Genomic DNA, 72,089 nt, shown 5'->3' on the forward strand with positions numbered 1-72,089 from the left:
TCTCCCTTATGGCTCTAATCTGATAGTGGTATATTCCTAGTCTGCTTTATGGCTCTAATCTGATAGTGGTATTGGGGTGGTAGATGACTAGTCTCCCTTATGGCTCTAATCTGATTGTGGTAGTGGGGTGGTAGATGTCTAGTCTCCCTTATGGCTCTAATCTGATAGTGGTAGTGGGGTGGTAGATGTCGGATCTCCCTTTTGGCTCTAATCTGATAGTGGTAATGGGGTGGTAGATGTTTAGTCTCCCTTATGGCTCTAATCGAATAGTGGTAGATGTCTATAGTCTCCCTTATGGCTCTAATCTGACAGTGGTAATGTGGTGGTAGATGTCTTGTCTCCCTTATTGCTCTAATCTGATAGTGGTAGATGTCTATAGTCTCCCTTATGGCTCTAATCTGATAGTGGTAATGTGGTGGTAGATGTCTTGTCTCCCTTATTGCTCTAATCTGATAGTGGTATATGCCTAGTCTGCTTTATGGCTCTAATCTGATAGTGGTACTGGGGGGTGGTAGATGTCTAGTTTCCCTAATGGCTCTAATCTGATAGTGGTATATGCCTAGTCTGCTTTATGGCTCTAATCTGATAGTGGTACTGGGGTGGTAGATGTCTAGTCTCCTTTATGGCTCTAATCTGATAGTGGTATTGGGGTGGTAGATGTCTAGTCTCTCTTATGGCTCTAATCTGATAGTAGTAATGGGGTGGCAGATGTCATATTTCCCTTATGGCTCTAATCTGATGGTGGTAGATGTCTATAGTCTCCCTTTTGGCTCTAATCTGATAGTGGTAATGGGGTGGTAGATGTCTAGTCTCTCTTATGGCTCTAATCTGATAGTAGTAATGGGGTGGCAGATGTCGTATCTCCCTTATGGCTCTAATCTGATGGTGGTAGATGTCTATAGTCTCCCTTATGGCTCTAATCTGATAGTGGTATATGCCTAGTCTGCTTTATGGGTCTGATATGATAGTGGTAATGGGGTGGTAGATGTCTAGTCTCCCTTTTGGCTCTAATCTGATAGTGGTAGTGGGGTGGTAGATGTCTAGCCTCCCTTATGGCTCTAATCTGATAGTGGTAATGGGTGATAGATGTCTAGTCTCCCTTATGGCTCTAATCTACAGGGGTAGTGGGGTGGTAGATGTCTTGTCTCCCTTATGGCTCTAATCCTATAGTGGTAGTGGGGTGGTAGATGACTAGTCTCCCTTATGGCTCTAATTTGATAGTGGTAGTGGGGTGGTAGATGTCTAGTCTCCCTTATGGCTCTAATCTGATAGTGGTATTGGGGTGGTAGATGACTAGTCTCCCTTATGGCTCTAATCTGATAGTGGTAGTGGGGTGGTAGATGTCTTGTCTCCCTTATGGGTCTAATCTGATAGTGGTAGTGGGGTGGTACATGTCTAGTCTCCCTTATGGCTCTAATCTGATAGTGGTATATTCCTAGTCTGCTTTATGGCTCTAATCTGATAGTGGTATTGGGGTGGTAGATGACTAGTCTCCCTTATGGCTCTAATCTGATTGTGGTAGTGGGGTGGTAGATGTCTAGTCTCCCTTATGGCTCTAATCTGATAGTGGTAGTGGGGTGGTAGATGTCGGATCTCCCTTTTGGCTCTAATCTGATAGTGGTAATGGGGTGGTAGATGTTTAGTCTCCCTTATGGCTCTAATCGAATAGTGGTAGATGTCTATAGTCTCCCTTATGGCTCTAATCTGACAGTGGTAATGTGGTGGTAGATGTCTTGTCTCCCTTATTGCTCTAATCTGATAGTGGTAGATGTCTATAGTCTCCCTTATGGCTCTAATCTGATAGTGGTAATGTGGTGGTAGATGTCTTGTCTCCCTTATTGCTCTAATCTGATAGTGGTATATGCCTAGTCTGCTTTATGGCTCTAATCTGATAGTGGTACTGGGGGGTGGTAGATGTCTAGTTTCCCTAATGGCTCTAATCTGATAGTGGTATATGCCTAGTCTGCTTTATGGCTCTAATCTGATAGTGGTACTGGGGTGGTAGATGTCTAGTCTCCTTTATGGCTCTAATCTGATAGTGGTATTGGGGTGGTAGATGTCTAGTCTCTCTTATGGCTCTAATCTGATAGTAGTAATGGGGTGGCAGATGTCATATTTCCCTTATGGCTCTAATCTGATGGTGGTAGATGTCTATAGTCTCCCTTTTGGCTCTAATCTGATAGTGGTAATGGGGTGGTAGATGTCTAGTCTCTCTTATGGCTCTAATCTGATAGTAGTAATGGGGTGGCAGATGTCGTATCTCCCTTATGGCTCTAATCTGATGGTGGTAGATGTCTATAGTCTCCCTTATGGCTCTAATCTGATAGTGGTATATGCCTAGTCTGCTTTATGGGTCTGATATGATAGTGGTAATGGGGTGGTAGATGTCTAGTCTCCCTTTTGGCTCTAATCTGATAGTGGTAGTGGGGTGGTAGATGTCTAGCCTCCCTTATGGCTCTAATCTGATAGTGGTAATGGGTGATAGATGTCTAGTCTCCCTTATGGCTCTAATCTACAGGGGTAGTGGGGTGGTAGATGTCTTGTCTCCCTTATGGCTCTAATCCTATAGTGGTAGTGGGGTGGTAGATGACTAGTCTCCCTTATGGCTCTAATCTGATAGTGGTAGTGGTGTGGTAGATGTCTAGTCTCCCTTTTTGGCTCTAATCTGATAGTGGTAGTGGGGTGGTAGATTTCTAGCCTCCCTTATGGCTCTAATCTGATTGTGGTAGATGTCGAATCTCCCTCTTGGCTCTAATACGATAGTGGTAATTGGGTGGTAGATGTCTAGTCTCCCTTTTGGCTCTAATCTGAAAGTGGTATATGCCTAGTCTGCTTTATGGCTCTAATCTGATAATGGTACTGGGGTGGTAGATGTCTAGTTTCCCTTATGGCTCTAATCTGATAGTGGTATATGCCTAGTCTGCTTTACAGCTCTAATCTGATAGTGGTACTGAGGTGGTAGATGTCTAGTTTCGCTTATGGCTCTATTCTGATAGTGGTATATGCATTGTCTCCATTATGGCTCTAATCTGATAGTGGTAATGAGTGGTAGATGTCTAGTCTCCCTTATGGCTCTAATCTGATAGTGGTATTGGGGTGGTAGATGTCTAGTCTCTCTTATGGCTCTAATCTGATAGTGGTAATGGGGTGGTAGATGTCGTATCTCCCTTTTGGCTCTAATCTGATAGTGGTAATGGGGTGGTAGATGTCTAGTCTCATTTATGGCTCTAATCTGATGGTGGTAGATGTCTATAGTCTCCCTTATGGCTCTAATCTGATTGTGGTAATGGGGTGATAGATGTCGAATCTCCCTTTTGGCTCTAATCTGATAGTGGTAATGGGTGGTAGATGTCTAGTCTCACTTATGGCTCTAATCTGATAGTGGTAGTGGGGTGGTAGATGTCTTGTCTCCCTTATGGCTCTAATCTGATAGTGGTATTGGGGTGGTAGATGTCTAGTCTCCCTTATGGCTCTAATCTGATAGTGGTAATGGGGTGGTAGATGTCTAGTCTCCCTTATGGCTCTAATCCTATAGTGGTAGTGGGGTGGTAGATGACTAGTCTCCCTTATGGCTCTAATCTGATAGTGGTAGTGGTGTGGTAGATGTCTAGTCTCCCTTTTTGGCTCTAATCTGATAGTGGTAGTGGGGTGGTAGATTTCTAGCCTCCCTTATGGCTCTAATCTGATAGTGGTAATGGGGTGGTAGATGTCGAATCTCCCTCTTGGCTCTAATACGATAGTGATAATTGGGTGGTAGATGTCTAGTCTCCCTTTTGGCTCTAATCTGATAGTGGTATATGCCTAGTCTGCTTTATGGCTCTAATCTGATAATGGTACTGGGGTGGTAGATGTCTCGTTTCCCTTATGGCTCTAATCTGATAGTGGTATATGCCTAGTCTGCTTTACAGCTCTAATCTGATAGTGGTACTGGGGTGGCAGATGTCGTATCTCCCTTATGGCTCTAATCTGATAGTGGTATATGCCTAGTCTGCTTTATGGGTCTGATATGATAGTGGTAATTGGGTGGTAGATGTCTAGTCTCCCTTTTTGGCTCTAATCTGATAGTGGTAGTGGGGTGGTAGATGTCTAGCCTCCCTTATGGCTCTAATCTGATAGTGGTAATGGGTGATAGATGTCTAGTCTCCCTTATGGCTCTAATCTACAGGGGTAGTGGGGTGGTAGATGTCTAGTCTCCCTTATGGCTCTAATCCTATAGTGGTAGTGGGGTGGTAGATGACTAGGCTCCCTTATGGCTCTAATCTGATAGTGGTAGTGGGGTGGTAGATTTCTAGCCTCCCTTATGGCTCTAATCTGATAGTGGTAGTGGGGTGGTAGATGTCTAGTCTCCTTTATGTCTCTAATCTGGTAGTGGTTGTGGGGTGGTAGATGTCTAGTCTCCCTTATGGCTCATATCTCATAGTGGTTGTGGGGTGGTAGATGTCTAGTCTCTCTTATGGTCTAATCTGATAGTGGTATATACAGTGACTTGCGAAAGTATTCGGCCCCCTTGAACTTTGCGACCTTTTGCCACATTTCAGGCTTCAAACATAAAGATATAAAACTGTATTTTTTGGTGAAGAATCAACAACAAGTGGGACACAATCATGAAGTGGAACGACATTTATTGGATATTTCAAACTTTTTTAACAAATCAAAAACTGAAAAATTGGGCGTGCAAAATGATTAAGCTAATAATAATTATTATTACTATTATTATTATTATTATTATTTGATGTTGAATAGAGTTCCATGAGTTCCATGCAGTCATGGTTCTATGTTGTACTGTGCACCTCCCATAGTCTGTTCTGGACTTGGGGACTGTGAAGAGACCTCTGGTGGCATGTCTTATGGGGTATGCATTGGTGTCTGAGCTATGTGCCAGTAGTTTAAACAGACAGCTTGGTGCTTTCAACATGTCAATACCTCTCACAAATACAAGTAGTGATGAAGTCAATCTCTCCTCCACTTTGAGCCATGAGAGATTGACATGCATATTATTAATGTTAGATCTCCGTGTACATTTAAGGGCCAGCCGTGCTGCCCTGTTGTGAGCCAACTGCAATTTTTCCAAGTCCCTCTTTGTGGCACCTGACCACATGACTGAACAGTAGTCCAGGTGTGACAAAACTAGGGCCTGTAGGACCTACCTTGTTGATAGTGTTGTTAAGAAAGTAGAGCAGCGCTTTATTATAGACAGACTTCTCCCCATCTTAGCTACTGTTTTATGAATATGTTTTGACCATGACAGTTTACAATCCAGGGTGTCATGACGTGACCCTCTTTGGGTACAGCGCACACCATCCTCCTCTCTCTTCACCCCAACACCAGACTCTGTTAGGCAGGTCATAAATTCCTAGATGAGTTCTCTCCTCATGGCCAGAGTATAAGAGAGAGTGAGTTTTCATAGAGAGAACAAAGGAATTTCTTCCGTTTATTACTGTTACCCCCAGGTGTAATGATGTGACTTGTCTGACTAGGTGACCTTGACTGGCTGCGACAGACTCACATCCATCCTCCTCTCCACTCCACTCCACTCCACTCCACCTCTCCTCTCCTCTCCTCGTGCCTACACCTGCTGGTGCGGGGCAGAAAATCCTACAACTCGTTCTATCAGTTGTCTGTAATGTGACCTAGGTTCCATGCATTTCCCCAGAAGCTAAACATTCTGAAGGCGATGCTGTGTAGGACTGACTCACGTGTGTCATCACCCGTTCTAAGAAAACTGTGAAATGTTTTCACAAGAGGATGTTTTACCAAATTTTACCATCTAAACCCCTCAAGGTCAATCCAGGGTCTCACATCACAAACCTTTACCATATTTTACCATTTAAACCCCTCAAGGTCAATCCAGGGTCTCACATCACAAACCTTTACCATATTTTACCATTTAAACCCCTCAAGGTCAATCCATGGTCTCACATCACAAACGTTTACCATATTTTACCATTTAAACCCCTCAAGGCCAATCCAAGGTCTCACCCACAAAGCCTATAAACGAGCGAGGACGTAATCATGCTGACTGACTGGATGCCAGATAGGTAGGTGACCTTAACTCTTACACCACAGCAGTTATGAAGGACTATGTGTCACATAAGTATGATGAGTGACATCAGCACAGTCTCTTGTGTTCTGAAGGCACTTTGCAACGAAACATACAGCCTTGACCCAGGTGTTGAATCATACAGCCTTGATCCAGATGTCCATTCACACAGCCTTGACCCAGGTGTTGAATCACACAGCCTTGACCGAGGTGTTGAATCACACAGCCTTGATCCAGGTGTTGAATCACACAGCCTTGATCCAGGTGTTGAATCACACAGCCTTGACCCAGGTGTTGAATCACACAGCCTTGATCCAGGTGTTGAATCACACAGCCTTGACCCAGGTGTTGAATCACACAGCCTTGATCCAGGTGTTGAATCACACAGCCTTGACCGAGGTGTTGAATCACACAGCCTTGACCCAGGTGTTGAATCACACAGCCTTGACCCAGGTGTTGAATCACACAGCCTTGACCCAGGTGTTGAATCACACAGCCTTGATCCAGGTGTCGAATCACACAGCCTTGACCCAGGTGTCAAATCACACAGCCTTGATCCAGGTGTCGAATCACACAGCCTTGACCGAGGTGTTGAATCACACAGCCTTGACCCAGGTGTTGAATCACACAGCCTTGACCCAGGTGTTGAGTCACACAGCCTTGACCCAGGTGTTGAATCACACAGCCTTGACCCAGGTGTTGAATCACACAGCCTTGACCCAGGTGTTGAATCACACAGCCTTGACCCAGGTGTTGAATCACACAGCCTTGACCCAGGTGTTGAATCACACAGCCTTGACCCAGGTGTTGAGTCACACAGCCTTGACCCAGGTGTTGAATCACACAGCCTTGACCCAGGTGTTGAATCACACAGCCTTGACCCAGGTGTTGAATCACACAGCCTTGACCCAGGTGTTGAATCACACAGCCTTGACCCAGGTGTTGAATCACACAGCCTTGACCCAGGTGTTGAATCACACAGCCTTGATCCAGGTGTTGAATCACACAGCCTTGACCGAGGTGTTGAATCACACAGCCTTGACCCAGGTGTTGAATCACACAGCCTTGACCCAGGTGTTGAATCACACAGCCTTGACCCAGGTGTTGAATCACACAGCCTTGACCCAGGTGTTGAATCACACAGCCTTGACCCAGGTGTTGAATCACACAGCCTTGACCCAGGTGTTGAATCACACAGCCTTGACCCAGGTGTTGAATCACACAGCCTTGACCCAGGTGTTGAATCACACAGCCTTGACCGAGGTGTTGAATCACACAGCCTTGACCCAGGTGTTGAATCACACAGCCTTGATCCAGGTGTCATTGAAGACAATGAAGAGGTAGTAGAGGAAGCAGTTTAGACCTGTTCAAAGCCAGGGCCCCAGCGTTCTAAGGCACTGCATCGCGTCACTAAAGACACGGGTTCGATCCCAGGCTGTGTCACAGCCGGCCGTGACCGGGAGACCCATGAGGCGGCGCACAATTGGCCCAGGTTAGGTTAGGGGAGGGATGTCATTGTCCCATCGCGCTCTAGCGACTTCTTGTGGTGGGCCGGGCGCATGCACGCTGACTTCGGTTGCCAGTTGTACAGTGTTTCCTCCGACACATTGAGAAGTAGTGCGGCTTTGCAGGGTCATTTTTCCGGGTCCGTAGGGAAATTGCAGTTATGGGACAAGACTGTAACTACTAATTGGGGTGAAAAAAGGCGGAAAAGTACAAAAACAAATTTAAAAATCTTGCACTATAAAGGGAATAGAACCATTTGGTTCAGTTGTTCCATCATGGCTCGGAGGGAAAAACATATGTTATCCAACAGCCAGAGTTTATGAAGTTGAATCATTACCATCTTGAATCACAAAGTCTAGTTTTAATGTGATTTAAAGATCATCGGCAGAGGGGGAAAAAAGCCTTTCATTTAAACCGTAGAAAAAAACTGATCTCACCTGGGAAGATTTAAAGGCTGAAGGTTTTAAATGTCAAGTGTTTGATGTCTGCCTTCAGCTATTCATTAGACCGGTACATCACCGTAAGGCTGCTCTCACAAATAATGGCACACACACACACAGATGAGCTGCAGATTCTCTCTCTATCCCTCTCCCTCTTATTCTCCTGTGGAGAGATGGTGTTTGTACTGCACTGGTTGCCCTTTTCTTGTGGCAACAGGTCACAAATCTTGCTGCTGTGATGGCACACAGTGGTATTTCACCCAATAGATATGGGAGTTGATCAAAATTGGATTTGTTTTTCAAATTCTTTGTGGGTCTGTGTAATCTGAGGGAAATATGTGTCTTGTTTCAGGCAACTAGGCGTATGTCGCAGGTCACTACTTCACAGAAGAGCCATTTGAACGAAAACTTTTTAGCAGAAATGCCTTCTCAAACGTGAACTTTCATGTGCCTTATTAACAAACGTGTATGTAATCTGTAAATATGAATACAATTGTTCAATTACAAGCCTAGTTGGTTTAGCCACAGAAAAAGTGGGCAACCTTCCCACTGGCCATGATTGGCTGAGACAATGAGTGGGCTGGACATGCTGAAAGACTAGCCATGATTGGCTGAGACAATGAGTGTGCTGAGATGAGTTTGGATTGGTCTGCCATATAGCACGCTTCTGTCTATTTGAGCAGGTCAGTATGTTTAAGTAATCTGTTCTAACATGACTTCTGTCTATTTGAGCAGGTCAGTATGTTTAAGTAATCTGTTCTAACATGACTTCTGTCTATTTGAGCAGGTCAGTATGTTTAAGTAATCTGTTCTAACATGACTTCTGTCTATTTGAGCAGGTCAGTATGTTTAAGTAATCTGTTCTAACATGACTTCTGTCTATTTGAGCAGGTCAGTATGTTTAAGTAATCTGTTCTAACATGACTTTACATTTCTTTTATTGCGTAGTAAAACTGCATAAGTGTCGTTTTCCACTTTCTGGAGGACCGAGTTTTTAAATAGTGGAATTTGAGTAAAACACCTGTCTCTGGATTACATCTTCAAACTAAGGGCAACCATGGCAACCGACAGGACACACGTCCATCCATTATGTTACGGGTAAGATAGTCTAGCTAGCTTCATTTTCAGAAATTACACGTTTATAATTTTGTCATAGTCTTTTCATTTCAAGTTAGTGTACTGTTAGCTAGCTGACTTTAGCTGGCCTGCTAGCTAATGTTACGTGCATGATCTTATTATTCGTATCTCAGAGCCATTTGCTTGACTAGTTAACGCTTAATGTTAGCTAGCTAACATTGGACCTGGTTGGTTAGCTATCTGCAGATTCATGCAAGGTAGTAACATCCTGAGTTGTTTACGTAGCTAGCTAACTAAATGTCTTCACTCCACTATGCAAGTAACCACTTCAGGTGCTTTCGTAAATTCAGTCTAGTCCGATTTCAGAGCACTCTCGTCTAAGTGTGACAGAGTGCAGAATTACTGATGACTTTACGAACACTCAACACCCGTTGAATATGTGTCAGTAAACGTTGGCAAAAAAAAGCGTAATTAAATTGTTGCCAGCAGCACAGTGACAGTCAACCAACGCTCTGGATAACATGAAAACAGCCTAATCAGCTCTGCTAGGGTGAGTAAAATGATCAGAGTGAGGTGTTCTCTCATTTGTGTCTGAAAGTAACCAGCAAGCAAGCCAATTTTAGCCAGTTAGCTTAGGTGCTTTACTGCCAGAGCGTCCAGTGTGCACTCTGAACGCTCAGAGAGCGAAATGCTCTGAATTTATGAACGGACAATCTGACAGCACAGTTACAGTCACCAACACTCTGGATAACATAACAGCCTAACCAGCTCTGCTAGGGTGAGTAATGTTAGCGGTTCTCTCTCACTTAGATGTCTGGAATGTAATGTTCAGTGAGCAGTTCTGTCATTTGTGTCTGGAAGTAGCTAGCAAGTTTGGGTGCTTGACTGCTGTTAGTTGAGAACGCTCGGATCAACCCTTAAAGAGATGGGTGGGGCTAAAGCTTAAGAGGGTGGGAACGATGCTGAATGGGTGTAGACAATGACGGGCTCTCCAGTAGGTACCAAAACATTCAAAGGCCATTTCCTCAAAAGTGAGTTTACAAGTTGATCAACTTTCAAAGCAGAATTACTTTCCATTGTTCCTGAAATCAAGTGTATGATATACCATTTTGTAGCTCTGAGTCACTACTTTTATCCAATGTAAAAAACACAACTTCAAATTCCAATTTGAGCCAGTCGGTCACATATGTGTCTCTAGTATGGTCATACATTTGGCAGGAGAATAGGAAGTGGAGCTCAGTTTCCACCTCATTTTGTGGGCAGTGAGCACATAGAATAGAGCCGTTACACTATCTCCTCCTCTGACGAAGAGGTAGAACAAGGATCGGACCAAAATGCAGCGTGATGATGATTCATGATATATTTTAATGAAGGAAAACCTATACATACAGAAACTACAAAACTAACGAAATGAAAACCGAAACAGCCCTATCTGGTGCAAACACAAAGACAGGAACAATCACCCACAAACACACAGTGAAACCCGGGCTACCTAAATATGGTTCCCATTCAGAGACAACGAGAATCACCTGACTCTGATTGAGAACCGCCTCAGGCAGCCATAGACTCTGCTAGAGAACCCCCACTAAGCCACAATCCCAAAACCAATGAAAAACCCCCAATACATAAACACAACACAAAATAAACCCATGTCACACCCTGGCCTGACCAAAATAAATATATAAACACAAAATACTAAGACCAGGGCGTGACACATAGCCTGTCTTCTCTTGAGAGTCAGGTCTGCCTACGGCGCCCTCTTTTGATAGCAAGGCTATGCTCACTGAATCTGTACATAGTCAAAGCTTTCTTTAAGTTTGGGTCAGTCACAGTGGTCAGGTATTCTGCCACTGTGTGTACTCTCTGTTTAGGGACAAATAGCATTCTAGTTTGCCCTGTTGTTTTGTAAATTCTTTCCAATGTGTCAAGTAATTATCCTTTTGTTTTCTCATGATTTGGTTGGGTCTAAATGTGTTGCTGTTCTGGGGCTCTGTGGGGTCTGTTTGTGTTTGTGAACAGAGCCCCAGGACCAGCTTGCTTAGGGAACTTCTCAGAGGAATAGTTTTTTATGTGCTCTGGGGCTACGGTGTCTAGATGGAATTTGTATTTGTGGTCCTGGCAACTGGTCCTGGCAACTTTTTGGAACACCATTATTTTGGTGTTCCAAAATGTACTGTCAGATTTACTGTCAGGGCCCAGGTCTGACAGAATCTGTGCAGAAGATCTAGGTGCTACTGTACGCCCTCCTTGGTTGGGGACAGAAGAACCAGATCATCAGCAAACAGTAGACATTTGACTTCAGTTTCTAGTAGGTTGAGGCCGGGTGCTGCAGACTGTTGTAGTGCCTTGCCAATATATATGTTGAAGAGGGTGGGGCTTAAGCTGCATTCCTGTCCCACCCCACGGCCCTGTGGGAAGAAATGTGTGTGTTTTTAGCCAATTTTAACCACACACTTTTTGTTTGTGTACATTAATTTTATAATGTCGTATGTTTTCCCCCAACACCACTTTCCATCAATTTGTATAGGTGACCCTGATGCCAAACGGGTGAATACGTGGTCTGTTGTACGGTAAATTGGTAAAAAGCCAATTAACCATGAGGTTGAACCTTCGTTAGAGTCCAGTTGTATTTGCATATGGTTACTAGCATCATGATGGCCTAGTGAAAGGGAAAGAAGAGTGCTACATCAGAAATGTTTTTTTATCCTCCTGCAACACTTCAAAGCCAGCATCCCCTCCCACCAGTGAGAAGGCTTTCCGAGCTGTCCTCCCCTCCCCCTCTGTCCCTCCAGTCTCTGCTCTAAGGCTCATCAAACGAAGGGTCATGGTTTGAGGGGTTTAGCCTCTACTCTGTCCACAGCTGGGAGCTGCCATGTGCTGGGCTGATGGCTGGGAGCTGGGATGCTGTGCTGGGCAGACCAGGTGCCAGGGGACTGCAGAGGGGCTCATCGCTCAGGGGCTCATCGCTCAGCTGGAGAGGAGTCACTCAAGGAGAGCTAGGGGAGAGGGAGTTTGAGGAGAAGAGGATTGGAAGAAATGGAGTTTGAGGAGAAGAGGATGAGAGGAAATGGAGTTTGAGGCAATGGAGTTTGAGGGGAGGGGGGTTTGAGGGGAGGGGGGTTTGAGGGGAGGGGGATTAGAGGGGAGGGGGATTAGAGGAAAGGGAGTTTGAGGAGAGGGGGATTAGAGGAAATGGAGTTTGAGGGGAGGGGGATTAGAGGAAATGGAGTTTGAGGGCAGGGGGATTAGAGGAAATGGAGTTTGAGGGGAGGCAAGGGGGATTAGAGGAAATGGAGTTTGAGGGGAGGGAATTGTAGGAAACGGTTATTGGGCTACAGTTTTTATGTACCGAATAAAAATCAAATGTTTAATGTGTTTCCATTGCATTTTCAAATCTACCGATAGTTTTATCACAAACTGTAGCGTTGAATTGAACATTTGTCTTCTCTGTTCTTGGCATGTGCACTCTAGCCAACAGCTCACATATATAGCTCTGCAGCTATGCTAGTGTACTTGATGAGATTATTACGGATAAGAGCAACAATATTTTATTTGTCAAACAGCAGCCAAGCATCGATCATCATGTCACCAGAATAAGACCCTCGATATATATTGGAAAGGAGCATCAAGTTCATCACCATACACTTTCACCACCCTGTGAAGTTCATCATAATCGATTTCATCTGTAGCCTAATAAACTACATGGTTTCCTGAGTCGTAGTGGGAGGATCACACACCGTATCATCGCGTGACAAAAAGATCCTGCCATGAAAAACAAACAAATTGTCTATTGTTTTTTTATACAACAGAACCAAAACGCCCTGTTTCCATCACAGCTGTATTTATAGAATATAACCAAAATGTCCTGTTTCCATCACAGCTGTATTCATACAATAGAACCAAAACGCCCTGTTTCCATCCCAGCTGTATTCATACAATAGAACCAAAACGCCCTGTTTCCATCCCAGCTGTATTTATACAATAGAACCAAAACGCCCTGTTTCCATCACAGCTGTATTCATACAATAGAACCAAAACGCCCTGTTTCCATCCCAGCTGTATTCATACAATAGAACCAAAACGCCCTGTTTCCATCCCAGCTGTATTCATACAATAGAACCAAAACGCCCTGTTTCCATCCCAGCTGTATTTATAGAATATAACCAAAATGTCCTGTTTCCATCACAGCTGTATTCATACAATAGAACCAAAACGCCCTGTTTCCATCCCAGCTGTATTTATACAATAGAACCAAAACGCCCTGTTTCCATCCCAGCTGTATTCATACAATAGAACCAAAACGCCCTGTTTCCATCCCAGCTGTATTCATACAATAGAACCAAAACGCCCTGTTTCCATCCCAGCTGTATTCATACAATAGAACCAAAACGCCCTGTTTCCATCCCAGCTGTATTCATACAATAGAACCAAAACGCCCTGTTTCCATCCCAGCTGTATTCATACAATAGAACCAAAATGTCCTGTTTCCATCCCAGCTGTTTTTATACAACAGAACCAGAACGTCGTAATGTTGTTTTATACTGTCTGACTTTACTCCATAAAATCTGTGGATGGAAATGTGGTTTATAAAGCCATGTTGAGCTCCAGAATGCACGACATGGCCATTAGAGGTTTTCAGAAACGCAACGATCCACTACTATTGATACAACAAGTCAAGACTACTGACACAAGTCAAGACTATTGACACAAGTCAAAACTACTGACACAAGTCAAGACCATTGATACCACAGGTCAAGACCATTGATACCACAGGTCAAGACCATTGATACCACAGGTCAAGACCATTGATACCACAGGTCAAGACCATTGATACCACAGGTCAAGACCATTGATACCACAGGTCAAGACTATTGACACAAGTCAAGACTATTGACACAAGTCAAGACTACTGACACAAGTCAAGACTACTGACACCAGTCAAGACCATTGATACCACAGGTCAAGACCATTGATACCACAGGTCAAGACTATTGACACAAGTCAAGACTACTGACACAAGTCAAGACTACTGACACAAGTCAAGACCATTGATACCACAGGTCAAGACCATTGATACCACAGGTCAAGACCATTGATACCACAGGTCAAGACTATTGACACAAGTCAAGACTATTGACACAAGTCAAGACTATTGACACAAGTCAAGACTACTGATACAAGTCAAGACTACTGATACAAGTCAATACTATTGATACAACAAGTCAATACTATTGATACAACAAGTCAAGACTATTGATACAACAAGTCAAGACTATTGAGCTAATGGCATTGATTCAACAAGTCAATACTATTGACACAAAAAGTCAAGACTATTGAGCTGATCTGTCACGCCCTGGTCTTAGTATTTAGTGTTTTCTTTATTATTTTGGTCAGGTCAGGGTGTGACATGGGTTTATTGTGGTGTGTTTTGTCTTGGGGTTGTTTTGTAGGTATTGGGATTGTGGTATAGTGGGGTTATCTAGAAAAGTCTATGGTTACCTGAAGTGGTTCTCAATCAGAGGCAGGTGTTTTTCGTTGTCTCTGATTGGGAACCATATTTAGGCAGCCATATTCTTTGAGTGTTTGGTGGGTGATTGTTCCTGTCTCTGTGTTAGTTGTCACCAGTTTAGGCTGTTTCGGTTTTCACGTTACGTTTATTGTTTTTGTATTGTTCGTGTTTCATCTTCATTAAAGATGTATCGAATTAACCACGCTGCATTTTGATCCGATCCCTGCTACACCTCCTCTTCAGAGGAAGAGGAGAAAGAAAACCGTAACATGATGGCACTGAAATCAAATCGCATTGAGTGTAAAATAAAATCTGAAGCATTTCAGAGGAAACAAAATCATGTATTTCAATGGCTGTTGGAACATTCTGGATTTTCTAGGAAAGTAGAGTTTGAATCATTTACATCCTTCATTAGGAAAACCAAAACATTATTTAAAGAACACTTGAGTTGTTGACATTTTCAATGATACGTCAACAACAAAAACAGACACATTGAATGTAAATAACATCAAATAAATCTTACCTTGATCATCAATGTTCAGGTTTTTGATCATCCACTGTACAATGTCAGAACCTGCAAGACAAACCATAACACTCAACATTCTGCTTCTACAAGACAAAACACAAAACACTCAACATTCTGCTTCTACAAGACAAAACAAAACATTCTGCTTCTGCAAGACAAAACAAAACACTCAACATTCTGCTTCTACAAGACAAAACATTCAACATTCTGCTTCTACAAGACAAAACATAAAACATTCTGCTTCTGCAAGACAAAACACTCAACATTCTGCTTCTGTAAGACAAAACACTCAACATTCTGCTTCTGTAAGACAAAACACTCAACATTCTGCTTCTGTAAGACAAAACACTCAACATTCTGCTTCTGTAAGACAAAACACTCAACATTCTGCTTCTGTAAGACAAAACACTCAACATTCTGCTTCTGTAAGACAAAACACTCAACATTCTGCTTCTGTAAGACAAAACACTCAACATTCTGCTTCTGTAAGACAAAACACTCAACATTCTGCTTCTGTAAGACAAAACACTCAACATTCTGCTTCTGTAAGACAAAACACTCAACATTCTGCTTCTACAAGACAAAACACTCAACATTCTGCTTCTGTAAGACAAAACACTCAACATTCTGCTTCTGTAAGACAAAACAAAACACTCAACATTCTGCTTCTGTAAGACAAAACACTCAACATTCTGCTTCTGTAAGACAAAACACTCAACATTCTGCTTCTGTAAGACAAAACACTCAACATTCTGCTTCTGTAAGACAAAACACTCAACATTCTGCTTCTGTAAGACAAAACACTCAACATTCTGCTTCTGTAAGACAAAACACTCAACATTCTGCTTCTGTAAGACAAAACACTCAACATTCTGCTTCTGTAAGACAAAACATAAAACACTCAACATTCTGCTTCTGCTGGTATCAAAAACATGTGAGCGGAAAAAACAACATATTGAAATAACTTTAGATAAATGTCCCTTCTCATGTACAGTATATTGTTACATGCATATCTAAAGGAGATGTGAGTCTGAAACATCGCCACAGCTCTCCTTTCCTTACTGCAGCAAATCTCCTACCAGTTTATGTTCACCGCTCCCCAATCCAATCCATTTCTGAAGGACCAGACAGAATAAAGCAAGTCTGACAGTCAATCTACAGAGACTACATTACAGAATAAATGAAAAAGCAAGTCTGAGAGTCAATCTGCAGAGACTACATTACAGAATAAATGAAAAAGCAAGACAGAGTCAATCTGCAGAGACTACATTACAGAATAAATTAAACAAGACAGAGTCAATCTGCAGAGACTACATTACAGAATAAATGAAAAAGCAAGTCTGACAGTCAATCTGCAGAGACTACATTGCAGAATAAATGAAACAAGACAGAGTCAATCTACAGAGACTACATTACAGAATAAATGAAAAAGCAAGTCTGACAGTCAATCTGCAGAGACTACATTACAGAATAAATGAAAAAGCAAGACAGAGTCAATCTGCAGAGACTACATTACAGAATAAATGAAAAAGCAAGACAGAGTCAATCTGCAGAGATTACATTACAGAATAAATTAAAAAGTAAGACAGAGTCAATCTACAGAGACTACATTACAGAATAAATTCAAAAGCGAGACAGAGTCAATCTGCAGAGACTACATTACAGAATAAATTAAACAAGACAGAGTCAATCTGCAGAGACAACATTACAGAATCAATTAAAAAGCGAGGCTGACAGTCAATCTGCAGAGACAACAATAGAATGTAGATTAGAATATAGAACACACAAAGCCAACTGCTGTGTTTGGATAAACAAGTCAAGGGCCTATATTTCCCTGAATGCCTTTAATCACGGTTAGCTTATCAAATAAAATGACATACAATCAGTGTAAATTCTATGGAGCATTTTTTTTTACAATGTAATTTGACAGTGAACAAAAAGCAAGGCCTTGCCAACATAAAATCCATGGCCTGGAATACAAGCCTGGAACAGTCTAAATAACATAAACATATACTGTAGAGATGCACACACACACTCTACGGACCCATGGAATCCTACCAGACCCTCTACGGACCCATGGAATCCTACCAGACACTCTACGGACCCATGGAATCCTACCAGACCCTCTACGGACCCATGGAATCCTACCAGACCCTCTACGGACCCATGGAATCCTACCAGACCCTCTACGGACCCATGGAATCCTACCAGACCCTCTACGGAGCCATGGAATCCTACCAGACCCTCTACGGACCCATGGAATCCTACCAGACCCTCTACGGACCCATGGAATCCTACCAGACCCTCTACGGACCCATGGAATCCTACCAGACCCTCTACGGACCCATGGAATCCTACCAGACCCTCTACGGACCCATGGAATCCTACCAGACCCTCTACGGACCCATGGAATCCTACCAGACCCTCTATAGACCCATGGAATCCTACCAGACACTCTACGGACCCATGGAATCCTACCAGACCCTCTACGGACCCATGGAATCCTAACAGACCCTCTACGGACCCATGGAATCCTACCAGACCCTCTACGGACCCATGGAATCCTACCAGACCCTCTACGGACCCATGGAATCCTACCAGACCCTCTACGGAGCCATGGAATCCTACCAGACCCTCTACGGACCCATGGAATCCTACCAGACCCTCTACGGACCCATGGAATCCTACCAGACCCTCTACGGACCCATGGAATCCTACCAGACCCTCTACGGACCCATGGAATCCTACCAGACCCTCTACGGACCCATGGAATCCTACCAGACCCTCTATGGACCCATGGAATCCTACCAGACACTCTACGGACCCATGGAATCCTACCAGACCCTCTACGGACCCATGGAATCCTAACAGACCCTCTACGGACCCATGGAATCCTACCAGACCCTCTACGGACCCATGGAATCCTACCAGACCCTCTATAGACCCATGGAATCCTACCAGACACTCTACGGACCCATGGAATCCTACCAGACACTCTACGGAGCCATGGAATCCTACCAGACCCTCTACGGACCCATGGAATCCTACCAGACCCTCTACGGACCCATGGAATCCTACCAGACACTCTACGGACCCATGGAATCCTACCAGACCCTCTACGGACCCATAGGATTCTAATAGACACTCTACGGACCCATGGAATCCTACCAGACCCTCTACGGACCCATGGAATCCTACCAGACACTCTACGGACCCATGGAATCCTACCAGACACTCTACGGACCCATGGAATCCTACCAGACCCTCTACGGACCCATAGGATTCTAATAGACACTCTACGGACCCATGGAATCCTACCAGACCCTCTACGGACCCATGGAATCCTACCAGACACTCTACGGACCCATGGAATCCTACCAGACACTCTACGGACCCATGGAATCCTACCAGACCCTCTACGGACCCATGGAATCCTACCAGACCCTCTACGGACCCATGGAATCCTACCAGACCCTCTACGGACCCATGGAATCCTACCAGACCCTCTATAGACCCATAGGATTCTAATAGACACTCTACGGACCCATGGAATCCTACCAGACCCTCTACGGACCCATGGAATCCTACCAGACCCTCTATAGACCCATGGAATCCTACCAGACACTCTACGGACCCATGGAATCCTACCAGACCCTCTACGGACCCATGGAATCCTACCAGACCCTCTATAGACCCATGGAATCCTACCAGACACTCTACGGACCCATGGAATCCTACCAGACCCTCTATAGACCCATAGGATTCTAATAGACACTCTCCTGACCCATGGAATCCTAACAGACCCTCTACGGACCCATGGAATCCTACCAGACCCTCTACGGACCCATGGAATCCTACCAGACCCTCTACGGACCCATGGAATCCTACCAGACCCTCTACGGACCCATGGAATCCTACCAGACCCTCTATAGACCCATGGGATTCTAATATACCCTCTACGGACCCATGGAATCCTACCAGACCCTCTATAGACCCATAGGATTCTAATAGACACTCTACGGACCCATGGAATCCTACCAGACCCTCTATAGACCCATATGATTCTAATAGACACTCTATGGACCCATATGATTCTAACAGACTCTCTATGGACCCATAGGATTCTAATAGACACTCTACGGACCCATGGAATCCTAACAGACCATCTATAGACCCATATGATTCTAATAGACACTCTATAGACAGATATTATTGTAATAAACCCATAAGATTCTAATAGACCCTCTATGGACCCATATGATTCTAATAGACCCATAAGATTCTAATAGACCCTCTATGGACCCATATGATTCTAATAAACTCTCTACGGACCCATGGAATCCTAACAGACCCATATGATTCTAATAGACACTCTATGGACCCATGGAATCCTAACAGACCATCTATAGACCCATATGATTCTAATAGACACTCTACGGACCCATGGAATCCTAACAGACCATCTATAGACCCATATGATTCTAATAGACACTCTATGGACCCATATGATTCTAAAAGACCCATAAGATTCTAATAGACCCTCTATGGACCCATATGATTCTAATAGACACTCTATAGACAGATATTATTGTAATAAACCCATAAGATTCTAATAGACCCTCTATGGACCCATATGATTCTAATAGACCCATAAGATTCTAATAGACCCTCTATGGACCCATATGATTCTAATAAACTCTCTATGGACCCATATGATTCTAACAGACTCTCTATGGACCCATAGGATTCTAAGACTCTCTATGGACCCATAGGATTCTAATAGACCCTCTATGGACCCATAAGATTCTAATAGACCCTCTATGGACCCATATGATTCTAACAGACTCTCTATGGACCCATAGGATTCTAATAGACCCATAAGATTCTAATAGACCCTCTATGGACCCATAAGATTCTAATAGACCCTCTATGGACCCATATGATTCTAACAGACTCTCCATGGACCCATGGGATTCTAATAGACCCATATGATTCTAATATAAAAGTCTCCATTCAGCACCATGGACAGCACTACTAACAGCTCCTACAGTTTTGATAGTAGCTGCTACCAGAATCGAGGCTCCTTTCAGCACCATGGACAGCACTACTAACAGCTCCTACAGTATGTAATCATTATATACCGGGAAGGTAAAACAGGACTCATTGTTATTACAGAACCTGGGCAGATCTGGACAGGAGAATAAAACAGGCTGTGTTTCAAATGGCACCCTATTTCCTATGTAGTGCCCTACTGTGCTCTGATCAACATGAGTGTTCTATATAGGGAATAGGGCTCTGGTCAACAGTAGTGTTCTATATCGGGAATAGGGCCCTGGTCAACAGAAGTGCTCTACAAAGGGAACAGGGTACCATTTGGGACATCACTATAGTAACAGAAGAGGCACTAGACTTTAATAACAGCCTTATCAACCCTCATGTAACAGGACACACACCAGGTGACAGACACTGGGCTGTCATCTCAACCCTCATGTAGCAGGACACACACCAGGTGACAGACACTGGGCTGTCATCTCAAACCTCATGGAGCAGGACACACACCAGGTGTGTGAAGAACAGACAGCGTCAACATAAGCAGAATAGTTGTTTGTGTGTCAGAGCGTCAATATGGGCTGACTGATGGTCTATTGATCTGTTATTACCTACTGATGGTCTATTATCTGTTATTACCTACTGATGGTCTATTGATCTGTTATTACCTACTGATGGTCTATTGATCTGTTATTACCTACTGATGGTCTATTGATCTGTTATTACCTACTGATGGTCTATTGATCTGTTATTACCTACTGATGGTCTGTTACTGTTGATCTGTTATTACCTACTGATGGTCTGTTGATCTGTTATTACCTACTGATGGTCTGTTACTGTTGATCTGTTATTACCTACTGATGGTCTGTTACTGTTGATCTGTTATTGTCTACTGATTTTCTGTTGATCTGTTATTACCTACTGATGGTCTGTTACTGTTGATCTGTTATTACCTACGGATGATCTGTTACTGTTGATCTGTTATTACCTACTGATGGTCTGTTGATCTGTTATTACCTACTGATGATCTGTTACTGTTGATCTGTTATTACCTACTGATAGTCTGTTACTGTTGATCTGCTATTACCCACTGATGGTCTGTTACTGTTGAACTATTATTAACTACTGATGATCTATTGATCTGCTATTACCTACTGATGGTCTGTTGATCTGTTATTACCTACTGATGGTCTGTTGAACCAGTCCATTCAGCAGCCATCTCTCTCAGACAACCGTCCATCTCCACCAGTCCGTAGAGCATCCAGCTCTCTCAGACAGCCGTCCATCTCCACCAGTCCGTAGAGCAGCCATCTCTCTCAGACAGCCGTCCATCTCCACCAGTCCGTAGAGCAGCCATCTCTCTCAGACAGCCGTCCATCTCCACCAGTCCGTAGAGCAGCCATCTCTCTCAGACAGCCGTCCATCTCCACCAGTCCGTAGAGCAGCCATCTCTCTCAGACAGCCGTCCATCTCCACCAGTCCGTAGAGCAGCCATCTCTCTCAGACAGCCGTCCATCTCCACCAGTCCGTAGAGCAGCCATCTCTCTCAGACAGCCGTCCATCTCCACCAGTCCGTAGAGCAGCCATCTCTACCAGACAGCCGTCTATCTCCACCAGTCCGTAGAACAGACAGCTCTCTCTGACAGCCGTCCATCTCCACCAGCCCGTAGAGCAGCCATCTCTCTCAGACAGCCGTCCATCTCCACCAGTCCATTCAGCAGCCAGCTCTCTCAGACAGCCATCCATCTCCACCAGTCCGTAGAGCAGCCAGCTCTCTCTGACAGCTGTCCATCTCCACCAGTCCATTCAGCAGCCATCTCTCTCAGACAGCCGTCCATCTCCACCAGTCCGTAGAGCAGCCATCTCTCTCAGACAGCCGTCCATCTCCATCAGTCCATAGAGCAGCCAGCTCTCTCAGACAGCCGTCCAGCTCCACCAGTCCATTCAGGTAATTTGGTTCAAAATCAAGGTTTTAGGTATGGAATTTGGATTTGGAAGGTTTTAATGTTGAGGTTAGTATGCTGTGAAGTGACGTACATTAACCTGATGACTGTTATTTATTGAATCCACTATGTTTAATTGTTACCCAATTAAATGAAACATTTAACTCATGAGGGATTTGGGGGCAACACGGAATAAATTGTTTAACGAGTTAGCATCTCCAAAATTAAACTCTAGAAGATATATATATGTTATATATCGATTACAGTCACTTATTAATCATTACCTCATATCAGCCTCATTCTGAACAGTCGTAACCTTCTTGGATCTGCAAGAACCCCAACCTTTGCACATCATTCAGTACTATGCAAATTGTTTTAATGATCTATTTACTAACTAACTAAATAAAAACACAGAATACACATACATAGAGAAAAAGTGACATTTATCGTGGAAACATTCTAGGACTGTCTTTACATTAATCATATACCTTTCTCACGAACCGCCGCCCGTTTTGGTAATAAGAAGCAATGAATGTATTTACGTGTTTGAATACCGTTGTTCATCATCTATCTCTGTTGAAACCAAACCTTCTTGAAATGGGGATCTATTGGCCTCACCCCGGCCACTTGTACATATTCTGGTTGTCCAGCAGATGTCACAATGTCCTTCTTCTTAGCTGTCCGGTCTCCAATGGGCTGTTTTTGTTCAGAACTTGTTCTTAGCCCATATGGATATTCAGAGTTTGAACCCCTTTACATGGACAGCTGCAGCCTGTTCATGTTCGGGTATAGTTTGGTGAGTTCATCTTCTTCACCTCGTGTTGTTTCAACCATTTCCCACATGGAGCGAACACTCCACGTTTCCTGGTCTGGTAGGTGAGGTTATCTTCTCATCTAGTGTTGAGGTTGAGAATTTCAGAGTTTTAACCATTTCAACGTGTGGACCACGGTCTCACATCTTCTGGTCTGGTATGTAAATTCTTAGTCAGTCCTTTTAAGCACTCTGGTCAAAAAGGGCAATTCCATCACTCTGACAAGCTCTCTGACCTCATTCAGGGCATGGCTATTTAATGTGCAAAGGATATGATTATAAGTTCTGTCTTATGACTCCTACATCCAACATTGGGGATGGAAACTTAACAGCTAGAGGGGGTGTTAAGTTACAGTATTTGGTTCATACAGTTAATAACATCACAAAATGAAAAACATTATTATTCTTTAGGTCCCCACTGACCATATCCCATATTCAGATGTTAGACATGTTTTTCCAAAGCTCCCTTTTTGGACGTTAGAGTTTTTGGCGAAAGTCTCTCTCTAGACAAAGACCTTCTGATTCCAATACTGAAGGGTAGAGAGAGAAAGTTTCCTCCTCTAGAGATTTACAGCAGTGTGTGAAGGGTGACCATCCAGCAACTCCCCCTCTAGAGATTTACAGCAGGGTGTGAAGGGTGACCATCCAGTAACTCCCCCTCTAGAGATTTACAGCAGGGTGTGAAGGGTGACCATCCAGCAACTCCCCCTCTAGAGATTTACAGCAGGGTGTGAAGGATGACCATCCAGCAACTCCCCCTCTAGAGATTTACAGCAGGGTGTGAAGGGTGACCATCCAGCAACTCCCCCTCTAGAGATTTACAGCAGGGTGTGAAGGGGGTGACCATCCAGCAACTCCCCCTATAGAGATTTACAGCAGGGTGTGAAGGATGACCATCCAGCAACTCCCCCTCTAGAGATTTACAGCAGGGTGTGAAGGGTGACCATCCAGCAACTCCCCCTCTCTTCTCTGTGGGAGAGAGAGCGCCTGGTTACTGTCACCCCCTCTCCCCCCCCCCTCCATCAGTCTGATCTGCCCATTCTTCCCAGACAGTCATGTAACCGGTCTTTCTCTCTCTCTGCCTCCATCTATTTTTCCTCTCTATAAATATATACATATAGAGTTAAAGTCGGACGTTTACATACACCTAAGCCAAATACATTAAAACTCAGTTTTTCAAAATTCCTGACATTTAAATCCTAGTAGAAATTCCCTGTCTTAGGTCAGCTACGATCACCACTTCATTTTAAGAATGTGAAATGTCAGAATAATAGTAGAGAGAATGATTTATTTCAGCTTATATTTCTTTCATCACATTCTCAGTGGGTCAGAAGTTTAAATTGTTAAACTTGGGTCAAATGTTTCGGGTAGCCTTCCACAAGCTTCTCACAATAAGTTGGATGAATTTTGGCCCATTCCTCCTGACAGAGCTGGTGTAACTGAGTCAGGTTTCTAGGCCTCCTTGCTCGCACATGCTTTTTCAGTTCTGCCCACACATTTTTCTATAGGATTGAGGTCAGGACTTTGTGATGGCACTCCAATACCTTGACTTTGTTGTCCTTAAGCCATTTTGCCACAACTGATGTCTTGAAATGTTGCTTAATATATCCACATAATTTTCCCACCTCATGATGTCATCTATTTTGTGAAGTGCACCAGTCCCTCCAGCAGCAAAGCACCCCCACAACATGATGCTGCCACCCCCGTGCTTCACGGTTGGGATGCTGTTCTTTGTCCCCATGTGCAGTTGCAAACCGTAGTCTGGCTTTTTTATGACAGTTTTGACAGTGGCTTCTTCCTTGTTAAACAGCCTTCAGGTTATGTTAATATAGGACTCGTTTTACTGTGGATATAGATACTTTTGTCCCCATGTTTCCTCCAGCATCTTCACAAGGTCCTTTGCTGCTGTTCTGGAATTGATTTGAACTTTTCACACCAAAGTACGTTCATCTCTAAGAGACAGAACACGTCTCCTTCCTGAGAGGTATGACGGCTGCGTGGTTCCATGGTGTTTATACTTGCATATCGTTGTTTCTACAGATGAACATGGCACCTTCAGGCATTTGTAAATTGCTCCCAAGTATGAACCAGACTTGTGGAGGTCTAAAATGTATTTTCTGAGGTCTTGGCTGATTTCTTTTGATTTCCCCATGATGTCAAGCAAAGAGGCACTGAGTTTGAATGTAGGCCTTGAAATACATCCACAGGTACACCTCCAATTGACTCAAATTATGTCAATTAGCCTATCAGAAGTTTCTAAAGCCATGACATCATTTTCAGAAATTTTCCAAGCTGTTTAAAGGCACAGTCAACTTAGTGTATGTAATCTTCTGACCCACATGCATTGTGATACAGTGAGTTATAAGTGAAATAATCTATCTGTAAAGAATCGTTGGAAAAATGTCTTGTGTCATGCACAAAGTAGATGTCCGAACCGACTTGCCAAAACTATAGTTTGTTGACAAGAAATTTGTGGAGTGGTTGAAAATGAGTTTTAATGGCTCCAACCTGAGTGTATGTAAATATCCGACTTCAACCTTATATATATATATATATATCTTTCTTTCGCTCTCACTCTCTCTCAAACACACACACATCTTTTTACTGTAACTATTAAAAAAATGTATCTTACCTGAAAAAACACTTGGGATTTTAGATAAAAAACTCTTGACTGTGCGGACAGGAATTCCATTTGTCTCATCTTGCATATGAGCGATGACATCTTCCATCTGGAAAAGAAAGGAGATGGTTGAAGGAAAAGCTCAATCAGCAGCATCAATACTCAGGGTAGAGTGGGGGAAGTTGAGCCAAAGGGGGAAGTTGAACCAAAGGGGGAAGTTGAGCCAAAGGGGGAGGTTGAACCAAAGGGGGAAGGTTGAACCTTAGGGGAAAGTTGAACCTTAGGGGGAAGTTGAACCAAAGGGGGAAGGTGAACCAAAGGGGGAAGGTGAACCAAAGGGGGAAGTTGAACCAAAGGGGGAGGTTTAGTCACCATTGTTCCTAGGAAACACAAATGAATCATGTGACCAAATATGCAGGAAGAGGTCATCAGTTCATGGAGTCTGAAGGATGAAACCACATGGAAAAAGTGACCAGCAAGTTAGGTCCAAAACAACAGATTTTCACCAAGTCAAATGATTTTATTGTGTTAGAGGTTTTCTTATGCTTGTATCTAAACCAAAGTAGATAATTTTAACATAATTATAAACATCAGTTGGGGCCTCTATTAGCTTCAATATGATGTCCTAAATATAGTATGAAAGTGCATCCTTGAAGCTGTGTAGGCTAATATAGTCAAAATGTTTGCCTTGGTGTAAGTTGAGCCATATCAAGTTCAGTAAATGTTTCTGTTTTCTTCCCCATACCACTCCATACCCAGGGACCACCCCATACCCAGATACCACCCCAAACAGGGACCACTCCATACCCAGGGACCACCCCATACCCAGATACCACCCCAAACAGGGACCACTCCATACCCAGATACCACTCCATAACCAGATACCACCCCATACCCAGATACCACCCCATACCCAGATACCACCCCATACCCAGATACCACCCCATACACAGATACCACTCCATACCCAGGGACCACGCCATACCCAGGGACCACCCCATACCCAGGGACCACCCCATACCCAGATACCACCCCAAACAGGGACCACTCCATACCCAGATACCACTCCATACCCAGATACCACTCCATACCCAGGGACCACCCCATACCCAGGGACCACCCCATACCCAGGGACCACTCCATACCCAGATACCACTCCATACCCAGGGACCACCCCATACCCAGGGACCACGCCATACCCAGGGACCACCCCATACCCAGGGACCACCCCATACCCAGGTACCCCCCCACCATACCCAGGGACTACCCCATACCCAGAGACCACCCCATACAGGGACCACTCCATACCCAGATACCACCCCATACCCAGGGACCACCCCATACCCAGATACCACCCCAAACAGGGACCACTCCATACCCAGATACCACTCCATACCCAGGGACCACCCCATACCCAGATACCACCCCATACCCAGGGACCACCCCATACCCAGAGACCACCCCATACCCAGGGACCACTCCATACCCATATACCACCCCAAACCCAGGGAACACCCCATACCCAGAGACCACCCCATACAGGGACCACTCCATACCCAGGGACCACTCCATACCCAGGGACCACCCCATACCCAGGGACCACCCCATACCCAGGGACCACTCCATACCCAGTTACCCCCCCATACCCAGGGGCCACCCCATACCCAGGGACCACCCCATACCCATAGACCACCCCATACAGGGACCACTCCATACCCAGAGACCACCCCATACCCAGAGGAAGCTACAGTATATGGCTCATAACTTTTTATTTCAGATTTTCACAACTACCCATCAACCAGAAGTATTTTAGAATTCCCTGGCAGAATACAGTAAACAGGGGGTTTGAGAAAGATAACAGAGAGAGAGAGGGAGAGATCAGTGACAGGAAATGCAGGATAATCCCAAAACAGTGATGACATTTGGATCAGGAGGATCCCTCCCCCTGGCTCTCTCCTGGAGGGGCTTGGCAGCCAGATGGATACAGGCTCCATTCTCTATCCATCTCCTCATTCTCTCTTCTGCTCTCCTCCTCTCCTCTCCTCTCCTCTCCTCTCCTCTCCTCCTCTAATCCTCTCCTCTCCTCCTCACCTCTCCATCCATCCCCTTCCTAATTTCCCTCCCTCCTCTTCTTCTTTTCCTTCTCCCCCCTCTAACTCTCCTCTCACTCCCTGATCTCCCTCTCCCTCATAATCTCCTCTCTCTCCCTCCTCTCTCTCTTTCCCTCCTGTCATTCACTCCTCTCTCTCTCTCTCTCTCCCTCCTCTCGTTCACTCATCTCTCGCCTCCCTACCCACCCAAAAAGCCATCATAGAGCCAACATGTTTGTCGCAGCAGTAATCTTCTCTGATTGACAGAGAGTCAAGGAGCTAACTTCGTTAACCTCTACAGGTACAGAGTCCCAAAATCGGGGCAGTTGCTGCTCAATATGTGATATGTGACTAGAATGGTGTTGTAAACAACAGCCAACTTTCCGGGACATTGACATGTCTTATATCATCAGAAAGCCTAAATGATAGTTAATCTAACTGCAGTGTCCAATATACAGTAGCTATCCGAGTGAAACAATACCATGCTATTGTTTGAGGATACTGTACAACCACAAAACACTTTCATCAAGGAAACTGGTTTGTTACAGCTGGCATCAAGACAATATATATATATACAGTGGGGAGAACAAGTATTTGATACACTGACAATTTTGCAGGTTTTCCTACTTACAAAGCATGTAGAGGTCCGTAATTTTTATCATAGGTACACTTCAACTGTGAGAGATGGAATCTAAAACAAAAACCCAGAAAATCCCTTGTATGATTTTTAAGTAATTAATTTGCATTTTATTGCATGACATAAGTATTTGATCACCTACCAACCAGTTAGAATTCCGACTCTCACAGACCTGTTAGTTTTTCTTTAAGAACCCCTCCTGTTCTCCACTCATTACCTGTATTAACTACACCTGTTAACACTTGTCCACACACTCAATCAAACAGACTCCATCCTCTCCACAATGGCCAAGACCAGAGAGCTGTGTAAGGACATCAGGGATAAAATTGTAGACCTTCACAAGGCTGGGATGGGCTACAGGACAATAGGCAAGCAGCTTGGTGAGAAGGCAACAACTGTTGGCGCAATTATTAGAAAATGGAAGAAGTTCAAGATGACGGTCAATTACCCTTGGTCCGGGGCTCCATGCAAGATCTCACCTCATGGGGCATCAATGATCATGAGGAAGGTGAGGGATCAGCCCAGAACTACACAGCAGAACCTGGTCAATGACCTGAAGATAGCTGGGACCACAGTCTCAAAGAAAACCATTAGTAACACTACGCCGTCATGGATTAAAATCCTGCAGCGCACGCAAGGTCCCCCTGCTCAAGCCAGCGCATGTCCAGGCCCGTCTGAAGTTTGCCAATGACATTCTGGATGATCCAGAGGAGGAATGGGAGAAGGTCATGTGGTCTGTTGAGACAAAAATAGAGCATTTTGGTCTAAACTCCACTAGTCGTGTTTGGAGAAAGAAGAAGGATAAGTACAACCCCAAGAACACGATCCCAACCGTGAAGCATGGAGGTGGAAACATCATTCTTTGGGGATGCTTTCTGCAAAGGGGACAGGACGACTGCACCATATTGAGGGGAGGATGGATGGGGCCATGTATCGCAAGATCTTGGCCATCAACCTCCTTCCCTCAGTAAGAGCATTGAAGATGGGTCGTGGCTGGGGTCTTCCAGCATGACAATGACCCGAAACACATTCCAAGGCAACTAAGGAGTGGCTCCGTAAGAAGCATCTCAAGGTCCTGGAGTGGCCTAGCCAGTCTCCAGACCTGAGCCCAATAGAAAATCTTTGGAGGGAGCTGAAAGTCCGTATTGCCCAGCGACAGCCCCTGTATCTGTCTGTATGGAGGAGTGGGCCAAAATCCCTGCTACAGTGTGTGCAAACCTGGTCAAAAACTACAGGAAACGTATGATCTCTGTAATTGCAAAGGTTTCTGTAACCTTGGAGCAACGGACTTACTTGGGCTCTTTCATACCGTCCCTAGGAGGGGTGCGTCACTTGAGTTGGTTGAGTCACTGATGTGATCTTCCTGTCTGGGTTGGCGCCCCCCCTTGGGTTGTGCCGTGGCGGAGATCTTTGTTGGCTATACTCGGCCTTGTCTCAGGATGGTAAGTTGGTGTTTAAAGATATCCCTCTAGTGGTGTGGGGCCTGTGCTTTGGCAAAGTGGATGGGGTTATATCCTTCCTCGGATGGGGCCACAGTGTCTCCTGACCGAGCCTCCAGTATTTATGCTGCAGTAGTTTGTGTCAGGGGGCTAGGGTCAGTTTGTTATATCTGGAGTACTTTTCCTGTCCTATCCGGTGTCCTGTGTGAATTTAAGTATGCGTTCTCTAATTCTCTCTTTCTTTCTCTCAGAGGACCTGAGCCCTAGGGCCATGCCTCAGGACTACCTGGCATGATGACTCCTTGCTGTCCCCAGTCCACCTGGACGTGCTGCTGCTCCAGATTCAACTGTTCTGCCTGTGATTATTATTATTTGACCATGCTGGTCATTTATGAACATTTGAACATCTTGGCCATGTTCTGTTATAATCTCCACCCGGCACAGCCAGAAGAGGACTGGCCACCCCTCATAGCCTGGTTCCTCTCTAGGTTTCTTCCTAGGTTTTGTCCTTCCTAGGGAGTTTTTCCGTGCTTCTCCGCTGTTTGGGGTTTTAGGCTGGGTTTCTGCACAGCACTTTGAGATGTCAGCTGATGTACAAAGGGCTATATTTTATTTTATTTATTTTACCTTTATTTAACTAGGGCAAGTCAGTTAAGAACAAATTGTTATTTTCAATGACGGCCTAGGAACAGTGGGTTAACTGCCTGTTCAGGGGCAGAATGACAGATTTTGTACCTTGTCAGCTCAGGGATTTGAACTTGCAACCTTTCGGTTACTAGTCCAACGCTCTAACCACTAGGCTACCCTGCCGCCCCAAATACATTTGATTTGATTTGTAACAAATATTAAGTTCTGCTTTCCTAATGTATCAAATACTTATGTCGTGCAATAAAATGCAAATTAATTACTTATAAATCATACAATGTGATTTTCTGGATTTTTGTTTTAGATTCCGTCTCTCACAGTTGAAGTGTACCTATAATAAAAATGACAGACCTCTACATGCTTTGTAAGTAGGAAAACCTGCAAAATCGGTAGTGTATCAAATACTTGTTCTCCCCTCTGTATATGCGTGTCTACTTTTACATCAAGGCAAAGGGTTTGAAGAATCTCAAATATAAAACATATTTTGATTTCTTTAATACTTTTTTTGTTACTACATGATTCCATATGTGTTATTATATGGTTTTGATGTCTTCACTATTATTCTACAATGTAGAAAATAGTAAAAAATAAAGAAAAACCCTGGAATGAGTCGGTGTGTCCCAAACTTTTGACGGGTACTATATATATATATTAATATATATTAACATATGGGGGATTGGAAATAATGCAGACAATTACATTGATGGAAGCTACAATCTGCAATATTAACATTACACCCTAAAAAATGAATTCCAAAACTAACTGTAAGTGGTGCGTAACTGGTGGCAGTGAAGTCAGACGCAGGAGGGCAGAACTAGGTAATAGAACTAGGTAACAGAACTAGGTAACAGAACTAGGTAATAGAACTAGGTAATAGAATTAGGTAATAGAACTAGGTAATATAACTAGGTCATAGAACTAGGTCATAGAACGAGGTAATAGAACGAGGTAATAGAATGAGGTAATAGAACTAGGTATTAGAACTAGGTAATAGGTAATAGAACTAGGTAACAGAACTAGGTAATAGAACTAGGTAACAGAACTAGGTAATAGAACGAGGTAATAGAACTAGGTAATAGAACTAGGTAATAGAAGTAGGTAATAGAACGAGGTAATAGAACGAGGTAATAGAACTAGGTAATAGAACTAGGTAATAGAACCCGGTAATAGAAATAGGTAATAGAACTAGGTAATATAACTAGGTATTAGAACTAGGTAATAGGTAATAGAAGTAGGTAATAGAAGTAGGTAATAGAACTAGGTGATAGAACTAGGTAATAGAACGAGGTAATAGAACGAGGTAATAGAACTAGGTAATAGAACGAGGTAATATAACTAGGTAATAGAACGAGGTAATAGAACTAGGTAATAGAACGAGGTAATAGAACTAGAAAATAGAACTAGGTAATAGAACTAGGACTAGGTAATAGAACGAGGTAATAGAACGAGGTAATAGGTAATAGAACTAGGTAATAGAACTAGGTAATAGGTAATAGAACTAGGTAACAGAACTAGGTAACAGAACTAGGTAATAGAACAAGGGGTAATAGAACTAGGTAATAGAACGAGGTAATAGGTAATAGAACTAGGTAATAGAACTAGGTAATAGGTAATAGAACAAGGTAACCAAACTAGGTAACAGAACTAGGTAACAGAACTAGGTAACAGAACTAGGTAATAGAACTAGATAATAGAACTAAGTAATAGAACTAGATAATAGAACTAGGAAACAGAACTAGGTAACAGAACTAGGTAATAGAACTAGGTAACATAACTAGGTAATAGAACTAGATAATAGAACTAGATAATAGAACTAGATAATAGAACTAGGTAATAGAACTAGATAATAGAACTAGATGATAGAACTAGATAATAGAACTAGGTAATAGAACTAGGCAATAGAACTAGGTAATAGAACTAGGTAATAGAACTAGGTAATAGAACTAGATAATAGAACTAGATGATAGAACTAGGTAATAGAACTAGATAATAGAACTAGATAATAGAACTAGATAATAGAACTAGATAACAGCCGGAGCAGTGTAATATCAAAACCCAACGACATAAAGAAAATACCAACATGGGTAGAAAACCCGACGCGCACCAGTAACCATGTGCCCAAGCACTTACAACAAACAATACCACACAAAGACATGGGGGGAACAGCACTTAATGAGGGAAATGGCAACCAGGTGTGTGGGAAAACAAGACAAAACAAATGGAAAATGAAAAGTGGATCGACGATGGCTAGAAGACCGGCGACGCCGAACGCTGCCCGAACAAGGAGAGGAACCGACTTCGGCGGAAGTCGTGACACTAACCCTTATTCATTATCATCAGCCATGATGCTCTCATTTAAAATAATCCTTATTCATTATCATCAGCCGTGATGCTCTAATTTAAAATAGCTCTTATTCATTATCAAACCGTTTGAAGAGAGAGCAAAACTGATTTAGAAGATGCAAAATGTTTCAGTGCAACGACTTTCAGAGCATCAGAGGTCGCCGCCCGTTGTTGTATTCACAGCTTCCCTCCAGGACTATAATTGATTCAGCAGCAAGCTAAACTGTGTTGGAGAGAGAACAGAGGAGAGCAGAGAGAGAGAGAGGAAAGAGGAAAGAGGAGAAAGAGAGGAGAGGACAAGAGAGGAGAGGACAAGAGAGGAGAGAGAGGAAAGAGGAGAGAGAGGAAAGAGGAGAGAGAGAGGAGAGGGCAAGAGAGGAGAGGAAAGCGAGGAGAGGAGAGGAAAGGGGAGAGAGGAGAGGAGAGAGAGGAAAGAGGAGAGAAGAGGACAAGTGAGGAGAGGACAAGAGAGGAGAGAGAGGAGAGAAGAGGACAAGTGAGGAGAGGAGAGAGAGGAGAGAAGAGGACAGGCGAGGAGAGGACAAGAGAGGAGAGGACAAGTGAGGAGAGGAGAGAGAGGAGAGAAGAGGACAGGCGAGGAGAGGACAAGAGAGGAGAGAGAGGAAAGGGGAGAGAGAGAGAGGAGAGGAGAGGACAAGAGAGGAGAGGAGAGAGAGGAGAGAGAGGAAAGGGGAGAGAGAGAGAGAGAGAGAGAGAGAGAGAGAGAGGAGAGGACAAGAGAGGAGAGGAGAGAGAGGAGAGAGAGGAAAGGGGAGAGAGGAGAGAAGAGGACAAGCAAGGAGAGGACAAGAGAGGAGAGAGAGGAGAAGAGAGAGAGGAAAGAGGAGAGGACAAGAGAGGAGAGGACAAGAGAGGAGAGGACAAGAGGACAAGAGAGGAGAGGAGAGAGAGGAAATGGGAGAGAGGAGAGAAGAGGACAAGAGAGGTGAGGAGAGAGAGGAGAGAGAGGAAAGGGGAGAGAGGAGAGAAGAGGACAAGAGAGGAGAGGAGAGAGAGGAGAGAGAGGAAAGGGGAGACAGGAGAGAAGATGATAAGCAAGGAGGGGACAAGAGAGGAGAGAGAGGAGAAGAGAGAGAGGAAAGAGAGAGGAGAGGACAAGAGAGGAGAGGACAAGAGAGGAGAGAGAGGAGAGGACAAGAGAGGAGAGAGAGGAGAGGACAAGAGAGGACAAGATAGGAGAGAGAGGAGAGGACAAGAGAGGAGAGAGAGGAGAGGACAAGAGAGGAGAGAGAGGAGAGGACAAGAGAGGAGAGGACAAGAGAGGACAAGAGAGGAGAGAGGAGAGAGAGAGAGGAGAGGACAAGAGAGGAGAGGACAAGAGAGGACAAGAGAGGAGAGGAGAGGACAAGAGAGGAGAGGACAAGAGAGGAGAGGACAAGAGAGGAGAGAGAGGAGAGGACAAGAGAGGAGAGGACAAGAGAGGAGAGGACAAGAGAGGAGAGGAGAGGACAAGAGAGGAGAGAGAGGAGAGGACAAGAGAGGAGAGAGAGGACAAGAGAGGAGAGGAGAGGACAAGAGAGGAGAGGAGAGAGAGGAGAGGACAAGAGAGGAGGAGAGGAGAGAGGAGAGGACAAGAGAGGAGAGGACAAGAGAGGAGAGGAGAGAACAAGAGAGGAGAGGACAAGAGAGGAGAGGAGAGAGGACAAGAGAGGAGAGGACAAGAGAGGAGAGGAGAGAGGAGAGGACAAGAGAGGAGAGAGGAGAGGACAAGAGAGGAGAGGAGAGAGGTGAGGACAAGAGAGGAGAGGACAAGAGAGGAGAGAGAGGAGAGGACAAGAGAGGAGAGGAGAGAGGAGAGGACAAGAGAGGAGAGGAGAGAGGAGAGGACAAGAGAGGAGAGGAGAGAGGAGAGGACAAGAGAGGAGAGGAGAGAGGACAAGAGAGAAGAGGAGAGGAGAGGAGAGAGGAGAGGAGAGAGGAGAGGACAAGAGAGGAGAGGACAAGAGAGGAGAGGAAAGTGAGGAGAGAGATGAGAGGAGAGGAGAGAGAGGGAGAGGAAAGAGAGGAGAGAGGGGAGAGGAAAGTTTGGAGGGAGAGGACAGCGAGGAGAGGGATGACCTTCCTCCGTCTAACATTAATCTGGATAATCATTAAGAAATTAGATCTAATAACAGGATCACTACATCACATCTTACTGTTGATTAGGTGGTGATTCCCTGGAGCGAAAAAGGATAAAATAACACAATGACACGGCAGGCAGCAGGGCTGTGATTTAATCTGTCATTGAGCCATCCTCTGCCAGACAGGGTTGAGGGAGTTAGGAGATACATAGGAATAATAATATAAATCACATCTGGGGATTAAAAGGTATCGACAATGTGCATGATATTCAAACAGTAGCAGACATCAAAGGACATTCGCCCAAAGAATTTGAATAATGATTTGCTTCCCAAGAGAGGCACTGGACTTTTCCATCCATTTTCCTTCTGGTACTGAAGGTGTTCATCAAACTGACTCCTCAGACATCAAACTGACTCCTCAGACATCAAACTGACTCCTCAGATATCAAACTGACTCCTCAGACATTAAAGGACATCAAACTGACTCCTCAGACATCAAACTGACTCCTCAGATATCAAACTGACTCCTCAGACATCAAACTGACTCCTCGGACATCAAACTGACTCCTCAGACATTAAAGGACATCAAACTGACTCCCCAGACATCAAACTGACTCCTCAGACATTAGCAGACATCAAACTGACTCCTCAGACATCAACTGACTCCTCAGACATCAAACTGACTCCTCAGACATCAAACTGACTCCTCAGACATTAAAGGACATCAAACTGACTCCTCAGACATCAAACTGACTCCTCAGACATCAAACTGACTCCTCAGACATCAAACTGACTCCTCAGACATTAAAGGACATCAAACTGACTCCTCAGACATTAAAGGACATCAAACTGACTCCCCAGACATCAAACTGACTCCTCAGACATCAAACTGACTCCTCAGACATCAAACTGACTCCTCAGATATCAAACTGACTCCCCAGACATCAAACTGACTCCTCAGATATCAAACTGACTCCTCAGACATTAAAGGACATCAAACTGACTCCTCAGACATTAAAGGACATCAAAACACTTTCCCAGACGTGTTTTACTCTGAAACACCAAGCATGAGACAATCCCAGACAGACACTATAAATACCTGCAGGAAGTGTCTTCTAAAAATACAGAGAACATTACGTTCATGAGTAAAGTGCAAATGGGATGATGCGCCTGGAATCACCTCAGAGGACTAGAGGGACTGACTCCCAAATGGTGCATTATTACCATAGGGCTCTAGTTGAGAGAGACAGAGACAGAGACAGAGACAGAGAAAGAGAAAGAGAAAGAGAAAGAGAAAGAGAAAGAGAAAGAGAAAGAGAAAGAGAAAGAGACAGAGAAAGAGAAAGAGAAAGAGAAAGAGGGAGAGAGAGAGAGGGAGAGAGGGAGAAAGAGAGGGAAAGGGAGAGAGAGGGAAAGGGAAAGGGAAAGGGAGAGACAGAGAAAGGGAGAGAGAGAGAGAAAGGGAGAGAGAGAGAGAGAGAGAGAGAGAGAAAGGGAGAGAGAGAAAGGGAGAGAGAGGGAGAGAGACACAGAGACACACAGAGAGAGGGAGAGAGAGAGGGAGAGCAAAAGAGAGAGAGAGCAGGAACCTGGACTAAACCAAAGAAATCAGAAATAAAGACATTGTAATCCTACAGGAAACGATGGAGATGGACCCACTGGTTGCCCTCTCGGTTACAGAGAGCTGGTAGTCCCATCCACCACACTACCAGGTGGGTGGTATAGAGGAGACGGACCCACTGGTTGCCCTCTAGGTTACAGAGAGCTGGTAGTCCCATCCACCACACTACCAGGTGGGTGGTATAGAGGAGATGGACCCACTGGTTACCCTCTAGGTTACAGAGAGCTGGTAGTCCCATCCACCAAACTACCAGGTGTGAAACAGGGAAGAGACTCAGGGGAGATGCTAATTTGGTATAGAGCAGACCTAACTCACTCTATTAAATTAATCAAAATAGGAACATTCTACATTTGGCTAGAAATTCTAAAGGAAATGATCTCAACAGAGAAAAATGTCCTACTGTGTGCTACCAATATCCCACTACTAGAATCCCCATACTTTAATGAAGACAGCTTCTCCATCCTGGAGGGGGAAATCGATAATTTCCAGGCCCAGGGACATGTACTAGTCTGTGGCGACCTAAATGCCAGAACTGAACCAGAACCTGACACCCTCAGCACACAGGGGGACAAACACCTATCTGGAGATGACAGCATTTCCTCCCCAATATGCCCCCCTAGACACAACTATGACAACATAACTAACAAAAATGGGTCACAACTCCTACAGCTCTGTCGCACACTGGGTATGTAAATAGTCAATGGTAGGCTTCGAGAGGACTCCTACTGTAGGTACACCTATAGTTAATCTCTTGGCAGTAGTACTGTAGACTACTTTATCACCGACCTCAACCCAGAGTCTCTCAGAGCGTTCACAGTCAAACCCACTGACACCCCGATCAGACCACAGCAAAATCACAGTCTACTAGAACAGAGGAATACTCAGTCATGAGGAATCAAAGACAAAGGAAGTGAATAATATTAAGAAATGCTATAGATGGAAGGAAAGTAATGTGGAAACCTACCAAAAAACAATTAGGCAACAGTAAATTCAATCCCTTTCAGACAACTTCCTGGACAAAACATTTCTCTGTAATAGTGAAGGTATAAACTTGGCAGTTTAAAACCTAAACAGTATAATTGACCTCTCAGCTTCCCTATAAATCTTTAAAATGTCAAGCAGAAATTCTAAGAAAATGAACAGCATTGACAATTTTGATGAAGAAATTGAGAAACCTGTCAAACCAAAAACATAGAGACCCAGAAAACCTGAGTCTACGCCTTCACTATGGTGAATCACTAAAACTACAGAAATACACTACGGAAAAAAAAGGAACACGTCAGAAATCAGCTCAATGCAATTGAAGAATCCATAGAATCAAACCTCTTCTGGGAAAATTGGCAAACACTAAACAAACAACAACAGGAAGAGTTATCTATCCAAAATGGAGATGTACAGTATAAACCACTTCTCCAATCTTCTTGGCTCTATAACAAAGATGAAACAGCAAAAACATATAGCTGATCAAATACAAATCTTAGAATCAACTATTAAAGACCAGAACCCACTAGATTCTCCAATTACATTCAATGAACTACAGGACAAAATACAAACCCTCCATCCCAAAATGGCATGTGGTGTTGATGGTATCCGAAATTAAATGATAAAATATACAGACCATAAATTCCAATTGGCTAAACTTATACTCATTGACATCATCCTTAGCTCTGGCATCTTCCCCAACACTTGGAACCAAAGCATCATCACCCCAATCCACAAAAGTGGAGACAAATATGACCCCAATAACTACCGTGGGATATGCGTCAACAGCAACCTTGGGAAAATCCTCTGCGTTATCATTAACAGCAGACTCGTACATTTCCTCAGCGAAAACAATGTACTGAGAAAATGTCAAATTGGCTTTTTACCAAATTATCATACGACAGACCACGTATTCACCCTGCACACTCTTATTGACGAAGAAATAAACCAAAACAAAGGCAAAGTCTGCTATACAAACTGATGGAATGTAGTGTTGGGCCAAAAATATACAACATTATAAAACCCATGTACACAAACAAGTGTGCGGCTAAATAAAAAAAATAAAAAAAAATTTAAAAATCTTCCCACAGGGCCGTGGGGTGAGACAGGAATGCAGCTTAAGCCCCACCCTCTTCAATATATATATTGGCAAGGCACTACAACAGTCTGCAGCAGCCGGCCTCAACCTACTAGATTTGGAAGTCAAATGTCTACTGTTTGCTGATGATCTGGTCCTTCTGCCACCAACCAAGGAGGGCCTACAGCAGCACCTAGATCTTCTGCACAGATTCTGTCAGAATCAGATTCTGTCAGACTGCACAGATTCTGACAGACCTGGGCCCTGACAGACCTGGGCCCTGAGAGACCTGGGCCCTGACAGACCTGGGCCCTGACAGACCTGGGCCCTGACAGACCTGGGCCCTGACAGACAAGCATAATGGTGTTCCAAAAAAGGTCCAGTCACCAGGACCACAAATACAAATTCCATATAGACACCTTTGCCCTTGAGCACACAGAAAACTATACATACCTTGGCCTAAACATCAGCACCACAGGTAACTTCCACAAAGCTGTGAACGAGCTGAGAGACAAGGCAAGAAGAGCCTTCTATGCCATCAAATGGAACATAAAATTCAACATACAAATTAGGATCTGGCTAAAAATACTTAAATCAGTTATAGAGCCCATTGCCCTTTATGGTTGTGAGGTCTGGGGTCCGCACACCAACCAGGAATTCACAAAATGGGACAAACACCAAATTGATACTCTTCATGCAGAATTCTGCCAAAATATCCTGAGCTGTACTGGCAGGGTGGAGGTGGGGGTGGAGGGACCTGAGCTGTACTGGCAGGGTGGGGGTGGGGGTGGAGGGACCTGAGCTGTACTGGCAGGGTGGGGGTGGGGGTGGAGGGAGGAAAGGACCTGAGCTGTACTGGCAGGGTTGGGGGAGGGAGGAAGGGACCTGAGCTGTACTGGCAGGGTGGGGGTGGGGGTGGAGGGACCTGAGCTGTACTGGCAGGGTGGGGGTGGGGGTGGAGGGACCTGAGCTGTACCGGCAGGGTGGGGGTGGGGGTGGAGGAACCTGAGCTGTACTGGCAGGGTGGGGGTGGGGGTGGAGGAACCTGAGCTGTACTGGCAGGGTGGGGGTGGGGGTGGAGGGACATGAGCTGTACTGGCAGGGTGGGGGTGGGGGTGGAGGGAGGAAAGGACCTGAGCTGTACTGGCAGGGTGGAGGTGGGGGTGGAGGGACCTGAGCTGTACTGGCAGGGTGGAGGTGGGGGTGGACGGACCTGAGCTGTACTGGCAGGGTGGGGGTGGAGGTGGAGGGAGGAAAGGACCTGAGCTGTACTGGCAGGGTGCGGGTGGAGGGAGGAAAGGACCTGAGCTGTACTGGCAGGGTGGAGGTGGGGGTGGAGGGACCTGAGCTGTACTGGCAGGGTGGGGGTGGAGGGAGGGAGGGACCTGAGCTGTACTGGCAGGGTAGAGGTGGGGGTGGAGGGAGGGACCTGAGCTGTACTGGCAGGGTGGAGGTGGAGGGAGGAAGGGACCTGAGCTGTACTGGCAGGGTGGAGGTGGAGGGAGGAAGGGACCTGAGCTGTACTGGCAGGGTGGGGGTGGGGGTGGAGGGACCTGAGCTGTACTGGCAGGGTGGAGGTGGGGGTGGAGGGAGGAAGGGACCTGAGCTGCACTGGCAGGGTGGGGGTGGAGGGACCTGAGCTGTACTGGCAGGGTGGACGTTGGGGTGGAGGGAGGAAGGGACCTGAGCTGTACTGGCAGGGTGGAGGTGGGTTGGAGGGAAGAAAGGACCTGAGCTGTACTGGCAGGGTGGAGGTGGGGGTGGAGGGACCTGAGCTATACTGGCAGGGTGGAGGTGGGGGTGGAGGGACCTGAGCTGTACTGGCAGGGTGGAGGTGGGGGTGGAGGGAAGAAAGGACCTGAGCTGTACTGGCAGGGTGGAGGTGGGGGTGGAGGGAAGAAAGGACCTGAGCTGTACTGGCAGGGTGGAGGTGGGGGTGGAGGGACCTGAGCTGTACTGGCAGGGTGGAGGTGGGGGTGGAGGGAGGAAGGGACCTACCAGTACAGCTCACTTCCTAACCTCCTGCCTAATGTATGACCATATTAGAGAGACATATTTCCCTCAGATTACACAGACCCACAAAGAATTAGAAAACAAATCCAATTTTGATAAACTCCCATATCTACTGGGTGAAATACCACATTTGAAATGTCTTTATTCTTTTGGAACTTGTGTGTAATGTTTCCTGTAAAAAATATTATTTAAAAACGTTTTTTTTTCACTTCTGTTTATTATGTATTTCACTTGCTTTGCCAATAAAGACCCTTAACATGAATTTATATTGAATTTATATTGAATTGAAATTGAATTGATATTGAATTGAAATTGAATTGATATTGAATTCATATTGAATTGAAATTGAATTGATATTGAATTTATATTGAATTGAAATTGAATTGATATTGAATTGATATTGAATTGATATTGAATTGATATTGAATTGAAATTGAATTGATATTGAATTGATATTGAATTGAAATTGAATTGATATTGAATTGATATTGAATTGATATTGAATTGATATTGAATTTATATTGAATTGATATTGAATTGAAATTGAATTGAAATTGAATTGAGAGAAAGATTGTTCAGAGTCCTCATTGGTAGGAAAATGTCGTCGTACTGGATGGCCACAGTTTTGCACCGACTTTATTATTTTGTGATTATTTTGTCATTTCGTTTAATCAGCCAGCCTGTCTCCCTCCATTCAGCCAGCCTGTCTCCCTCCATTCAGCCAGCCTGTCTCCTTCCATTCAGCCAGCCTGTCTCCTTCCATTCAGCCAGCCTGTCTCCTTCCATTCAGCCAGCCTGTCTCCTTCCATTCAGCCAGCCTGTCTCCCTCCATTCAGCCAGCCTGTCTCCCTCCATTCAGCCAGCCTGTCTCCCTCCATTCAGCCAGCCTGTCTCCTTCCATTCAGCCAGCCTGTCTCCTTCCATTCAGCCAGCCTGTCTCCTTCCATTCAGCCAGCCTGTCTCCTTCCATTCAGCCAGCCTGTCTCCCTCCATTCAGCCAGCCTGTCTCCCTCCATTCAGCCAGCCTGTCTCCCTCCATTCAGCCAGCCTGTCTCCCTCCATTCAGCCAGCCTGTCTCCCTCCATTCAGCCAGCCTGTCTCCCTCCATTCACCCAGCCTGTCTCGCTCCATTCAGCCAGCCTGTCTCGCTCCATTCAGCCAGCCTGTCTCCCTCCATTCAGCCAGCCTGTCTCCATCCATTCAGCCAGCCTGTCTCCATCCATTCACCCAGCCTGTTTCCCTCCATTCACCCAGCCGGTCTCCCTCCATTCAGCCAGCATGTCTCCCTCCAATCAGCCAGCCTGTCTCGCTCCATTCAGTCAGCCTGTCTCCTTCCATTCAGCCAGCCTGTGCAGTCCTGTAGGAGAACCAGGTCAGTATTAGGGTAAAGTCCTGTAGGAGAACCAGGTCAGTATTAGGGTAAAGTCCTGTGGGGTGTTGGGAGAACCAGGTCAGAATTAGGTTAAAGTCCTGTAGGAGAACCAGGTCAGTATTAGGGTGAAGTCCTGTAGGAGAACCAGGTCAGTATTAGGGTAAAGTCCTGTGGGGTGTTGGGAGAACCAGGTCAGAATTAGGTTAAAGTCCTGTAGGAGAACCAGGTCAGTATTAGGGTGAAGTCCTGTAGGAGAACCAGGTCAGTATTAGGGTAAAGTCCTGTGGGGTGTTGGGAGAACCAGGTCAGTATTAGGGTAAAGTCCTGTGGGGTGTTGGGCGAACCAAGTCAGTATTAGGGAAAAGTCCTGTAGGAGAACCAGGTCAGTATTAGGGTAAAGTCCTGTAGGAGAACCAGGGCAGTATTAGGGTAAAGTCCTGTTGGGAGAACCAGGGCAGTATTAGGGTAAAGTCCTGTAGGAGAACCAGGTCAGTATTAGGGTAAAGTCCTATAGGAGAACCAGGTCAGTATTAGGGTAAAGTCCTGTAGGAGAACCAGGGCAGTATTAGCATAAAGTCCTGTAGGAGAACCAGGGCAGTACTAGGGTGCAGTCCTGTAGGAGAACCAGGTCAGTATTAGGGTAAAGTCCTGTAGGAGAACCAGGTCAGTATTAGGGTAAAGTCCTGTGGGGTGTTGGGAGAACCAGGTCAGAATTAGGTTAAAGTCCTGTAGGAGAACCAGGTCAGTATTAGGGTGAAGTCCTGTAGGAGAACCAGGTCAGTATTAGGGTAAAGTCCTGTGGGGTGTTGGGAGAACCAGGTCAGTATTAGGGTAAAGTCCTGTAGGAGAACCAGGTCAGTATTAGGGTAAAGTCCTGTGGGGTGTTGGGAGAACCAGGTCAGTATTAGGGTAAAGTCCTGTAGGAGAACCAGGTCAGTATTAGGGTAAAGTTCTGTAGGAGAACCAGGTCAGTATTAGGGTAAAGTCCTGTGGGGTGTTGGGAGAACCAGGTCAGTATTAGGGTGCAGTCCTGTAGGAGAACCAGGTCAGTATTAGGGTGCAGTCCTGTAGGAGAACCAGGTCAGTATTAGGGTAAAGTCCTGTAGGAGAACCAGGTCAGTATTAGGGTAAAGTCCTGTAGGAGAACCAGGTCAGTATTAGGGTAAAGTCCTGTGGGGTGTTGGGAGAACCAGGTCAGTATTAGGGTGCAGTCCTGTAGGAGAACCAGGTCAGTATTAGGGTGCAGTCCTGTAGGAGAACCAGGTCAGTATTAGGGTGCAGTCCTGTAGGAGAACCAGGTCAGTATTAGGGTAAAGTCCTGTAGGAGAACCAGGTCAGTATTAGGGTAAAGTCCTGTAGGAGAACCAGGTCAGTATTAGAGTAAAGTCCTGTAGGAGAACCAGGTCAGTATTAGGGTAAAGTCCTGTTGGGAGAACCTGGTCAGTATTAGGGTAAAGTCCTGTTGGGAGAACCAGGTCAGTATTAGGGTAAAGTCCTGTAGGAGAACCAGGTCAGTATTAGGGTAAAGTCCTGTTGGGAGAACCAGGGCAGTATTAGGGTAAAGTCATGTAGGAGAACCAGGTCAGTATTAGGGTAAAGTCCTGTTGGGAGAACCAGGGCAGTATTAGGGTAAAGTCCTGTAGGAGAACCAGGTCAGTATTAGGATAAAGTCTTGTAGGAGAACCAGGTCAGTATTAGGGTAAAGTCCTGTAGGAGAACCAGGTCAGTATTAGGGTAAAGTCCTGTAGGAGAACCAGGTCAGTATTAGGGTAAAGTCCTGTAGGAGAACCAGGTCAGTATTAGGGTAAAGTCTTGTAGGAGAACCAGGTCAGTATTTTTACATTTTAATATAGTTACATGTTTTTAATTTGACAAACACGTTCTCACAGAGGCATTAGAGGTTTACATGAATCCACTACTATGGTCCATTTCTGCCACAGAAGACATATAATTCTGTTACACCCACAAAAGACTGGTTGGAGTCAGTATCATGGCCTCAAGTAGACATCAAAGAGAAGATTAGGGGAGAGAGACAGCGCGAGAGACAGCGCGAGAGACAGCGCGAGAGACAGCGCGAGCGAGAGAGATTCTGTTGGCAGAGAATCAGAGAGAGATGAGAAACTCTGGAATGAAATGATTGATAAACAGGCTTGGTGGAGGAGAAGAGAGAGAGAGGGATGAGAGAACTGCTGCCCACCATACCTCCACATCTCTCTGCTCCAGCACCACTCTTTTCTGAAAGCTTCAAAGTACCTCACATTTGATTCACTTAAATATGAGTCTCAAACGGGTACCTGACCATGATATTCTACCACTCAGGAGACACTGGGGATTAAGCAAGCAGAACTGCATGGGGCCTGGGGAGAGGAGAGAACTCCAGCTTCAGATGAGGAGAGGAGAGAACTCCTGCTTCAGAGGAGGAGAGGAGAGAACTCCTGCTTCAGAGGAGGAGAGAACTCCAGCTTCAGAGGAGGAGAGGAGAGAACTCCTGCTTCAGAGGAGGAGAGGAGAGAACTCCAGCTTCAGAGGAGGAGAGGAGAGAACTCCAGCTTCAGAGGAGGAGAGGAGAGAACTCCTGCATCAGAGGAGGAGAGGAGAGAACTCCTGCTTCAGAGGAGGAGAGGAGAGAACTCCTGCTTAAGATGAGGAGAGAACTCCAGCTTCAGAGGAGGAGAGAACTCCTGCTTCAGAGGAGGAGAGGAGAGAACTCCTGCTTCAGAGGAGGAGAGGAGAGAACTCCTGCTTAAGATGAGGAGAGAACTCCAGCTTCAGAGGAGGAGAGGAGAGAACTCCTGCTTCAGAGGAGGAGAGGAGAGAACTCCTGCTTCAGAGGAGGAGAGGAACTCCAGCTTCAGAAGAGGAGAGGAGAGGAACTCCAGCTTCAGAAGAGGAGAGGAAACCCTCCTACAGGACTTTACTCTAATACTGACCTGGTTCTCCTACAGGACTTTACTCTAATACTGACCTGGTTCTCCTACAGGACTTTACCCTAATACTGACCTGGTTCTCCTACAGGACTTTACCCTAATACTGCCCTGGTTCTCCCAACAGGACTTTACCCTAATACTGACCTGGTTCTCCTACAGGACTTTACACTAATACTGCCCTGGTTCTCCCAACAGGACTTTACCCTAAAACTGACCTGGTTCTCCTACAGGACTTTACCCTAATACTGACCTGGATCATAGTATTCCTGTATTTAAACCCTCTGATCAAGAAGCTTCTCTAGCTTCTCCTAAAGTAAATCCACCTTCTTCCTGTGCTTCTCTGTTTCCTCTTGTGGGGCAGTACTCCAGCCTGTATGGGAGGTGGCTGGTGAACACAGTGAACCCCCAGTCTCAGGCAACAGACAGTGGCGACTGTAGCTCAACAAACAGTAGTTAACGGTAACTAATGGTAACAGCAGGGGGTGGGCTCTGTAACAGCTATAGGAACCATACAGCAGCAGGGGGTGGACTCTGTAACAGCCATAGGAACCATACAGCAGCAGGGGGTGGACTCTGTAACAGCCATAGGAACCATACAGCAGCAGGGGGTGGACCCTGTAACAGCCATAGGAACCATACAGCAGCAGGGGGTGGGCTCTGTAACAGCCATATGAACCATACAGTAGCAGGGGGTGGACTCTAACAGCCATAGGAACCATACAGCAGCAGGGGGTGGACTCTGTAACAGCCATATGAACCATACAGCAGCAGGGGGTGGACCCTGTAACAGCCATAGGAACCATACAGCAGCAGGGGGTGGACTCTGTAACAGCCATAGGAACCATACAGCAGCAGGGGGTGGACTCTGTAACAGCCATAGGATCCATACAGCAGCAGGGGGTGGACTCAGTAACAGCCATAGGAACCATACAGTAGCAGGGGGTGGACCCTGTAACAGCCATAGGAACCATACAGTAGCAGGGGGTGGACCCTGTAACAGCCATAGGAACCATACAGTAGCAGGGGGTGGACTCTAAATGCCATAGGAACCATACAGCAGCAGGGGGTGGGCTCTGTAACAGCCATAGGATCCATACAGCAGCAGGGGGTGGACTCTGACAGCCATAGGATCCATACAGTAGCAGGGGGTGGACCCTGTAACAGCCATAGGAACCATACAGTAGCAGGGGGTGGACTCTGTAACAGCCATAGGAACCATACAGAAGCAGGGGGTGGACTCTGTAACAGCCATAGGATCCATACAGTAGCAGGGGGTGGACCCTGTAACAGCCATAGGAACCATACAGAAGCAGGGGGTGGACTCTGTAACAGCCATAGGAACCATACAGAAGCAGGGGGTGGGCTCTGTAACAGCCATAGGAACCATACAGCAGCAGGGGGTGGGCTCTGTAACAGCCATAGGAACCATACAGCAGCAGGGGGTGGACTCTGTAACAGCCATAGGAACCATAGAGGGAGGAGCAGGGTATAGCCTTTAATTAGCTTGACATGGACATTAATGACAGCTGGCCTTTCTCCTCAGGATGGAAAGCACTCCTGGGAAGTCATTAACCTGAGCACTTCCTTTAACAACAAACCATCTGTTACTTTACACACTCTCTCTCTCATATAAAGATTTCATACGTCTACAGAGTCCAACCATTTAACCTAGGACTTCTCTTGTTTCATGTCGACACAACAGTGGCCCTTTCATTGATCTTTGTTCGTCATAGCAGATGTAGTCATTTGATTCTTTGGGATGTTTTCAGAGCAGATCCATGCTAAAGGTTTGGCATGACACACACCCCGTGGTCTGGAGGTCCAGACACCTGCCCTACAGCAGAGAAGCCCCTCCTACCTGCTAGCTTTTGGCAGGACTGTCCCTAGAGAAAAAGATCGTACTTAAACGTACCAACAGCTGAGGTGTTTTTTAATTTTACCTTTATTTAACCAGCCAAGTCAGTTAATAACAAATTCTTATTTTCAATGATGGCATAGGAACAGTGGGTTAACTGCCTTGTTCAGGGGCAGAACGACAGATATTTATCTTGTCAGCTCAGGGATTCGATCTTGCAACCTTAGCCAAAATACAGGGGCAGATCTTGCTGTTAAAGTTGCTCTTTTGGACAGGAGAGGAGCTCCTACCTGGTGTCTTGGAGCAGAGGTAGCCAGGTGATGAATTGGGGCCTCTGTATTTCCAGAGGCTCTCTGAGCTCATGTGACCAAATTATAAGTCCTGGCGACTAGCGAGGTGCTTAATGAAACACATCCAGAGGAGATGAATCACCGTCGTCAACGCACCGTCGTCAACGCACCGTCGCCAACGCACCGTCGTCATCGCACCGTCGTCACCGCACCGTCGTCACCGCACCGTCTTCACCGCACCGTCGTCAACGCACGTCGAAATCGTACCATCGTCATCGCACCGTCGTCAACGCACCGTCGTCATCGCACCGTCGTCAACGCACGGTCGTCATCGCACCGTCGTCAACGCACCTTCAATGCACCGTCGTCAACGCACGGTCGTCAACGCACGGTCGTCAACGCACGGTCGTCATCGCACCTTCGTCAACGCACCGTCGTCAACGCACCGTCGTCAACGCACGGTCGCCATCGCACCGTCTTCACCGCACTGTCGTCAACGCACCGTCGTCACCGCACCGTCGTCATCGCACCGTCGTCAATGCACCGTCGTCAACGCACCGTCGTCAACGCACCGTCGTCAACCGCATGTTCCGTTCAGGGAAGGTCACACAGGCTCAACGTGAGACCCGCTGGGGCATGTCACCAAATGCACACAACAGATGAGTGGGGTGGGGGCACACTGGGTAACCCTCAGCAACCCCTAGTGACAGACAGGACAAGACAGGACAAGAGAGTGAACGAATGAAACACAAATCCCCGATCTATAAAACAAGCTGCCTATGGATAAGGTAATGTTCCCCGTCTATAAAACAAGCTGCCTATGGATAAGGTAATGTTCCCCGTCTATAAAACAAGCTGACTATGGATAAGGTAATGTTCCCCGTCTATAAAACAAGCTGCCTATGGATAAGGTAATGTTCCCCGTCTATAAAACAAGCTCCCTATGGATAAGGTAATGTTCCCTGCCTATAAAACAACTGACTATGGATAAGGTAATGTTCCCTGTCTATAAAACAACCGACTATGGATAAGGTAATGTTCCCTGTCTATAAAACAAGCTGACAATGGATAAGGTAATGTTCCCCGTCTATAAAACAAGCTGACTATGGATAAGGTAATGTTCCCCATCTATAAAACAAGCTGACTATGGATAAGGTAATGTTCCCTGTCTATAAAACAAGCTGACTATGGATAAGGTAATGTTCCCCATCTATAAAACAAGCTGCCTATGGATAAGGCAATGTTCCCTGTCTATAAAACACCCTGACTATGGATAAGGTAATGTTCCCTGTCTATAAAACAAGCTGACTATGGATACGGTAATGTTCCCTGTCTATAAAACAAGCTGACTATGGATAAGGTAATGCTCCCCGATCTATAAAACAAGCTGACTATGGATAAGGTAATGTTCTCTGTCTATAAAACAAGCTGACTATGGATACGGTAATGTTCCCCGTCTATAAAACAAGCTGCCTATGGATAAGGCAATGTTCCCTGTCTAGAAAACAAGCTGACTATGGATAAGGTAATGTTCCCTGTCTATAAAACAAGCTGACTATGGATAAGGTAATGTTCCCTGTCTATAAAACAAGCTGACTATGGATTAGGTAATGTTCCCCGATCTATAAAACAAGCTGACTATGGATAAGGTAATGTTCCCCGTCTATAAAACAAGCTCCCTATGGATAAGGTAATGTTCCCCGTCTATAAAACAAGCTGACTATGGATAAGGTAATGTTCCCTGTCTATAAAACAAGCTGACTATGGATAAGGTAATGTTCCCCGATCTATAAAACAAGCTGACTATGGATAAGGTAATGTTCCCCGTCTATAAAACAAGCTGACTATGGATAAGGTAATGTTCCCCGTCTATTAAACAAGCTGACTATGGATAAGGTAATGTTCCTGTTATTGACATTGTTACGTTCCCCAGGAAGAAACATAAAAATTGTCGCTCAAATAGAAAGGGGGAATTAACACAAAGAGTCACTAACAACCCAAATGAAACAGGTGTTTGGTTTTTGGAGGGGTTCTGAAAGACACTGATGGGGGGTGTCCACTGAAAGTTGCCTAGCAACAACAACACCAATCTTAAAGACAGGAAGCAAGCCAAAAAAGGGTTGGGGCAAAACCAAAAACAGGGAAGGTCAGATACAGGATTGTCTAGAAATCAAACAGGGAGCGCCAACTAGAAGGTGTTAAACCTCCGCATCTATCAAGACAACTGGAGCCCTGGGCCAGCCGCTCTTAAATATCACCTGGGCCAGCCGCTCTTAAATATCACCTGGGCCAGCCGCTCTTAAATATCACCTGGGCCAGCCGCTCTTAAATATCACCTGGGCCAGCCGCTCTTAAATATCACCTGGGCCAGCCGCTCTTAAATATCACCTGGGCCAGTCGCTCTTACATATCACCTGGGCCAGTCGCTCTTACATATCACCTGGGCCAGTCGCTCTTACATATCACCTGGGCCAGCCGCTCTTAAATAGCACCTGGGCCAGCACAGGTGAAACACATTCCCACTAGTGAGATGGCAAACCAGCACAGGTGTAACACATACTGACTAACGAGGTGACGCCGATCGGTGAGTCCCACGTGCGAACGTCCAACTTTCCAAAACATAAAAGGAAAAACCAAAGCCTGTAACACCTTCCCCCTTAAAACAACAAATATATTCCATATTTTTGTTGAACAAGTTCGCTCACCACCAACAGAAAAATACTTCCACGTCACAACATGATCAACTTAAATACGTTGCTACTTAAACTTCCCCTAACTGACAGGTATTTAGCTACAACATCCAAGTCCGTTGGAGAGGATCAGCTTGAGAAAAGTGAAGTGTCATTACACATTACACAGTCATTTAGGGACCACAGCTAAAGATGTCTGCCTCAGGAATACAGGTCTGGTCCTAGTTATAATCACATCTAAAGATGGCTGCCTCAGGTCTGGTCCTAGTTATGACCACAGCTAAAGATGGCTGCCTCAGGTCTGGTCCTAGTTATGATCACAGTCATTTAGGGACCACAGCTAAAGATGTCTGCCTCAGGAATACAGGTCTGGTCCTAGTTATAATCACAGCTAAAGATGGCTGCCTCAGGAATACAGGTCTGGTCCTAGTTATAATCACAGCTAAAGATGGCTGCCTCAGGAATACAGGTCTGGTCCTAGTTATGACCACAGTAAAAGATGGCTGCCTCAGGAATACAGGTCTGGTCCAAGTTATGATCACAGCTAAAGATGGCTGCCTCAGGAATACAGGTCTGGTCCTAGTTATGATCACAGCTAAAGATGGCTGCCTCAGGAATACAGGTCTGGTTCTGATATAATCAGAGCTAAAGATGGCTACCTCAGGAATACAGGTCTGGTCCTAGTTATAATCACAGCTAAAGATGGCTACCACAGGAATACACGTCTGGTCCTAGTTATAATCACAGCTAAAGATGGCTGCCTCAGCTCTGGTCCTAGTTATGATCACAGCTAAAGATGGCTGCCTCAGGAATACAGTTCTGGTCCTAGTTATAATCACATCTAAAGATGGCTGCCTCAGGAATACAGGTCTGGTCCTAGTTATAATCACAGCTAAAGATGTCTGCCTCAGGAATACAGGTCTGGTTTCCCCATAGCGATGGAACTACCTTTGATCTGGGCCTGGTTTCCCCATAGCGATGGAACAACCTTTGACCTAGGCCTGGTTTCCCCATTGCGATGGAACAACCTTTGACCTGGGCCTGGTTTCCCCATAGCAATGGAACAACCTTTGATCTGGGCCTGGTTTCCCCATAGCGATGGAACAACCTTTGACCTGGGCCTGGTTTCCCCATAGCGATGAAACAACCTGGTTTCCCCATTGCGATGGAACAACCTTTGATCTGGGCCTGGTTTCCCCATAGCGATGAAACAACCTGGTTTCCCCATTGCGATGGAACAACCTTTGATCTGGGCCTGGTTTCCCCATAGCGATGGAACAACCTTTGACCTGAACCTGGTTTCCCCATTGCGATGGAACAACCTTTGACGTGGGCCTGGTTTCCCCATAGTGATGGAACAACCTTTGACGTGGGCCTGGTTTCCCCATAGTGATGGAACTTAGGAGTGTTTTAACATCTTTCCTACAACGGCCAAAGCTGCTTTTCCCAAAACACCACGCAGACAGAACGGTCACTAAGTGCCTCGTTAGAGCATAGTGTCGATACTGATGGGATCGAAGGAAAGGGCATCGCTGTTCTAGGATCAGCTTTACTCCCTTCCAATCTTACCTTAACATTCCAATTATTCCACAATACTGATGACGGACCAGCTCCTACAGAGATTATCACCTAAACGGCTGCAAATATTGAGGCGGCTTATTCTAATGCGTACCGTATAATAATGCACTCAATCACAGATTTATTTGGCACGTCATCATGCAACACTGTATATCGAGGTGTAAACTACGAATAGACGATTTGTTCAACATTATATTTATTTCAATATATCTGTATTTGGTTTTTTTTATGCAGTCATCTCGGTTTTCATTTGAAGCATATGTTTTATCCTCGGTTTGTTCAGTTGTAAAGACGTTGGGCAACTTTGTGTTCAGAGTGAACTTCGTTCCCAAGAGACAGATAAACAGCGTCATTGCTTCTACACCTGCATTGCTTGCTGGTTTGGGTTTTAGGCTGGTTTCTGTACAGCACTTTAAAAAATAAAAAATATAAACTTTTCTCCCCAATTTCATAGCATCCAATTATTAGTAGCTACTGTCTTGTCTCATCGCTTCAACTCCCGTACTCGGGAGAGATGAAGGTCGAAAGTCATGCATCCTCCGAAACACAACCCAACAAGCCACACTGCTTCTTAATCCAACCAGCCGCACCAATGTGTCTGAGGAAACACTGCACCCGGCCCGCAACAGGAGTCGCTGGTGCGCGATGAGACAAGGATATCCCTACCGGCCAAACCCTCCCTAACTCAGACGACGCTAGGCCATTTGTGCGTCGCCCCACGGGCCTCCCGGTCTCTGGTGGCACAGCTAGCGCTGCGATGCAGTGCCCTTGACCACTGTGCCACCCGGGAGGCCCTCTGTACAGCACTCTGAGATATCAGCTGATTTAAGAAGGGCTTTATAAATAAATTTGATTCTATGTTTAGCAGATCTCTTCTGTGTATAAAGTGATGCGGAAGGTCAGAAAAGCATCTGGCGCAAGTAGCTGTTCTACGAGTGGAAAGCCATCAACTTCACTAACGACGGTTTCTGGGAAACAGCTCAGAGATTTAACGATGCTCCTATGAAGATTCTAACCATTAACTAGCCTTGAGATGCTTCTGGGTACTCTGGGCCCAGACTTCTATGGGACCTGGTCAAAAGTAGTGCACTATGTAGGGAACAGACATTTGAGATGCATCTACTTCAACACCAAACCAAGGGAATTTAGAGTCTACTTCACCACCAAACCAAGGGGCATTCACAGTCTACTTCAACACCAAACCAAGGGGCATTCAGAGTCTACTTCAACACCAAACCACGGGGCATTGAGCCTACTTCAACACCAAACCAAGGGGCATTCTGAGTCCACTTCAACACCAAACCAAGGAGCATTCTGACTCTACTTCAACACCAAACCAAGGGGCATTCAGAGTCTACTTCAACACCAAACCAAAGGGCATTAAGAATCTACTTCAACACCAAACCAATGGGCATTCAGTCTACTTCAACACCAAACCAAGGGGCATTCAGTCTGTTTCAACACCAAACCAAGGGGCATTCAGTCTAATTCAACACCAAACCAAGGGGCATTCAGAGGCTACTTCAACACCAAACCAAGGGGCATTCTGAGTCTACTTCAACACCAAACCAAGGGTCAATCAGAGTACATTTCAACACCAAACCAAGGGGCATTGAGTCTACTTCAACACCAAACCAAGGGGCATTCAGAGTCTACTTCAACACCAAACCAAGGGGAATCCAGTCTACTTCACCACCAAACCAAGGGGCATTCACAGTCTACTTTAACACCAAACCAAGGGGCATTCAGAGTCTACTTCAACACCAAACCAAGGGGCATTCAGAGTCTACTTCAACACCAAACCAAGGGGCATTGAGTCTACTTCAACACCAAACCAAGGTGCATTCAGAATCTACTTCAACACCAGACCAAGGGGCGTTCAGAATCTACTTCAACACCAAACCAAGGGGCATTGAGTCTACTTCAACACCAAACCAAGGGGCGTTCAGAGTCTACTTCAACACCAAACCAAGGGGCATTCAGAGTCTACTTCAACACCAAACCAAGGGGCATTCAGAGTCTACTTCAACACCAAACCAAGGGGCATTCAGAGTCTACTTCAACACCAAACCAAGGGGCATTCAGAGTCAGAGGATGATTTAGATTCTGTTTCAACACATTGTCAAAAAGTGTTCAGGGGTTTCTTTAAAACAAAACAAAGCATTGAATGTGAACACAGAGCAGCAATAACATGCTATGGATTTGTGGTACAATAAACAAAGATGAAATGAAGATATCCAAAACCCAAACCCTTTTCCACCCCAAACCCCTGATTCTATGGTATCCAAAACCCAAGACATGACCATCCATAGAAGGCAGGTATCTATGAGTTATCATTCCAGTATGGAAAGAGCACCCACTACCTGAACAATTTGGGTCGGGGACTGAGGAGAAGTATCAGAACCCATTAGGTTATTTACGTTAGATGCCTTTCTTACCTTTCTGTAGACCAGCATGTTGGGGGATTCATCAGCCACTCCATTGCTGCTCTGACTACAACTGTTTGTCTGCGCCATGACTTAACGTGATCTCCTGGCAGTGTGAAGGGCTCCTGAAAGAGAGATGGGAAAGAGCAGATTTTTTATTTATAATTTATTTCACCTTTATTTAACCAGGTAGGCTAGTTGAGAACACCTTTATTTAACCAGGTAGGCTAGTTGAGAACACCTTTATTTAACCAGGTAGGCTAGTTGAGAACACCTTTATTTAACCAGGTAGGCTAGTTGAGAACACCTTTATTTAACCAGGTAGGCTAGTTGAGAACACCTTTATTTAACCAGGTAGGCTAGTTGAGAACAAGTTCTCATTTACAACTGCGACCTGGACAAGATAAAGCAAAGCAGTGAGACACAAACAACAACACAGAGTTACACATGGAATAAACAAACGTACAGTCAATAACACAATAGAAAAATCTATATACAGTGTGTGCAAACGTGGTAAGATCAGGGAGGTAAAGGAATAAATAGGCCGTAGTGGCGAAATAATTACAATTTAGCAATTAAACACTGGAGTGATAGATGTGCAGATGATGAATGTGCAAGTAGAGATACTGGGGTGCAAAGGAGCAAGATAAATAAATAAATGAGGTAGATGAGGTAGATAGATGTGCTATTTACAGATGGGCTATGTACAGGTACAGTGATATGTGAGCTGCTCTGTTAGTGAGGGAGATATGAGTCTCCAGCTTCATTGATTTTTGCAGTTCGTTCCAGTCATTGGCAGCAGAGAACTGGAAGAAAAGGCGGCCAAAGTAGGAATTGGCTTTGGGGGTGACCAGTGAAATATACCTGCTGGAGCGCGTGCTACGGGTGGGTGTTGCTATGGTGACAAGTGAGCTGAGATAAGGCGGGGCTTTACCTAGCAATGACTATCAGATGACCTGGAGCCAGTGGGTTTGGCGAGTATGAAGCGAGGGCCAGCCAACAGGTCGCGGTGGTGGGTAGTATATTGGGCTTTGGTGACAAAATGGATAGTACTGTGATAGACTGCATCTAATTTGCTGAGTAGAGTGTTGAAGGATATTTTGTAAATGACATCGCCGAAGTCGAGGATCGGTAGGATGGTCAGTTTTACAAGGGTATGTTTGGCAGCATGAGTGAAGGATGATTTGTTGTGAAATAGGAAGTCGATTCTAGATTTAATTTTGGATTGGAGATGCTTAATGTGAGTCTGGAAGGAGAGTTTACAGTATAACCAGACACCTAGGTATTTGTAGTTGTCCACATATTCTAAGTCTGAGCCGTCCAGAGTAGTGATTCTGGACGGGCGGGCAGGTGCAGGCAGCGATCGGTTGAAGAGCATGCATTTAGTTTTACTTGCATTTAAGAGCCGTTGGAGGCCACGGAAGGACAGTTGTATGGCATTGAAGCTCGTCTGGAGGTTTGTTAACACCGTGTCCAAAGAAGGGCCAGAAGTATACAGAATGGTGTCGTCTGCGTAGAGGTGGATCAGAGAATCACAAGAGATAAATATCAGTTTACTGGTCTTCAGTGTGTTTTGATCGGCTGGACTAGACTACAGAACCTCTGTTATCGCCTTGTTAGTGTGTTGTCCAGCTAACAACGATTCTTGACTCTTATTGGATGCTGTTCATGGACTGTAATTCTGTTACCTACTGCAGATAGAAGAGTTATTGGGTGGCTGTTTCATTGTAGGATTACAATTTAGGTATTCTGTTTTAGAAATATCTAGTTTTAGAATAAAAACATGTAAAATCCTGAACCTTTCAGCGAAAAACAGTGTAGATAACCCTCACAATACTTACTTTTTTCTCAAAATGAGCAATCAACTAATTTGACATAGATGTTCTAGAACCGTCAACGAAGAAGGTGACACATTATTTTTCAAATATGATGTTAAATGGCCGTATCCTAGTCTAGTCGGTTTTAAAAACGGACACTTTTAGTGTATCAACACGCGCAGTGTAGCAAACAACCCACATTAACGTATTCAGTCAAATGTTTTTCGCTTTACAAAATAAATAATGGCTGAAAAGCCAGTAATGTATTAGGAGCTATAATCGGTTCCAGGACCTGGGACAGCTCCTATAGCTGAAGTGAGGCGCGCAATGCAACTGGTACAGCTGTCCTATCTAGATATGTTGTCCCGGTACGTTGCCCCGGTGGAGAAAACAAATACGTGTTACTAGCTAAACCACGAGAGATATTTGAGGTGTATCCTACCCGACCACAGCCCGTGAGGAAGACTCTGTGTTCCGATAGAGACCCTCAGATCAGGTTGTCAGTTGTCAGTCGAAGGCATGTGATGATAATTCATTTGGAAATTAATGGAAATGTGGCGTTATTTCTATCGATGCTTGCAGTCAGATTGTGGCACTCTCTCTACCAGTCCTCTCCTCTTTACTCTTCTCTTCTCTCTACACCACGAACGGGGCTTGATGTCAGACACAGATTATCTATTATATTGGTCAGATAATCAAGTGGCCGCTCTAACAACGGAAAATAAGTGTCTTCAAAAATGGAAGGCAGTCCGGAGGCGGCAAGATCAGGTGGGACCATTCTAGCCAATGACAAGGGCAGATACGCCTGTGAAACAACAGGCACAACGGTTTCCAATAGTTGCCAAAGCCACAAAGTCGGAATGTCTTATCACAAATTTTGGTCATCATTTAAGGTTAGCCATAAGGTTAACAGTGGCGTTAGGGTTAGGTTTAAAATCCAATTCTAAGAAGATAAATTGTATAGATGGGCGGTTCTATCACTTTGTGACTGTGATAACTAGTGACGTCAAGGCACAACTCCGATATAAAGTGTTTTTTTCTCAAAGTTTCCCGGATGTCTCGTGTCCTACTTATATCAGTACACTCGTAATAACCTCATCATTACTAAACGTCTATTTGATTAAATAAGCCACACGGAGCAAATGCATGTTTTTTAAACCAAATGTTACAACATCCCATATAAAAAAAATCCTCACCGGTAAGCGAAAAAAACGGGGGAAAAATGACACCGGCTGGAAAATATATTTTTGGTTGCCCAGATATCCCTCTCGCTTCACCATCCTCTCTGTTGCAGACGGGCGCTGGGCTATCGGGAGCGCTCTCACAACTAGCACGTGGACGCGCATCGACTCCTTGGCCAATCACGTGTCAGGAATCTCGAGCGCCTTGGCAACTGTACGGTTAAAAGCCATCGACCTCCATCCTCCCTCTCCTCTCTACACAACCTGCCTTCCTGCCATATATCTCAAAGAACAAATTAATGTAGCAGTCTAATAATACTGACTCTGTAGGAGCTAGCATGTTGGAGTGAACGGCTGTGCGTGAGAGGCTCCTGCAACTTTTTGGCAAAATAATCATATTTAACCTACTTTATGGCACTTTTTACAACAAACGTTTCTTTCTAATACAAGATTGTAACTTTTTATATGGAAATGCCGAGTAATAAGCGACCAAAGGACAATAAATCCACAGCGGAGGCCTACTCCCCACTAAACAACGAGACAGACATGGCGGGAGGCACATGCAATAATACTGACTCTACAATAAGCAATAGATTTATTGATAAGGTTTATGGCGTATTATGTTATTTTGTAGGATATACTGTAGGATATATTGTGTTATACTGTAGGTTAAACTGTAGGATATACTGTGTTATACTGTAGGATATACTGTAGGATATACTGTGTTATACTGTAGGATATACTGTAGGATATACTGTGTTATACTGTAGGATATACTGTAGGATATACTGTGTTATACTGTAGGATATACTGTAGGATATACTGTGTTATACTGTAGGATATACTGTGTTATACTGTAGGATATACTGTAGGATATACTGTAGGATATACTGTGTTATACTGTAGGATATACTGTAGGATATACTGTGTTATACTGTAGGATATACTGTAGGATATACTGTGTTATACTGTAGGATATACTGTGTTATACTGTAGGATATACTGTGTTATACTGTAGGATATACTGTAGGATATACTGTAGGATATACTGTGTTATACTGTAGGATATACTGTGTTATACTGTAGGATATACTGTGTTATACTGTAGGATATACTGTAGGATATACTGTAGGATATACTGTGTTATACTGTAGGATATACTGTGTTATACTGTAGATATACTGTAGGATATACTGTGTTATACTGTAGGATATACTGTAGGATATACTGTAGGATATACTGTAGGATATACTGTGTTATACTGTAAGATATACTGTGTTATACTGTAGGATATACTGTAGGATATACTGTGTTATACTGTAGGATATACTGTAGGATATACTGTGTTATACTGTAGGATATACTGTGTTATACTGTAGGATATACTGTAGGATATACTGTGTTATACTGTAGGATATACTGTGTTATACTGTAGGATATACTGTAGGATATACTGTGTTATACTGTAGGATATACTGTAGGATATACTGGTTATACTGTAGGATATACTGTGGTTATACTGTAGGATATACTGTAGGATATACTGTGGTATACTGTAGGATATACTGTAGGATATACTGTAGTTATACTGTAGGATATTACTGTGTTATACTGTAGGATATACTGTAGGATATACTGTGTTATACTGTAGGATATACTGTATGATATATCTGTAGGATATACCTGTGTTAAGGTACTGTAGGATATACTGTAGATATACTGTAGGAATTACTGTAGGATTACTGTGTTATACTTGTAGGATAATACTGTATGATATACTGTAGGATATACTGTAGGATATACTGATGTTATAACTGTAGGATATACTGTAGGGATATACTGTTAGGATTACTGTAGGATATACGTAGGATATTAACTGTGTATATACTGGTAAGGATATACTGTAGGATAATACGTGTTATACTGGATATACTGTAGGATATACTGTGTTATACTGTAGGATATACTGTAGGATATACTGTGTTATACTGTAGGATATACTGTGTTATACTGTAGGATATACTGTAGGATATACTGTAGGATATACTGTGTTATACTGTAGGATATACTGTGTTATACTGTAGGATATACTGTAGGATACTGTAGGATATACTGTGTTATACTGTAGGATATACTGTGTTATACTGTAGGATATACTGTAGGATATACTGTGTTAACTGTAGGATATACTGTAGGATATACTGTGTTATACTGTAGGATATACTGTAGGATATACTGGTAGTGATACTGTGTTATACTGTAGGATATACTGTAGGATATACTGTAGGATATACTGTAGGATATACTGTGTTATACTGTAGGATATACTGTGTTATACTGTAGGATATACTGTGTTATACTGTAGGATATACTGTAGGATATACTGTAGGATATACTGTAGGATATACTGTGTTATACTGTAGGATATACTGTAGGATATACTGTGTTATACTGTAGGATATACTGTAGGTTATACTGTAGGATATACTGTAGGATATACTGTAGGATATACTGTAGGATATACTGTGTTATACTGTAGGATATACTGTAGGATATACTGTGTTATACTGTAGGATATACTGTAGGATATACTGTAGGATATACTGTGTTATACTGACAATGTATCAACATCATTTCCATTTTTATTTAATTTTTAGATATTGAAAAGCATTTCGTGACCTAACACTCGAGCTTGACTATTTTCCCTCTTACTAGCTCTGACCTAGCTGATAGCTACTTTACTGAGGAAAAATGAACTTACTACGAGTGTGATTTGGGGTTGTCTCACCTAGCTATCTGAATATACCAACTACTGTGATATAGTGTTGTCCCACCTAGCTATCTGAATATACTAACTACTGTGATATGTGGTTGTCCCACCTAGCTATCTGAAGATGAATATACCAACTACTGTGATATGTGGTTGTCTCACCTAGCTATCTGAATATACTAACTACTGTGATATGTGGTTGTCTCACCTAGCTATCTGAATATACTAACTACTGTGATATGTGGTTGTCCCACCTAGCTATCTGAAGATGAATATACCAACTACTGTGATATGTGGTTGTCTCACCTAGCTATCTGAATATACCAACTACTGTGATATGTGGTTGTCCCACCTAGCTATCTGAATATACTAACTACTGTGATATGTGGTTGTCTCACCTAGCTATCTGAATATACCAACTACTGTGATATAGTGTTGTCCCACCTAGCTATCTGAATATACTAACTACTGTGATATGTGGTTGTCTCACCTAGCTATCTGAATATACTAACTACTGTGATATGTGGTTGTCTCACCTAGCTATCTGAAGATGAATATACCAACTACTGTGATATGTGGTTGTCTCACCTAGCTATCTGAATATACCAACTACTGTGATATAGTGTTGTCCCACCTAGCTATCTGAATATACTAACTACTGTGATATGTGGTTGTCTCACCTAGCTATCTGAAGATGAATATACCAACTACTGTGATATGTGGTTGTCCCACCTAGCTATCTGAATATACTAACTACTGTGATATGTGGTTGTCCCACCTAGCTATCTGAAGATGAATATACTAACTACTGTGATATGTGGTTGTCTCACCTAGCTATCTGAATATACTAACTACTGTGATATGTGGTTGTCCCACCTAGATATCTGAAGATGAATATACTAACTACTGTGATATGTGGTTGTCTCACCTAGCTATCTGAATATACTAACTACTGTGATATGTGGTTGTCTCACCTAGCTATTTGAATATACTAACTACTGTGATATGTGGTTGTCTCACCTAGCTATCTGAATATACCAACTACTGTGATATAGTGTTGTCCCACCTAGCTATCTGAATATACTAACTACTGTGATATAGTGTTGTCCCACCTAGCTATCTGAATATACTAACTACTGTGATATGTGGTTGTCTCACCTAGCTATCTGAATATACTAACTACTGTGATATGTGGTTGTCCCACCTAGCTATCTGAATATACTAACTACTGTGATATAGTGTTGTCCCACCTAGCTATCTGAATATACTAACTACTGTGATATGTGGTTGTCTCACCTAGCTATCTGAAGATGAATATACTAACTACTGTGATATGTGGTTGTCTCACCTAGCTATCTGAATATACCAACTACTGTGATATGTGGTTGTCTCACCTAGCTATCTGAATATACTAACTACTGTGATATGTGGTTGTCTCACCTAGCTATCTGAATATACTAACTACTGTGATATGTGGTTGTCTCACCTAGCTATCTGAAGATGAATATACTAACTACTGTGATATGTGGTTGTCTCACCTAGCTATCTGAAGATGAATATACTTACTACGAGTGTGATATGTGGTTGTCTCACCTAGCTATCTGAAGACGACTGACTGTAAGTCTCTCTGGATAAGATATGTGGTTGTCTCACCTAGCTATCTGAAGACGACTGACTGTAAGTCTCTCTGGATAAGATATGTGGTTGTCCCACCTAGCTATCTGAAGACGACTGACTGTAAGTCTCTCTGGATAAGATATGTGGTTGTCTCACCTAGCTATCTGAAGACGACTGACTGTAAGTCTCTCTGGATAAGATATGTGGTTGTCTCACCTAGCTATCTGAAGACGACTGACTGTAAGTCTCTCTGGATAAGATATGTGATTGTCTCACCTAGCTATCTGAATGCACTGACTGTAAGTCTCTCTGGATAAGATATGTGGTTGTCTCACCTAGCTATCTGAAGACGACTGACTGTAAGTCTCTCTGGATAAGATATGTGGTTGTCTCACCTAGCTATCTGAATGCACTGACTGTAAGTCTCTCTGGATAAGATATGTGGTTGTCCCACCTAGCTATCTGAATGCACTGACTGTAAGTCTCTCTGGATAAGATATGTGGTTGTCTCACCTAGCTATCTGAATGCACTGACTGTAAGTCTCTCTGGATAAGATATGTGGTTGTCCCACCTAGCTATCTGAATGCACTGACTGTAAGTCTCTCTGGATAAGATATGTGGTTGTCTCACCTAGCTATCTGAATGCACTGACTGTAAGTCTCTCTGGATAAGATATGTGGTTGTCCCACCTAGCTATCTGAATGCACTGACTGTAAGTCTCTCTGGATAAGATATGTGGTTGTCTCACCTAGCTATCTGAAGACGACTGACTGTAAGTCTCTCTGGATAAGATATGTGGTTGTCTCACCTAGCTATCTGAATGCACTGACTGTAAGTCTCTCTGGATAAGATATGTGGTTGTCCCACCTAGCTATCTGAATGCACTGACTGTAAGTCTCTCTGGATAAGATATGTGGTTGTCCCACCTAGCTATCTGAATGCACTGACTGTAAGTCTCTCTGGATAAGATATGTGGTTGTCCCACCTAGCTATCTGAATGCACTGACTGTAAGTCTCTCTGGATAAGATATGTGGTTGTCCCACCTAGCTATCTGAATGCACTGACTATAAGTCTCTCTGGATAAGATATGTGGTTGTCCCACCTAGCTATCTGAATGCACTGACTGTAAGTCTCTCTGGAAAAGAGCGTCGGCTAAATGACTAACATTGTAAAAGGGTAAAGGCCTTCACTGCTTCACACATCATGAATCACTAAAAACATTTAAAACAGGAATTATATAAAGGTAGCATCAAAGAGTTTACTGCCTATACATCTTAGTATGTCCCCTGTGTCTAGCTGGAGTTATCATCTGTACTGACACAATAGAAGTGAACACAAACAGTTCATTGACTCCTGAGGAGTGAAGACAAACAGTTCATTGACTCCTGAGTCTTGAAAGACAAACAGTTCATTGACTCCTGAGTCTTGAAGACAAACAGTTAATTGACTCCTGAGTCTTGAAGACAAACAGTTCATTGACTCCTGAGGTGAAGACAAACAGTTAATTGACTCCTGAGTCTTGAAGACAAACAGCTCATTGACTCCTGATGAGTGAAGACAGTTCATTGACTCCTGAGTCTTGAAGGCAAACAGTTCATTGACTTCTGAAGACAAACAGTTCATTGACTCCTGAAGACAAACAGTTCATTGACTCCTGAGGGTTGGAAGAGGATGTTGATGTCTTAGGGCACTCAGCTATGAAATTAGGCTTCATATTACGTCACTTCAGAGGATTGTATACTGTCTCTCTCTCTCTCTCTCTCTCTCTGTGTGTGTGATCAACAATATGAGCACTCGGAGGGATGATTTAGTCCCAACCGTCTACAACATCCTGTCCTCCCATGATGATGACAATATACTCACAGGAGATGTTCATCTTCTCTTGATGTTCGTTTTCGTGTTCATCTCTCATCTCTCAACGGACTCTTCTTGGAATCATAGTGCTTCTGATAAAGTATTACCAGGGGGCCGTGTCAGACTTCATTCTAGGAAACACTTGTGTTTGTTGCATAGGACACCATGGAACAGCCTGTCTGGGTGATGTGTAAGGGTCTGTGCTATCCGGGGCCCCAATGAAGTTCAAATGTAAGAGGGTTAGGGTTAAGTTTAGGGATTAGGGTAAGGGAAGTCCCAAGGATCCCGGAGAACACTGACCAATGTGTAAGAGAACCAGGATGGCTATGCTCTGCCTGGCCAGGACCAGACAGTCCCTGCTATACCACAATCTGCCTGTCCGGGACCAGACAGTCCCTGCTATACCACAATCTGCCTGTCCGGGACCAGACAGTCCCTGCTATACCACAATCTGCCTGTCCAGGACCAGACAGTCCCTGCTATACCACAATCTGCCTGGCCGGGACCAGACAGTCCCTGCTATACCACAATCTGCCTGTCCAGGACCAAACAGTCCCTGCTATACCACAATCTGCCTGTCCAGGACCAGACAGTCCCTGCTATACCACAATCTTCCTGGCCGGGACCAGACAGTCCCTGCTATACCACAATCTGCCTGTCCAGGACCAGACAGTCCCTGCTATACCACAATCTGCCTGTCCAGGACCAGACAGTCCCTGCTATACCACAATCTTCCTGGCCGGGACCAGACAGTCCCTGCTATACCACAATCTGCCTGTCCAGGACCAGACAGTCCCTGCTATACCACAATCTGCCTGTCCAGGACCAGACAGTCCCTGCTATACCACAATCTGCCTGGCCGGGACCTAGAATTTCCCAAGCTAGGTTGTGCTCTGACAAGCCGGAGGAAAGCAATGGTGCTGGACTGACTGCTACATATGTTGAATGGTGCTGGACTGACTGCTACATATGTTGAATGGTGCTGGACTGACTGCTACATGTGTTGAATGGTGCTGGACTGACTGCTGTCACTCTGTACATTGTACTACCTAATCAACCAGACGTTTCTATCATGCTGTGTACATTGTACTTCCTAATCAACCAGACGTTTCTATCATGCTGTGTACATTGTACTTCCTAATCAACCAGACGTTTCTATCATGCTGTGTACATTGTACTTCCTAATCAACCAGACGTTTCTATCATGCTGTGTACATTGTACTTCCTAATCAACCAGACGTTTCTATCATGCTGTGTACATTGTACTTCCTAATCAACCAGACGTGCATATCACGCTGTGTACATTCTACTACCTAATCAAGGAAATCTTTGACTTCTCCCCAAAAAGCTAAAATATTTCAAAAGGGGAAAAACAACATCAGATTGTGTATAACCTGAACACAGCACTTTGCAGGGTGTTGTGTCCATGAATAAAGCACCGATATTGAACTATGCCTGAGGTTGTGGCTAAGGGAAGGCAATGAGAAACAGGTCTTCTAGTCTGGTTTCCATACTAATGAACAAGCTTCTGCCAGAAAGGGCATGACTTGCTAATGCCTCCTCTCCTAATCAGCTAGCCCACAATCAATAAAGCTCAGCAGGGGTCCAGCTAACAGAGCCGGGCCTGCATCCCAAATGGCACCCTATTCCCTATACGGTGGAATACTTTTGTCCAGAGCCCCGATGGGTCGCGGTCAAACAAAGTGCACTATATAGGGAATAGGGTGCCATTTACGTTGCAGTTAAGGTCGGCAGGGTGTCTGCCCTTAGACAGGCTGCCACAGCTCTGGAGGTCTGAGCTCAGTCCTTCCCCAGGGGAGATACCTGCTGATCTCCTACATGTCACTCTAACTCTCCTTATCTCTCTTGGCTGTGTCCAAAATGGAACCCTATTCCCTGTATAGTGCACTACTTTAGAACAGAACCCTATTCCCTGTATAGTGCACTACTTTAGAACAGAACCCTATTACCTATATACTGCACTACTTTATAACAGAGCCCTATTCCTTGTATAGTGCACTACTTTATAACAGAGCCCTATTCCCTGTATAGTGCACTACTTTATAACAGAGCCCTATTCCCTGTATAGTGCACTACTTTATAACAGAGCCCTATTCCCTGTATAGTGCACTACTTTATAACAGAGCCCTATTCCCTGTATAGTGCACTACTTTAGAACAGAACCCTATTTCCTGTATAGTGCACTACTTTATAACAGAGCCCTATTCCCTGTATAGTGCACTACTTTAGACCAGAGCCCTATTCCCTGTATAGTGCACTACTTTAGACCAGAGCCCTATTCCCTGTATAGTGCACCACTTTAGAACAGAACCCTATGGGCCGTGAATAGGGTGTCATTTGGGACTCAGTTCCCTGTCTCAATAAGCTGACAGACAGGCCTATATCGCCATTAATTAGTCCAGACCAGAGAGGTAGTAGGATAGTGGAGCTGACACAGGTCTATATCCCCATTAGTTAGTCCAGACCAGAGAGGTAGTATGATAATGGCGCTGACAGACAGGTCTATTTCGCCATTAGTTAGTCCAGACCAGAGAGGTAGTAGGATAATGGAACTGACAGACAGGTCTATATCCCCATTATATAGTCCAGACCAGAGAGGTAGTAGGATAATGGAGCTGCCAGACAGGTCAGTATCCCCATTAGTTAGTCCAGACCAGAGAGGTAGTAGGATAATGGAGCTGACAGACAGGTCTATATCGCCATTTGTTAGACCAGAGAGGTAGTAGGAGAATGGAGCTGACAGACAGGTCAGTATCCCCATTAGTTAGTCCAGACCAGGGAGGTAGTAGGATAATGGAGCTGACAGACAGGTCAGTATCCCAATTACTTAGTCCAGACCAGAGAGGAGGTAGGATAATGGAGCTGCCAGACAGGTCTATATCCCCATTAGTTAGTCCAGACCAGAGAGGTAGTAGGTTAATGGAGCTGCCAGACAGGTCTATATATCCTCATTAGTTAGTCCAGTCCAGAGAGGTAGTTAGATAATGGAGCTGACAGACAGGTTTACATCCCTATTAGTTAGTCCAGACCAGAGAGGTAGTAGGATAATGGAGCTGATAGACAGGTCTATATCCCCATTAGGGACAGATCAAATTGTACTGAGGGGGAGGGGTGGTCCCAGATTCATAATGGTAGAAATCATCATGCTTCATATTGTAGTGGTGGAAAACACCATGCTTCACATCATAATGGTAGAAAACACCATGCTTCACATCATAATGGTAGAAAACACCATGCTTCATATTGTAGTGGTGGAAAACACCATGCTTCACATAATAATGGTAGAAAACACCATGCTTCATATCATAATGGTAGAAAACACCATGCTTCACATCATAATGGTAGAAAACACCATGCTTCACATCATAAAGGTGGAAAACACCATGCTTCATATAGTAATGGTGGAAAACACCATGCATAATTTTATAGTTTTGGATAACACCATGCTTCATATCGTAGTGGTGGGTCATATTAGAGCCATAAAGGAGACTTTACATCTACCACTACCAGATGAGAGCCATAGGGAGTCTAGGCATCTACCACCCCACAACGGCTAACAGATTAGAGCCATAAAGGAGACTAGGCATCTACCACCAAACTACCACTATCAGATTAGAGCCATAAAGGAGACTAGTCATCTACCAACCCACAACCACTATCAGATTAGAGCCATAAAGAATACTAGGCATCTACCACTCCACTACCACCATAAGATTAGAGCATTAAGGGAGACTAGTCATCTACCAACCCAAAACCCACTATCAGATTAGAGCCATAAAGGATACTAGGCATCTACCACCCCACAACAACTATCAGATTAGAGCATTAAGGGAGTCTAGACATCTACCACCCCACTACCACTATCAGATTAGAGCCATAAAGCAGACTATGCATATACCACTATCAGATTAGAGCCAAAAGGGAGAATATATATCTACCACCCAACTTCCACTATCAGATTAGAACCATAAGGGAGACTAGTCATCTACCACCGCACTTCCACTATCAGTTTAGAGCCATAAGGGAGACTAAGCATCTACCACTATCAGATTAGAGCCATGAGGGAGACTAGACATCTACCACCGCACTTCCACTATCAGATTTTAATCATAAGGGAGAATAGACATCTACCATCCCACCACCACTATCAGATTAGAGCCATAAAGCAGACTAGCCATATACCACTATCAGATTAGAGCTATGAGGGAAACTAGACATTGACCACCCCACTACCACTATCAAATTAGAGCCATAAGGGAGCCTAGACATCTACCACCCCATTACCACTATCATATTAGAGCCATAAGGGAGACTAGACATCTACCAACCCACTACCACTATCAGATTAGAACCATAAGGGAGTTTAGGCATCTTCCACCCCATTAAAACTATCAGATTTGAACCATACGGGAGCCCAGTCATCTAACACCCCACTACCACTATCAGATTAGAGCCATAAGGGATACTAGACATATACCACCCCATTACCACTATCAGATTAGAGGCATATAAGGGGGACTAGATATCTACCACCCCTTTACCACTATCAGATTAGAGGCATAAGGGAGCCTAGACATCTACCACTCCAATACCACAATCATATTAGAGCCATAAAGCAGACCTGATATATACCACTATCAGATTATATCCACAAGGGAGACTAGACATCTACTACCCCACTGCCACAATCAGATTAGAGCCATAATGGAAAATAGACATCTACCACCCCACTACCACTATCAATTTAGAGCCATAAATCAGACTAAGTCTCTACCACTATCAGATTAGAACCATAAGGGAGACTAGACATCTACGACCCCTTTACCACTATCAGATTGGAGCCAGAAAGGAGACTAGACATCTACCACCCCACTACCACTATCAAATTAGAGCCATAAAGCAGACTAGGCATATACCACTATCAGATTAGAGCCACAAGGGAGACTAGACATCTACCACCCCCCTACCACTATCAGATTAGAGCCATACGGGAGACTAGACATCTACCACCCCATTACCACTATCAGATTAGATCCATACTGTAGACTAGACATCTACCACTCCACTACCACTATCAGATTAGAGCCATAAAGCAGACTAGGCATATACCACTATTATATTAGAGCCAAAAGGGAAACTAGACATCTACCACCACACTTCCACTATCAGATTAGCGCCAAAAGGGAGACTAGACATCTACCACCCCACTACCACTATCAGATTAGAACCATAAGGGAGACTAGACATCTACCACCCCACTACCACTATCAGATTAGAGCCATAAGGGAGACTAGATTTCTACCGGCCCTTTACCACTATCAGATTAGAGCCATAAGGGAGCCTAGACATCCACCACCCCACTACCACTATCACATTAGAGCCATTAAGGGAGCCTAGACATCTACCACCCAATTACCACTATCAGATTAGAGCCATAAAGCAGACTGGGCATATTACACTATCAGATTAGAGCCATAAGGGACACTAGACATCTACCACTCCATTACCACTATCAGATTAGAGCCATAAAGGAGCCTAGACATCTACCACCCCACTACCACTATCAGATTATAGCCAAAAGGGAGATTAGACATCCACTACCCCACTACCACTATCACATTAGAGCCGTAAGGGAGACTAGACATCTACCACCCCACTACCACTATCAGATTATAGCCACAAGGGAGACTAGAAATCTACCAACCCACTACCTCTATCAGATTAGAACCATAAGGGATCCTAGACATCTACCACCCCACTACCACTATCAGATTAGAGCCATAAAGCAAACTAGGCATATACCACTATCAGGTTAGAGCCATAAGGGAGACTAGAATTCTACCAACCCACTACCACTATCAGATTAGAGGCATATGGGAGCCTAGACATCTACCACCCCACTTCCACTATCAGATTAGAACCATAAGGGAGACTAGACATCTACGACCCCTTTACCACTATCAGATTGGAGCCAGAAAGGAGACTAGACAGCTACCACCCCACTACCACTATCAGATTAGAGCCATACGGGAGACTAGGCATATACCACTGTCAGATTAGAGCCATAAGGGAAACTAGACATCTACCACCCCACTTCCACTATCAGATTAGAGCCAAAAGGGAGACTAGACATCTACCACCCCACTACCACTATCAGATTAGAACCATAAGGGAGTCTAGACATCTACCACCCCACTACCACTATCAGATTAGAGCCATAAGGGAGACTAGATTTCTACCGGCCCTTTACCACTATCAGATTAGAGCCATAAGGGAGCCTAGACATCCACCACCCCACTACCACTATCACATTAGAGCCATTAAGGGAGCCTAGACATCTACCACCCAATTACCACTATCAGATTAGAGCCATAAAGCAGACTGGGCATATTACACTATCAGATTAGAGCCATAAGGGACACTAGACATCTACCACTCCATTACCACTATCAGATTAGAGCCATAAAGGAGCCTAGACATCTACCACCCCACTACCACTATCAGATTATAGCCAAAAGGGAGATTAGACATCCACTACCCCACTACCACTATCACATTAGAGCCGTAAGGGAGACTAGACATCTACCACCCCACTACCACTATCAGATTATAGCCACAAGGGAGACTAGAAATCTACCAACCCACTACCTCTATCAGATTAGAACCATAAGGGATCCTAGACATCTACCACCCCACTACCACTATCAGATTAGAGCCATAAAGCAAACTAGGCATATACCACTATCAGGTTAGAGCCATAAGGGAGACTAGAATTCTACCAACCCACTACCACTATCAGATTAGAGGCATATGGGAGCCTAGACATCTACCACCCCACTTCCACTATCAGATTAGAACCATAAGGGAGACTAGACATCTACGACCCCTTTACCACTATCAGATTGGAGCCAGAAAGGAGACTAGACATCTACCACCCCACTACCACTATCAGATTAGAGCCATAAAGCAGACTAGGCATATACCACTATCAGATTAGAGCCACAAGGGAGACTAGACATCTACCACCCCCCTACCACTATCAGATTAGAGCCATACGGGAGACTAGACATCTACCACCCCATTACCACTATCAGATTAGATCCATACTGTAGACTAGACATCTACCCCCCCACTACCACTATCAGATTAGAGCCATAAAGCAGACTAGGCATATACCACTATCATATTAGAGCCAAAGGGAAACTAGACATCTACCACCACACTTCCACTATCAGATTAGCGCCAAAAGGGAGACTAGACATCTACCACCCCACTACCACTATCAGATTAGAACCATAAGGGAGACTAGACATCTACCACCCCACTACCACTATCAGATTAGAGCCATAAGGGAGACTAGATTTCTACCGGCCCTTTACCACTATCAGATTAGAGCCATAAGGGAGCCTAGACATCCACCACCCCACTACCACTATCACATTAGAGCCATTAAGGGAGCCTAGACATCTACCACCCAATTACCACTATCAGATTAGAGCCATAAAGCAGACTGGGCATATTACACTATCAGATTAGAGCCATAAGGGACACTAGACATCTACCACTCCATTACCACTATCAGATTAGAGCCATAAAGGAGCCTAGACATCTACCACCCCACTACCACTATCAGATTATAGCCAAAAGGGAGATTAGACATCCACTACCCCACTACCACTATCACATTAGAGCCGTAAGGGAGACTAGACATCTACCACCCCACTACCACTATCAGATTATAGCCACAAGGGAGACTAGAAATCTACCAACCCACTACCTCTATCAGATTAGAACCATAAGGGATCCTAGACATCTACCACCCCACTACCACTATCAGATTAGAGCCATAAAGCAAACTAGGCATATACCACTATCAGGTTAGAGCCATAAGGGAGACTAGAATTCTACCAACCCACTACCACTATCAGATTAGAGGCATATGGGAGCCTAGACATCTACCACCCCACTTCCACTATCAGATTAGAACCATAAGGGAGACTAGACATCTACGACCCCTTTACCACTATCAGATTGGAGCCAGAAAGGAGACTAGACAGCTACCACCCCACTACCACTATCAGATTAGAGCCATACGGGAGACTAGGCATATACCACTGTCAGATTAGAGCCATAAGGGAAACTAGACATCTACCACCCCACTTCCACTATCAGATTAGAGCCAAAAGGGAGACTAGACATCTACCACCCCACTACCACTATCAGATTAGAACCATAAGGGAGTCTAGACATCTACCACCCCACTACCACTATCAGATTAGAGCCATAAGGGAGACTAGATTTCTACCGGCCCTTTACCACTATCAGATTAGAGCCATAAGGGAGCCTAGACATCCACCACCCCACTACCACTATCACATTAGAGCCATTAAGGGAGCCTAGACATCTACCACCCAATTACCACTATCAGATTAGAGCCATAAAGCAGACTGGGCATATTACACTATCAGATTAGAGCCATAAGGGACACTAGACATCTACCACTCCATTACCACTATCAGATTAGAGCCATAAAGGAGCCTAGACATCTACCACCCCACTACCACTATCAGATTATAGCCAAAAGGGAGATTAGACATCCACTACCCCACTACCACTATCACATTAGAGCCGTAAGGGAGACTAGACATCTACCACCCCACTACCACTATCAGATTATAGCCACAAGGGAGACTAGAAATCTACCAACCCACTACCTCTATCAGATTAGAACCATAAGGGATCCTAGACATCTACCACCCCACTACCACTATCAGATTAGAGCCATAAAGCAAACTAGGCATATACCACTATCAGGTTAGAGCCATAAGGGAGACTAGAATTCTACCAACCCACTACCACTATCAGATTAGAGGCATATGGGAGCCTAGACATCTACCACCCCACTTCCACTATCAGATTAGAACCATAAGGGAGACTAGACATCTACGACCCCTTTACCACTATCAGATTGGAGCCAGAAAGGAGACTAGACATCTACCACCCCACTACCACTATCAGATTAGAGCCATAAAGCAGACTAGGCATATACCACTATCAGATTAGAGCCACAAGGGAGACTAGACATCTACCACCCCCCTACCACTATCAGATTAGAGCCATACGGGAGACTAGACATCTACCACCCCATTACCACTATCAGATTAGATCCATACTGTAGACTAGACATCTACCCCCCCACTACCACTATCAGATTAGAGCCATAAAGCAGACTAGGCATAT

The 72,089-nt window shown here is 44.5% G+C and overlaps 1 protein-coding gene across 1 annotated transcript; it reads right to left on the reverse strand.

Moving 5' to 3' along the window:
* Positions 1-11,578: 11,578 nt before the first annotated feature.
* LOC116373131 (regulator of G-protein signaling 7-like) lies at positions 11,579-53,706 on the reverse strand. The gene is made up of 4 exons (XM_031821848.1): positions 53,600-53,706; positions 25,534-25,630; positions 15,096-15,146; positions 11,579-12,059 (listed from the first exon to the last, which is right to left on the reverse strand). The coding sequence occupies exons 1-4, from the start codon at positions 53,675-53,677 to the stop codon at positions 12,046-12,048; spliced, it is 240 nt and encodes a 79-aa protein (XP_031677708.1). The 5' UTR covers positions 53,678-53,706; the 3' UTR covers positions 11,579-12,045.
* Between the last annotated feature and the right edge of the window lie 18,383 nt (positions 53,707-72,089).

This window comes from Oncorhynchus kisutch, unplaced genomic scaffold (genome assembly GCF_002021735.2).
Source record: "Oncorhynchus kisutch isolate 150728-3 unplaced genomic scaffold, Okis_V2 scaffold4022, whole genome shotgun sequence".
Classification (NCBI taxonomy): domain Eukaryota; kingdom Metazoa; phylum Chordata; class Actinopteri; order Salmoniformes; family Salmonidae; genus Oncorhynchus; species Oncorhynchus kisutch.

What these genes read in the sequence shown, in the direction of transcription:
- LOC116373131 (XM_031821848.1), bottom strand. Translation starts at nt 53,677, where the DNA reads ATGGCGCAGACAAACAGTTGTAGTCAGAGCAGCAATGGAGTGGCTGAT. An exon ending in ACATGCTGGTCTACAGAAAG is followed by an intron (nt 25,631 to 53,599) that starts GTAAGAAAGGCA and finishes TTTCTTTTCCAG; the next exon opens with ATGGAAGATGTCATCGCTCA. An exon ending in AATCCCAAGTGTTTTTTCAG is followed by an intron (nt 15,147 to 25,533) that starts GTAAGATACATT and finishes TTTGTCTTGCAG; the next exon opens with GTTCTGACATTGTACAGTGG.